At 35.3% G+C, this 70,700-nt stretch overlaps 10 protein-coding genes across 11 annotated transcripts in view; 4 read left to right on the top strand and 6 right to left on the bottom strand.

Moving 5' to 3' along the window:
• The first annotated feature begins 1,558 nt into the window (after window positions 1-1,558).
• Window positions 1,559-3,214, top strand: LOC140985931 (uncharacterized). Its single transcript, XM_073453874.1, has one exon. It carries the CDS (start codon window positions 1,559-1,561, stop codon window positions 3,212-3,214), a length of 1,656 nt encoding a protein of 551 aa, XP_073309975.1.
• A 9,377-nt stretch (window positions 3,215-12,591) lies between these two features.
• LOC140986120 (SUPPRESSOR OF GAMMA RESPONSE 1-like) lies at window positions 12,592-15,910 on the bottom strand. The gene is made up of 6 exons (XM_073454132.1): window positions 15,613-15,910; window positions 14,596-14,728; window positions 14,132-14,318; window positions 13,551-14,047; window positions 13,189-13,479; window positions 12,592-13,096 (listed from the first exon to the last, which is right to left on the bottom strand). Exons 1-6 carry the CDS (start codon window positions 15,618-15,620, stop codon window positions 13,043-13,045), a joined length of 1,170 nt encoding a protein of 389 aa, XP_073310233.1. The 5' UTR covers window positions 15,621-15,910; the 3' UTR covers window positions 12,592-13,042.
• Window positions 15,911-16,219: 309 nt separating this feature from the next.
• LOC140986121 (serine/threonine-protein kinase STY13-like) lies at window positions 16,220-21,841 on the bottom strand. The gene is made up of 6 exons (XM_073454133.1): window positions 21,119-21,841; window positions 20,606-20,738; window positions 20,200-20,395; window positions 17,199-17,323; window positions 16,945-17,103; window positions 16,220-16,847 (listed from the first exon to the last, which is right to left on the bottom strand). The coding sequence occupies exons 1-6, from the start codon at window positions 21,247-21,249 to the stop codon at window positions 16,536-16,538; spliced, it is 1,056 nt and encodes a 351-aa protein (XP_073310234.1). The 5' UTR covers window positions 21,250-21,841; the 3' UTR covers window positions 16,220-16,535.
• A 5,694-nt stretch (window positions 21,842-27,535) lies between these two features.
• On the bottom strand, window positions 27,536-28,509 carry LOC140985930 (ribosomal RNA-processing protein 8-like). The gene is made up of 6 exons (XM_073453873.1): window positions 28,490-28,509; window positions 28,400-28,431; window positions 28,233-28,321; window positions 27,910-28,007; window positions 27,785-27,860; window positions 27,536-27,680 (listed from the first exon to the last, which is right to left on the bottom strand). Exons 1-6 carry the CDS (start codon window positions 28,507-28,509, stop codon window positions 27,612-27,614), a joined length of 384 nt encoding a protein of 127 aa, XP_073309974.1. The 3' UTR covers window positions 27,536-27,611.
• LOC140985598 (putative pentatricopeptide repeat-containing protein At3g01580) lies at window positions 28,424-30,852 on the top strand. Its single transcript, XM_073453461.1, has one exon. It carries the CDS (start codon window positions 28,594-28,596, stop codon window positions 30,706-30,708), a length of 2,115 nt encoding a protein of 704 aa, XP_073309562.1. The 5' UTR covers window positions 28,424-28,593; the 3' UTR covers window positions 30,709-30,852.
• Window positions 30,853-32,603: 1,751 nt separating this feature from the next.
• On the top strand, window positions 32,604-34,285 carry LOC140986133 (U-box domain-containing protein 45-like). Its single transcript, XM_073454149.1, has 3 exons — window positions 32,604-33,131; window positions 33,222-33,633; window positions 33,777-34,285. The coding sequence occupies exons 1-3, from the start codon at window positions 32,914-32,916 to the stop codon at window positions 34,149-34,151; spliced, it is 1,005 nt and encodes a 334-aa protein (XP_073310250.1). The 5' UTR covers window positions 32,604-32,913; the 3' UTR covers window positions 34,152-34,285.
• A 384-nt stretch (window positions 34,286-34,669) lies between these two features.
• Window positions 34,670-37,817, bottom strand: LOC140986132 (serine/threonine-protein kinase D6PKL1-like). 2 transcript variants are annotated; one of them, XM_073454147.1, is made up of 4 exons: window positions 37,596-37,817; window positions 37,354-37,490; window positions 35,762-36,911; window positions 34,670-35,645 (listed from the first exon to the last, which is right to left on the bottom strand). In XM_073454147.1, exons 3-4 carry the CDS (start codon window positions 36,904-36,906, stop codon window positions 34,796-34,798), a joined length of 1,995 nt encoding a protein of 664 aa, XP_073310248.1. In that variant the 5' UTR covers window positions 36,907-36,911; window positions 37,354-37,490; window positions 37,596-37,817; the 3' UTR covers window positions 34,670-34,795. The 2 variants fall into 2 exon arrangements, with proteins under 2 accessions (XP_073310248.1, XP_073310249.1); XM_073454148.1 differs by having other exon boundaries at window positions 35,762-36,855.
• Window positions 37,818-47,695: 9,878 nt separating this feature from the next.
• Window positions 47,696-57,394, bottom strand: LOC140986896 (nuclear pore complex protein GP210). Its single transcript, XM_073455289.1, is given in 9 exon segments — window positions 47,696-50,742; window positions 50,745-50,855; window positions 50,858-50,931; window positions 50,933-51,249; window positions 51,251-52,320; window positions 52,323-52,873; window positions 54,932-56,291; window positions 56,739-57,004; window positions 57,123-57,394. Coding segments are annotated over 9 exon segments (5,838 nt in total). The 5' UTR covers window positions 57,293-57,394; the 3' UTR covers window positions 47,696-48,823.
• An 8,837-nt stretch (window positions 57,395-66,231) lies between these two features.
• Window positions 66,232-67,871, top strand: LOC140986895 (putative F-box/LRR-repeat protein 8). The gene has a single exon (XM_073455288.1). The coding sequence runs from the start codon at window positions 66,283-66,285 to the stop codon at window positions 67,687-67,689; it is 1,407 nt and encodes a 468-aa protein (XP_073311389.1). The 5' UTR covers window positions 66,232-66,282; the 3' UTR covers window positions 67,690-67,871.
• Window positions 67,872-68,503: 632 nt separating this feature from the next.
• Window positions 68,504-70,700, bottom strand: part of LOC140986714 (uncharacterized) — a 2,622-nt gene continuing 425 nt past the window's right edge. The window contains exons 3-13 of the mRNA XM_073455041.1: window positions 70,442-70,546; window positions 70,236-70,319; window positions 70,052-70,167; window positions 69,858-69,959; window positions 69,659-69,772; window positions 69,513-69,566; window positions 69,355-69,421; window positions 69,211-69,264; window positions 69,045-69,119; window positions 68,933-68,968; window positions 68,504-68,845 (exon numbers count right to left, since the gene is read on the bottom strand). Of these exons, the coding sequence (XP_073311142.1) occupies window positions 68,732-68,845; window positions 68,933-68,968; window positions 69,045-69,119; window positions 69,211-69,264; window positions 69,355-69,421; window positions 69,513-69,566; window positions 69,659-69,772; window positions 69,858-69,959; window positions 70,052-70,167; window positions 70,236-70,319; window positions 70,442-70,546 (921 nt within the window). The 3' untranslated portion in view covers window positions 68,504-68,731. The remainder of the gene's footprint in view (window positions 68,846-68,932; window positions 68,969-69,044; window positions 69,120-69,210; window positions 69,265-69,354; window positions 69,422-69,512; window positions 69,567-69,658; window positions 69,773-69,857; window positions 69,960-70,051; window positions 70,168-70,235; window positions 70,320-70,441; window positions 70,547-70,700) is intronic.

Genomic DNA, 70,700 nt, shown 5'->3' with positions numbered 1-70,700 from the left:
TGAATGAAGATGAATATAATAAATAAAGACGAAAACGGATGATATAAAATTTTACCGAAACTCCTCATTGTTATCTTTAATTACATCACAAGAAAAATCGTGTGTGATTCATTATATGTCGTTTGATCAAATACCTAAGATAGGATCGAGGGTTTTTTTTTAAAATAATTTAAATTTAAAAAATTATTTCAAAAGTAATTTAAAAAAAAAGGTTGGACGCAAATACCTCAATCCGTGCTTTGTAAGCGCGGATGCTGCTAACGTGGAACAGCGTCCGTGCTTATAGAGCACAGAGCTGCGCCACGGTGGAGCGTCCGCGCTTGGACCAGCGCCCGCACTTGCAAAGCGCGGACGCTGGTCCATGTATGCAAGCACGGACCCTGTATATTACAAGTTTTTTTTAATCTTTATCGATTTTTATTGGTTGTTGAGATTATCACCTTCCACATGGCGCTGCTCCATTCGACCGCCTTTATCTCTGACCATTTCAGCTTTTTATCTTATCTCCGACATTTCACGTGAAAGCTGAAGATATGAATTTGGACGTGAACTACAATATTGTAAATCTGAATAATTTTCGCGTTTTTTCTCCTATATAATTGATAAGAAATGCAACGAATGAGTTATCAATTTTCTCGTAAATTTTCTTTCAAATTTCGTTAGCAATGTCTAACATCGTCGTACTCTTATATTTTGGTGGTCATATAGTTAGCGATAATGGATCAGCTGAATATAGCATTCCATTTGTTAGACCGATACGAGTGTTACGATCTATTAATTTGATGGAGTTAGCTGAAGTTGTGCATAAAATGTTAACAATCGATCCAGCGAATTTTTCTATAAAGATGTCAACAAAGTATTCATTCATAGAGAGAGCATCTTGGCATGAAATTCAAGTCAATCTCGTTGATGACGATGCTTTACAGTTTGTAATGCATTGTGACAATATGCATATTTTGCATCTGTACGTGGAAGAAAATTCAATTGAGCATGATGTGGATTTGGTGATCCTGAATCATATGTTCCACATGTATCCGATTCAGGTTTCTATAACCAACCCGGTACGTCTACATATGGTGGTTTCCAGGAGCAAGAATCTTATGTTCCACGGGTTACTGAAGGACTCGGTAATATGAGTTTCGATGATGTAAGTGGGTCTTGGGATCAATATATCAATGTCTCGTCGGAACAAATTAATGCTCCATATTGGCCGAATCCAACATTACATACGAGTGCTCGTTGTCCGGATCAGGCCAATAATGATGATATTTGTAGGACTGACTCTGAACCCGATATGTCATACAGCGAGTCTGAAGAAGAAGATGTGAATGTTGATGATGAAGTGAATACTTTTACAAATCCTGATGAGGGGACATCATCTCGACAACCACCGCATGACACATTACAGAGGCAGACCGTACCATTTCTTTCAAACACTTCTGAAATGCCATCTTTTTTCAACAAATTTTTTGGGGAAGAACCTGTTGATTCTGTCGATGTACCTTCTGAAGTGCAATCAAGCTATTACAATCCGGATAAGGGTTAATTATGCGTTAATATGTTATTTAAAGATAAGAATGATCTTATTGCATCTGTGAAAGATTATTCAGTCAGAGTTGTCAGGCGTGAGTACCGTGTCGAGGATAGCACACACAATTTGTGGAAGTTACGTTGTAAAAATAATTCTTCTACTGTCATTTGTCGATGGGGACTTCGCGCTTCTTTCAAGGCCAAGACTGGTTATTGGAAAATAACAAAATACGTCGAACCTCACATATGTATATCTACCTCTGTCGGTATAGACCATAAGAATTTAAACAGTGAGATGGTGGCACATACGCTATTGGGAGTTGTTCGTTGTGATCCTGCTTACGAGATTAAGTATATCATCGAAAATGTGAAAGATAAATATGGATATCAAATATCGTACAAGAAGGTATGGCGAAGTTTGAAACGTGCTATGGAAATTGCTTATGGTACATGGGAGAGCTCCGTTCAATTGCTTCCGAAATATATGTGTGCTTTGTCCCAATATAATCCGGGAACAGTTGTGGAGTGGAAGCATCTGAGAGCCAACACTGATATTTGTAAGACACTGAACTATGTTTTTTGGGCATTCAGGCCGTGTATTGATGGGTTTCGACATTGTCGGAAAATAATTAGTGTCGATGGTACACACTTGTATACCAAATACAAGCACAAAATGTTGATTGGTGTGACTATGGATGCGAACAATCAGGTTCTACCGCTAGCATTTGCTATTGTTGATGAAGAAACAACAGATTCTTTGAAATGGTTCTTGGAGAACCTAGGAAGACATGTTGTTCGTGGTGAACATGGTTTGTGTCTTATTTCTGACAGGCATAAGGGAATCGTGCGAGCAACGGAAGATCTACCATATTTTCAACCTCCTTACGGTGTGCATCGTTTTTGTTTGAGACATGTGTGTTCAAACTTTAACGCTAAGTTCAAAGACGTACATTTGAAAGATTTATGCTGGGCGGCAGGCACACAGAATCAAATCTGTAAGTTTGATTCAATAATGGAGGCAATCAAACAAAAAAACATTCTGGCGCACCGATATTTGGCCGGAATTGCTAAAGAAAAATGGAGTTTGGCTCATGACGGTGGTTGGCGTCGTGGTGTGATGACAACCAATATGTCGGAGTGTTTAAACAGTGTGTTGAAAGGTGCTCGTAGACTTCCTATATCTGCCATAGTACACTTGACACTTTTGAGGTGCATACAATATTTCATTGAACGTGTGACAAGAAGTGGTCGTATGGTTCAGGAAAATCAACTGTGGTCAGATTATGGATGTCGGAAGTATAAGAAATGGGCGAGAAAATCTAGTGAACATCGTGTTTCCAAATACGATGTACGTGATCAAACTGCTTCTGTTGCAACGGTAGGAAGACCAAGTCGTGGTCAACATATGCATGTCGTCAAGTTGTCAACGAGTGATTGTTCATGTGGTAAATGGACGATTTTCGGCATCCCATGTTCCCGTGCTATTTGCACAGCTAAGTGGCACTCCTTGGATCCCACGACACTTGTGCAGCCCTGGTATAACCTATCTGAGTACTTAGCAACGTACGAAGGCAGATTTCAACCTCTTGCAGATGAGCGATACTGGGATCCTCCAACTTTCGAATTGCGCCACAATCCGGTTAGACGTGAAAGAAGAAGAGTTGGTAGAGAAAGAACAACTTGAATTAAAAATGAGATGGATACACCGGGTTTAAGAGACAGACAACAACGCTGAAGTCTTTTTTTAATCTGTATTAACGTATGATTTGTAATCAATTTAAGTGTTAGAAAAATGTAGTTGACAAAACTTTCCTCTCATCTCATTCAATGTTTTTTTTTTTTGTAAATTGTAGCGCCGCGGCGCTAATTTGCGCCCCATTTGCGCAAATATGGCGCCGCGGCGCTCACGCACAAGCACCTCGGCGCCAGACTTGCGCAAATGGGGTGCCGAGGCGCTTGTGTGTTAGCGCCTCGACGCCATATTTGCGCAAATGTGGCGCCGAGGCGTTAATTTGTTAGCGCCGCGGCGCCAGATTTGCGAAAAAAAGGCGCCGCGGCGCTAACACACAAGTGCCTCTGCGCTTGTCCCCAGAAAAAATAGCGCCACGGCGCTACACCACTTACTTTAAAAAAAAAAAAAAAATTCCCTCACCTCCTCCTTCAAACCCCAATATCCTCTCCCAATTTCTCCTCCCACTAAAAATCAAACGATTTCAACAAATCGCTCACGGTCGAGTTGCAATACATTTTCAGTTCATATATCAGGTAACATTATTTGTGTTGTTAATCATTCATCAATTTCATTTTAAAATGTGAATTAACAATGTTATAGAGTTTGTGCATATAACGTGTTCGATGTAATGCTTCAATTAGGAAGTTGTTAATAAAAAGTGGTTTTTTGACAAGTTCTAGGTTATTAGCGCGATTTCAACCATGCCGCCAAGGAAGAAAGGCAAGCAAGTTCAGTCTGGGGCTGGTCAGTCGTCGCATGATGGTTTTGATAGACGGCGTTTTTGGGATGCTGTTGCAGCTGAAAATTATTCTAAATTACAAGAGAAAAACATGCAGCGAGAAAGAGCGATGGATCAGAGCGTCGAGGGTTGTGATACTTTAATTCTGGCTCAGCATTTGCGTTGGGCTGAGTTTGTGAAGCCACCACAAGATGCTGTGATGTCACTTGTCCGAGAATTCTACGCTAACTTGATGGTTAGGCATGAGGACTACCACGTGAGAGTAAGAGGGCAGATGGTTGCCTTTGACAGCAAGACTATTAACTCGTTGTGCTCGATGCCTGACTATGAAAACGACGATTATACAAGATTTATGAGACAGCCCTATCCGTATGAGACGATTATCAACATACTTTGTGACCCGAGCACGGTTTGGAAGCTAAATAATCAGCGAGCTCCGGTCACGTTTCCTGCGACATGCATGATTAGGGAGACATATAACTGGTACCATTTTGTCGCATCGCGGTTGATGCCATCTGGGCATGTCTCTGATGTCACAAAGACGAAATCAGCATTTGTGTATTACATCATCACCAGAAAGAAAGTGGATGCAGGTCGGGTGATTATGAATTCGATTCTGCAGGCTGCACGGGGGACATCCACAGTTAGCATGCCACATTCGTCGACCATCACGGAGCTGTGCCGCCTAGCTGGGGTTATATGGGATGATAGTGAGCCAATATTGCACAAGAAAGGCGATATTTTAATTTATGGCAAGCTCCCGAGAGATAAAAGACGTAGGCAGATTGAGAGTGGTCCGGGCGAAGGTTCAGGGAGTGGTGCACATCCACAGCCCGTCAGACAGGCACGACACGCAGGACAGGGACGTGCAGAGAGAGGACAGACCGCACACCAGCGTCTTGATGACTTAGAGCGCATGATGAGGAGACAATGACAGATGACACGCGAGCAGTTTGATTACGTGCATGATTTTAATCGTGTGCTTGCGCAACGCTTCCCTGCCACTAGCGCCTCCGACGAGCCATTTCCACCTCCCCCACCCTTTTCACATCGACTCGTCGAGGATGACTTTCAGTATGATGAGGATGACGAGGTTGAGCTGTCAGACGAGGACAGCGAGTCCTGATGCCTTCTGATTTGGCATCATTCTCTTTCGTTTATGTGTATGTTTTTATTATTGTATTTCGATATGGTTTAACTATGAGTTGATGTGTATGTTTTTATGAATTGCATTTCGGTGTGGTTTAACTATGTTTCTTTGTTGTACTATATCTCAATCAACGGAAACAACTTGTATAGATAATAGAATGTAGACTATACAACATTGCAATATGTACAAACAATTAAGTAGAAGAATCATCGTCATAATTAAAATGATAAAAATGGCTCCCAGTACCACAATCAGGTGGATTGCGTCGTCTCGTCCCTCTACGCAATTGTACATGTTCTGGATTTTCCTCTTGTGAGTAACCTGGATAAGTGATAGGTGAAACAACATTCCTCTGTGGTCGAGTATCATGCACAATATGCTGTGGACCAACATTAAGCAAATTCGTAAAACTTTGTGTGTTCGACCAATAAGGAGTCTGAAAATCTGGCTAACCAAACGAACGAAAGTCAGCAAAACTTGAATCACTGAAAAAACCAGGTTGAGTGGTAGAGGTTCCAGCAATATTCAATTCAGCTGACGTATTAATAGTAGAGGCTCCTGCAAACCCACTTGGTTGTCTAACCATGTCACTTCTCCAACCGAATGATGACTGATGCGAAAAAGGAGAAGGCGTACTGAAATTTTGTTCAACATTAATTTGTCCAACAAAAGTATTGTACGGATGTGGTTGAAAACCAACGACAGAAACTTCAGGTAATATGGTGCGCACAGTGATTCGATTATACCATTGGAAGTAGTATTCGTCAGTTTGCATCGATCGCCCGTGTCGCACCCCTTTAGAAACATATATCAGCCTATTATTCCACAGCTCAATTGAATTTCTATGATAATATCTCCAATCAGTGTTTCAATGTCCTATTCTCGTGATATTATGCATATCGTCATTGTCGACGGCAGACCCTGGAATTGATTGCCGTCTTCGAAATTGTCACATGACCCGATTAGGACGATGCATCTCCACGATGTCAAAGCATATAAGGGGACAAACACATCGCCATATTTTGTTGTCGTATGAATCAATAATAATCTTCACATCTATGTCATTCTTCTGATAAACGATCCAATTAAACTGTAAAAAAAGTTAAAAATAATTATTCATTTATTCAAATCAAAATAGTATGAATTTAATCACTATAAAATATTGAAATTCTATAATACCTCATTATTATTCATACGATCTAGAGAATCTCTTATAATTCTTACAGAATGTGTTGGCGCATGTGTGTAATTAAATCCAACATTCCACCTACATTTATAAAAAAAATTACATATCAATATAATATACAAGATATATATGATATTATCACAATAATTATTAAAAATTACCGTGCACCATATGGAGAAACTGGAATAATAGCATCCGGATCAACGGGAGGTACAACTAATGTTAACCCATCTCGATCGGGGTTAACACATTTAATCCTGCTCCATGCCCATAGCTGCTTATAATAATAAAAATAGTTCAACAAATTTTAAAAAAAAAATTGTGTTACATAATCGCATCACATTAAAGATACATGCAGGATATATAAAGGTCCGGCAATTGTAGTCTTCTCTATAAGTGACGCGTTACACAATTCACGGTAAAAAAATGCTAAAACTGCAATACCCCAACTATAAGACTTCACGTTATCAAAATCTCGTAGCAGTTGCAAAAATATTAGCCTAACAGACCATCATTGATAGTCAGAGAACATTATTTCTCCAATAATCATTAGCGCAACACAACGAGTAAATTTCACAACATCTACTTCTGAAATATCATCATTAACAAGGTTAGACATACAATAATCGTACAGTGCAGTCATAGAAAGATGACCACCTTTCAAATGTTTTGATGCTGTCAAAAATCCCAACATATCCAAACATATGTGTTGTCATTCCTCAACTTTATGTGACACATCTACTCCAGTTACTGCTTCTCCATCAATTGTTAGCCCCCAAATTATTGAAACATCTTGTAACGTGACTGTTGTTTCACCACATGTAAAATGAAACGTGTGTGTTTCGCATTGCCAACGTTCAACAAGAGCAGTAATCAAATGATTATCATACACTTGAGAGCCACATACTAAAACTCCATAAAAACCCATATGATTTAAATATACCAGTACACGATTGTGTAAGTAATTATCAGTAAATAACTTCCAAATCAAATTTTCTGACCTCTTCACTTTCACAATATCATCGAAGGTCAACGAAGAAACTTTTGCTGACATATGTGTCGCTTGTAAATAGAGGACACTGGGATCTTCTGGATTTCGATTATCTGTCATTCTGAAATATGTTGTAGATCTTCTCAACTTCGTCTCAAAAATTTTTCAGAGCGTAAAGGAGAATCTGAAAATGCAAAAATGAGACGGGAAAGAAAAGAAGAAGGAATCCAACATATAAGAGGCATTCGAATGGAGCAGCGCCATGTGGAAGGTGATAATCTCAACAAAAAAAAATTTATAATATACAGGGTCCGTGCTTACGAAGCACGGACAGGAGCGTAGCGCGGACGCTCCACCGTGGCGCAGCTCCGTGCTCTGTAAGCACGGACGCTGTTCCACGTTAGCAGCGTCCACGCTTACAAAGCACAGATTGAGGTATTTGCGTCCAACTTTTTTTTTAAATTATTTTTGAAATAATTTTTTAAATTTAAATTATTTTTAAAAAAAACCCTAGGATCGAACTAACCAAACGATGTATCGGATTTTAAAATTTAAATACATATTTGACTATTTTATCACTTTTTAATCAACCAATCAAATTAATGGATGAATTAATAATTGGTCGGCCATTGACTAAAAAAGATATATCTTTTTATCGATATATCCATAAATATAAATCATCGATTATGTGAGTATCAATCAGATGTCACTCACCTATTTGATGCGCAATTTTTCTATATTTCATCACATTCAATAGGTGAGTGACACCTCGTCGATACTCACATAAATATGTACGGTAGTTGTACAGCATATCAAAACTCTATATATATATTTATATATATTGTCTGATAAGAAATTTACTCCTTTATATATTGTATTACAGACAGACAATACGTCAGTCCACTAGTTTTCGTACCATTGTCATCATCAATATTGAATATAATTTATTTACTATCCCACGTAAATGGGATTCAATTATATGAGGTAAACATTTATTTTTGTTTCTTTTTCATTAAATTCTTGGCAAGAATTAGGTTCCTTTTGTGGATTCAAACGAAATCAAATATATTAAAATATGCGCAGAAACGGAATAAGGTTCCACATTGCTCGGAGAGACTCCACACACACAGTTTTGATATATTGCACACCTATCGTGCTCACATGTATATAGTTTTGATATGCTGCACACCTATGTGAGCACCGATGGGGTGTCACTCCGTCATTGGATGTGATGAAATATAGAAAAATTGTGTACCCAATGAGTGAGCGACACCTCATCGATGCTCACATAGATGTATACGGTAGGTGTGCAGCATAATCATATATATATATATATATATATATATATAACTCTAACTCGATAAATCTTCAATCATGCAATAAAATACGAAAAATTCAATGCTACACCAGATTAATTTCACACGAAGACGGCATTTGTGTGGGTCCCATGAAATGTGTGTGTAGATCTACGAGGTGAAATATATCCGGTGGATCATATATTTTTCTATAAAATATTATTTTGATTTTCTCATAGCCGTTGATTTTCTCCCTTATGTCCTCGTCATCACACCGTTGAATGATTGAATTAGAACCATTTTCTTTAGCATTAAATGGAGCATTCATTTTTAAATTTAAAAAATAAAAAAATTGGAGCATTTACTAAGCCAGGCTGTATTGATCAACTGACAAGATAGTGAAATTACCTCCATCATAATTTTTGAGAAAATTTGGTTTTTATTTAATTTTTCCCATTTTTATTGTATTATTTATGTGTCTTTTGCTTAAACTCATAAAGTCAAAATTACTAATGTAATTCGACTTCTATTTCGATTTACATTTAAATATATTGAGTTACATTATATATTTAATCATTTAAATATTATATCTTATATTTAAATATATCAACATTTTATTTACGTTTTGATTTAGATATGTTATATTACAAACTTTGAAAAGAGTAATTATAAAATTTCAAAAATTAAAACGTCAATGTCATCTGTCAATATAATATTTTTCATTTTCAATTTGTCACGTAGAAATAGTAATTACAAAATTTCAAAAATTAAAATGTCAGTGTCATTTGTCAATATAATATTTTTTCATTTTCAATTTGTCACGTAGTGTGTGTGTGTGTGTGTGTGTATATATATATATATATATATTTAAGTATTTATATTTGTATACTGTCATGTAACCAGGTGAGTGAAATTTGTATAGGCTTGGGAACAATAATAACCAAAAATTTTTTGAGACCGATAGCTTGGTCCAATGATTTCACCGGAATTTCCTTTGTATTGACTTAAATTCGAGTCTCCCACATCACTTAGATTAAGAAATAAAAAAATAACCAAAAAAATTTTGAATTGTAAATGTATCTCATATATTTTAAAAAAATATAGTAACTCAAATTTCATGTTTCAATTGGTCTCGTAACATGGAAATTTTTTGTTTTCAAACATGATTATATTAAAATGTTTAATACTTGTAATTATTTATATATTTAATTTTGATATGATAAACATTTATCATGAGTATATGAGTATGTATATGAATATTGGTGAAGTAACGTCTGTCTTATATATCTAATAAGTGGACGCCTTCACCTTAGCCGATGCTCATAAGAGGTCCTTTTGGTGGATGCTCACCAATCAAAACTAACAAATTTAGTATACAAATATAAATACTTAAAAGGAATTACTCTAACTTCAAAAAAAAAATTGGTTGCATTTTTACCTTAATTATCATTACCAATAAATTTTCAGAGCCTCAAGAGGTATTCAAACTTTGGTTTAAATTGAAAAAATTTAACTCCAATTCGAAGAAACCCAAAATCAAAATTTTTAATTCAAATATAAATATTTAAACCGAATTTTAAATGGTTCGGTTTCGAGTTATGTATCTTGAAACTGACCAATTGAAAAACCCAAAATTTAATTAAATCAATAATTTTATTTATATTTTTATTTAGATTATATATTTTATGAGATGATATATAGTGAATTAAGAATCGTTTTTTTTAAAATTTTTTTGTTGATTGTTATTAATTTAATTAAACTTTATATTAAAAAATTTTATTAAAAAATAACTAAAAGATTATATTTTAAAATATATTTTAATTACTAATTCAAATGATTGTCAAAGTCAATCGAAATAATTGAATCGTTTTGATAGATAATCGAACCAAACCAAACCAAACCAAAGAAAAACGTTTTGAATAACAAATTATATATTTTTAAAACGGAAATAACCAAAACAAGTTACATAAAATTAAAGCTAAAACAAAGTCAATTATATAATTTTTACATTAACATAATCGTTTTGATTCGATTTGTTTTGGACATTTTTTTTTATCTAAATTTTGAACCAAACAATGTTTTTGGTTTAGCTAACTTTGAATCCGTGATCGACTAAAACCGATCCAAACCTATTGTTGGTTTCATCTGACTCAATTTATGTTTATCCCTACGTGGTATAACGTCGATGTATCGATGAAACAATAAATTAAAACACAACGAAAAAAATATTGCACAAAGATCAAATTTCGATCGATTAGAGAACCAAAACCTTATTCAGATCAACTAATACGACGATTTTTAAAATGTTTATAACTCAAACTTTTCTTGTTAAAATATCAAATTTTTTGCACCATACCATATATTTTTATTGCAATTTAGTAGGAATCAATAAAATTATTTGATGGTGAGTTTTATAATTGAACATTGGCATTTACTGTGATGTATAATTAGATCACATGGCTGTCAATTCTTCATGTTGGCCTTTGCCCAAATGTGTTGCTTATTAGGAGGGCAATATATTTATTTTCTCACATGGCCTTAAATTAACTTTTTTAATTATCATTTTAAAATTAATGTTCTTCTTGACTTTTCTATTTAATGGCAATTAGGTCAACACTTATATTCAACATTTATTTTATTACATTTATGATTGCTGGTGTTAAAGCAATTCATTTCGAGGGTTTTTAGGTTTTATGCTTAATTTTGTGATGCCATTGCCAAAAAATTTATATTTTTAAATACCTTAATGTTTAGTTATATTTATAATAGTTAATTTAAAAAATTTGAATTATGTTTAAAAATAATCAAAATATTTCATTTTAAAAAAATTATTTTAAAGTTGATGATCCAAACCAAATCAAATCAAACCGAACCGAAAATCTAGGTTTGTTTTGGTTTAATTTTAAAGTGCTGAAATGCTTCCTCATGCATGTTAGATTGTTCGTTGTGTTCCCTCAAGCTAGACTACAAAAAACAAGCCCACAAGTTAGAGTTCATTTACTAGAGTTCATCTGTGAGCATATTTTCGAGCCAAGTGCGAACTGCATGTCATCTAGAGATGTTCAAAAACTCAACCAAACCAGTCCAAACTGCATGGTTAGGTTCGGTTTTCTGACAATCACGACGAGGATTGGTTTTAAAATCAACCGAATCGTAAGAATTGGTTTTGTCCAAAGTTTAGATAAAAATATATATATATATATGTATATATATACCAAAACTAAGTTGTTGTTTATAACCTGCACAAGTATTTTAATTAACGTGTTTTATTTATAATCATTATAGTCTGTAGGACCAAGCGCTTGCCGCTTTACCAAAAATTATAGCTGGTGGTAATGGAGCAACTCAAATCTTTTGAACTTCACAGCAGCTCAATCACCACAGTTCGATCGGTCTACCAAGCAAGGACAATTATTGTACCCAACAATCTCTCTCCCAATAATTGCACTCCTTGCAATCAACGAGAATCGAACCCGTGACCTTGGCTCTGATACCAATTGTAGGACCGGACGCTTGGTGGTAATGGTGCAATTCAAATCTTTTAAACTGCACAGCAGCTCAAGCACCACGGTTCGATCGCTCTACCAAACAAGGACAATTATTGCACCCAACATAGTCCCCAATCCAATAAATATTCACTCAATTTCTATTGAATATTAATTGTTACATTTTTCAAATTATAATATTTCATACACTAATTCACTATGACACTCATAAATTAAAATTAATCATCTAAACCAGACCAAACCGAACAAAACCATAATCCATGGTTCGGTTTGGTTTGGCTGAAAACAAATTCATTGTTTGGTTTGGTTTTAAATTTCATAAAATTAATAAAATACAATTTGGTTTGAATTTTTACCAAAAAACGAACGAAACCACAGTTGAACAACCCTAACGTCATCAACCAGAGTATGAATTTCAAATCCATGTTCGAAATCAAATCATGAATTTCAAACTGACTCAATTCAAATGTACGCTAATGTTTTAAAATTCACAGTTGCACCACCATACACGTGAATTATGAATTCTTACATTGGTTTTGTTTCTTAAACCATAATGTTTTACACAAACGTAATATTTAAGGGATCTGAAGGGAGCATATATAGCTCGATAGCATTTCATATCAAACGTACTCGAGCCACTAAAAACCAAAACTGGACTCGTATTTCTTCGTAACGGATCAGTGGGATGCAGAGAACTCCAAAACATTCCAGCAGATTCTGACGTGCTAAAATGAAAATACAGGCAAATACAGCGTAGGCGTTTGCCTGGAAAGCCAGCCAGATTCCGTTGGCGAATGAACTTTTTTCTTTATTTTTTCTCTTTTCTGTTATTTTTCTTCCTCAGTTCTTGAAGAATAGGGAAGGTAGATGATTCGTTTTTCGATTGCCATCATGTGTGAAAGTTCTTGACAATCTATAACTGATTCAACCAATCAAACACACTGTCTTGAGAGGCAAACTGTAAATCCTACAGCATGGCATAGTAAATCAAGATTATAAATTTTATGTAAACTAACTTAAGAGATGGTGTAATGTACATTTGAAGGATAAAGGGTTTACCGAAAGATTGAAATCCGGGGGGGTATCGAGTTCAATGTTGTCAAGATCTGATATTCCACCGGAAGCAGTGACATCTCTTGTATCGCGACCCTCTTGAGCTAAAGAGGAGTTATGTGGCCTCGGATCACCAAACATCGTGTTAGAATCAATTATTTCATTGCAAAATAGTGAGTTTACATCCACAAAGTCAGCGGCTTGCGATTCTCCAGCCAGACAAGTGGCATATTCCACTTCATCCTCGAGCCAAAAACCAGATGGAGGATCCGATGGGTCTTTGAGATTCTTTGCGTTCTACACCAGAATACAACAGGTTACTACTATGTTGAAATATGCATTACTTCAAGGGGTGAAATCTCACCAACCTGGACAAATGACTTTATCAAATGATCGTCTGAGCCACCATGGAAGGAGGGGGTACTCTGTGGCCGGGGAGGATCAGGAGTAGACATCTTGGGAGTTTTTGGAATAGCCTGAGCCAACCCCAAGTCAGATTCTTCTTTTACAATGGAAGTTCCATTATACTCATTCTCCTTCGGTGGTTGATAGAAAATTCTGGAAACTACGTATTCTCCTTCTTGTTCGTCTTCATTAGCACCAAGATGATACTGGTGCATTACCCAGTTACATTTATCAGGCTTGGACCCCTTTTTTGAAGGTGCATAAAGTACCATAATTTTCTTAAAACCTTTCAGTCCTACATTTTCCATCACAGGCTTGGTCTTCCCAGTTTTATGCCAGCGAACATTCGCTTTTATCGTGCCTTCTTGACCATGGATTCTCCTGCGCTTCCGGTGACCACTAGCATATGCATTAATAATTCTGTAAAAGAAATGAAAACTACTTCCATCTTTTTTAGCACCTGCAACATTTGTAATTGATGAATTACTAAGAGGAGAAAAAAAATAACTCACTCATCCAAAAGTCGGGAACGGAGCTAACTCACCAGGAAGATTTTCGGGGTGAGTGTAACATATGCCCTCATCGCCTTCTAGAGTTGGGATAAATTCATCAATGAACAAGTGTGGTTCTGAATCCCCCACCCCACATTTTGCAGCCAAATGGCCCAACAGCTCAACATCAGATGGATCAAACTTCACACCAACAGGGAGGCCAGGCCATTCATAAGAAACCTGAATTTGGGGTTTGGGGGGGGGGGGGGGGGGATTAGTTTCATAATAACCAATTTTAGCCACAAACGCGCCAGCTCCATGGAGATCTCCAACATTCACGCCACAAGAAAATTTCAGTTGTTAAATATCGAATAAGATGTTGTCTTCTAACTTTTCATATTACAGAACTCTATTCCGAACAGGATGAAAAATTGCGAGCCATGGATAAAAGCTGAGATGTTATTTTATGCTTAATAGTTGAAAAACTACTCGGATTTTTAAAGATGTTGGAGCTCACATCAGTATTATCTATGTGGTAATGACAATTTGGACACTTCTTATTTGCTCCACAATCTTTGATTTGATATGCAGCCGGAAGACCTGCATTTTTCACTTTCTTAGCTAGTCCTCTGCTATCAATAAGCCAAGTCCTGCATTGTTTATACATTAGGCCAAGCTAAACAAAAGAAACACATTTGGACCAAAAAAATAAATGCATTAGTAAGAAACAGCCGTGGAACTTCAACTCATAAGTTAAAGGTGTGCCTCTTCAAATTCGAGGCCGCACCTGCAGATGTGAAAGAAAAAAGACACCAAACTTTATGCTAAAAGGGCGTATGCAGCATAGACGAACACACATTTAAGACTCTATAAATGATCAAGAAATTAAGTCGAGATACATCCTCTATATTTATGGCGGTCCCTCAATTTTGAAGTGTAAACTAAGTAATCAACTTTAAGTTGGGAAGGAAGATGTCAACTATCGCTCACAAATTGCCAAGATTCAACAAAAACTACATTTTAGTCAGCTACAAAAACACATTCATCTAAATGAAGAACCCTTTTGCACTGATTTCAATGCTATATTTCCAGCTATTGTGATGATATTGTTAACTTTTTTATTTACAATATAGAACACCCATTTCTACACCCCCGAGCCCCTCTCGACACTCCTTCCCAAAGAGAAAGAAGACAAAGTTTCAGAAAAAACTTAAAACGAAAACAAATAGAAGGCATATTCCATAAAATATGATGGGCTCATCAGCACAGCTCCTAACACTTTCTTTGGTAGTATTGCGGCTAATAATCGAAACCCAGAAACTATAAATCAAGAGCGAAGAAATTTGTAGCCGATACATTCTTTACCCATTAAAATCACTCTGAATCATTCACAGCAAAAAAAGAAAAAGAAAAAGAACAAGAACCATTCACATTCAAAATCGATTGGTCTTCCGAGATTAGATTATCCCCTTTCCACTCCAATAATTCAAAAGAAAAACTGCAAATTCACATAGAAATCCACGTTTCAATTTACCTAGCCATGATTTAGTACAAGATAAGCACAATGGTGATCAGAATGCATTCGAAGCTGCGAAGAAAGTGCCTGTGAACATTTCTCTTCTCTCTACTTAGCTTTGTGAATCAGTGGTAAATGAGCGGGAAACTCCCCCTTTGGTTCGGATTTGAACCTCAGCCATGTGTGGACATGAAATCGACATAAACGCGCAAAGCCACGGGGCCACGTTTGCCGAAGCTAACTCCAAGCCTCTTCCCGAACGTTGCGGTGAAGAAGAAAATTCTCTGGTAACGTAAGACTTGCCCTCCAAGCTATTAATAGAAAATTGGAGACAACATTTTGGAAAGTGTTTTAGCCTTTTAGGATAATTTATTTATTAGGTTTTTTTCCTTAAAATAAGGTTGTAAGATTTTTGATAAGTTTATAGATATTGGTATATTTGTTATTACAATATAAAATATTTTTATTATAAAAAAATATATGATATTATGAAATACAATATTTAGTTAATTATGAGAGTATTTTTTTTAATATTAAATAATATCTTAACCTACTTGAAGAGTATGCATTAATATACTTGATATTATATATAATAAACTATTAAAATCCTGGATCTTCTAGTGTCTTGGATTCCCTTACCATATCCAGACAGGAAATTACGTGATGGGATAACTGATATGACTGTAAAATGTGCGTTGCATTGTACAATGAAGCTTGGATTAGCTTGCATTAATGAAGATTACAACTGAACTCTTTAGTTATACTTGAAGAGAAAAGATCTCATACAACCAACATTGGATATCCAATCTTTTCTTCCCCTCCCCTTTATATTATCGATTTACGATATCAAGACGCCTTATTTGTATGCCTGATTTTCTGCAGATGTTCCAGCTTCACTCAAGAAAATTGCCCTGAAGAAAATTGACCGTGTTTGGTGAAGATCAGCAGCACATGTTAAAACAGATGAACCATCTTGGCTTGTTCTCCATCGGTGTCTTGGGCGTGTCGCTCGTGTCATCCCGTTTAGCCATCAAGGAGCTTGTGCCTGGGGATTCTGGCGGGAAGGTGATGTTCTGAGTAGAGAAAATCCGGAGTGGTAAAACCGGTTCTGGTGGTGAAATCGTCGATAGATAATGCAAGAGCATGTGTATTATCTGAGTGAAGTTGGGCCGAGCATTTGGATCGTCCTTCCAACATGAAGTCACTATTAAAGCTAAATCCTCTGGTAGATCATTTGAACTCGGCCTTACATTCTGATCAGAAAAAAGAGACAAATAACAAATTAGGAACATAGTTTGGTTTACCAGTCTAAGAAAATCCGTATATCAGAGCGAAGAAGGGGATTTTTACTTTAAAAGCCGCGGCATAGGCTGCTTGTAAATTTGACATGCCTTCAAAGGGTAACTTATTATGTATCAGTTCCCACAGCACAATTGCGAAACTGTAAGCATCCACCTTATGGTTGTAATGCTTCTTTTCTCCACGTCTCAAGGTGACTGTGCTATAGAGCTGGAAACAATAATTTTGGAAAAAATGAAGAAATTTCAGTACTATCGGCGACCACAAAAATCGTGGGACATAATGGGAAAAAATTGGTAAAGTACCTCTGGAGCCATCCAGCGATAGGTTCCAGTCTCGGCCGTCATCATTTCTGTCAATGTTTCTTCTCTTGCTAAACCAAAATCCGCAAGTTTTACAGTTTTATGGTCTGCTGTCAAGAGTAAGTTTTCTGCAGGAAATAAACAAGTACTTAATAGACAAGCTTAGACCAAGGAACCGTAGAACCGAAACCGAACCTGAACCTTGAACTTACTGTTCAATTCCGGCTCCTTAAATTAAAGAATCGTAAATTAATTTTCAATTTTTAGATCTTCTAGTATACATGGACATATTAAATAATGTAATTAAACAATCTGATCTATATATATTTAATTTTACCCCAGATTAATGTTATTTTATAGTATAATTGTTGAACAATTAGTCTTTCAGTCCCACATTATATCGTTATTTTTCTTTTTTCCTTTGACTTTTAAGAATAAATTTTAGTTCAAATTGATTCTAACCGGAACCACCAGAGGCCGAAACCGTATCCAAGAGGTTCCATTCCGGTTTCATCTTTCATTGGAACAAGAACGGTTGTTTTTGGAACCACGGTCAGGCATAGACGAGCGTGAATAAGTGTGAAGGGAAATATATTTTCCTAATAATTTCTTAATTTAATTTATTGTATTTCCTTGTTGATTTGATTGCATATAATATTTTGTCTTTCTAGATAATGAGATAATTATGCAAATAATATCATGATATGATTTTGAATAATTAAATATGTTTTTACTTTCTAGATAATATGATATTTAATGAGATCTTGTCTTTCTAATTAATGAGATAAATATGCTAGGATTTTATTCTTGATAATGAGATATTATATTTATGATAAAGATCTTGAAGATATGATATTATTGATTTAACTCTTGATTTCTTTATTTTCTAGATTTCCTTGTGAGATGAGGTGAATTATAAATAAGAAAATTCTCCTCATGCAAAGTGTGGAAGTACGTGGGAGCTTAAAAGAAGAGAGGAGAGAGCAGAGTTTAGTTGGAAGAATTTTTCGTGGAGATTTTTGTGTGAGTTTTAGTGAGAAGTTTTTCATAGAGATAATTTTTCGTGGAGGTGATTTTCGTGGGACTTTTTAGTGAGAAGATTTTCGTGGAGATAGTTTTTCGTGGTGGAGAGATTTTCGTGGGAACGTATTCGATCGATTGATATTTTGTGTTCACTCTGCGTTTGAAAGTAGTTTTTCGTGGTGCAGAGACTTTCGTGGGAACTTCTTCGATCTTTTGATATTTTGTTTTCACTCTTTTTTTGAAAGTTTTCGTGACTGCATATTGTGTGCACTTTTGCACGTCGTAGGTTTCAGAGAAAAACATCTTACAAAGACATTGCTGTTGTGAAGAGTGCAGATACCGCGTGTTGCCTTGAATGTTGCCAACATTTTCAGACAACATCCGTAACGAAGTTGACTGAAGATCGTGTTTCGTTGATTTTGCTTTTGGGCTTACGTTTTTGCTTTCTTGTTTAAGTTTTATTATTGTTGGTTATTTTAGAAAGCATTTGTTTTATCAAATTATTGAGAAATTGATTTTCGTGGAGATCACTAGTGATAGGTTTTTGTGTAAACGTTGTAGTTTTCTAGTGATTAATTTCACAAGTATTTATACTTGTGCATATTCAATCTTGTCCATCGATTTATTTAAAGTGAGTTTGTGTTATAAAAGTTAATTTTCCGCTGCATGAAGATGTTGTCCGAGATGTTGTAACATCTGACTCAACATTTAATTCTGATAAAACACAAATTTACTACTTTTACTCCTAATCTGATATTTTCATTATTTATTGATATATGTCGGACAAAATAATCCTAACAAAGTGTATAATGAACTATGTATTGGTTATCAGAGCGTGAACATGTTAATGAACTATGTATTGAAAAAATGAAAAAGAGACATAAAAGATCATCTCGATCATATTTTCAATACCAACACTCAAATTATCAGCTTTTGAAGTGAAAGTTCAGAGATTCACGCATCAAACGATAGGGGGATCATGCATCCTTGTATTGGTAATTGATTTCAGAATATGAAAACCTAAGAGGCTTTCACAGACAGACTTAAAGTAGCCTGAGAGATCTGAGATGCTCTTCCAGAGCATTTTGCAGAAAAGAAACTATAACTTCTCTTGCCCAGACGGGCTGGAAATCAGGTTGATAACAATATCTACTTATTTCTATTAAATCAGTCTCATATAAAAGAACAAGTAGGGATGGCAATTTCCTCCGAACCCGTTGGAAGATCCGATAACCGACCCAAATAGAAGGGGGTATGGAGGGATTTTTAGACCCGATTAAATAATTGGGTAATCGGGTATGGGGATTTTCGGGTTCGGGTATGGAGGCGGGTTTGATATAATCCGACTCACACCCGACCCGAATATCCGTTTAAATTAATATATAAATATATATATGTATATATATAGTAATTATATTTATTTATATTAAAGATTCATCAGTCAATCCACCGATTTTCGGAGTTTCCAATACATATAATCATAAATTTGAAAATTAAAGAAAACGATGCTTTGTATATTAAAAGAGAAGAAAATATATAAAACTTCATTTTATATATACACACACACACACACACACACACTTATTATAAAGCGTGAATAATTTTTCTTATTGTTCATTTAAATAATTTTTAAAATATTCATAACTTCATTGAAACAATTTAAATTTGAAAAAATTCTATTGTATATGATAATTGAGTATTTGGGTAGGGTATGGGTATCCGATAATCCGATGGGTATGGGGATGAGGATGAAATTCAATACCCGATGGGTATGGGGATGAGTATGGGGATGAATTTAATAAATGGGTATGGAGATGGAGGTATGAAATCCGACCCATATCCTACCCATTGACATCCCTAAGAACAAGCAAGTATTTGGTATAAATGTAATAGATACAAAGTAGACTAGTTTTCACGCTGATGGATACAATTAAATATACGTGTCTGATCATCCAAAGAAAGAAGAGAAAATGACACGTACCAGGTTTCAGGTCACGATGTATAATTCCATGAGAGTGCAAACACTCCATGGCACGAGCTATGTCGAGTGCAAATCCTACGGAAACACGCATATCCAGACACCTTGGCCTCATATTTACCAAGTACTTCCGCAAAGTCCCACCAAGGAGAAGCTCAGTCACTATCACCATCACAGGTTCCTTGCAAGCTCCAATAAACTGTATATAACAACAATATAGTCTCAGACATGGACAATTTTCATGATCACCAAAATGGAAGCAGGGGTAGACCAAAAGGAGGCTGGCAATATCTTCCAACCGAAAACATTATATTTCAATTCCCGTTTTATTTAAGTTTCTCATGCAGAAGTTTTACGCCTTATATAAAGGACACTGCATGCGTCCAGGATTCTAAATGTAAAACGCAACCTTGACCAAGTTCTTGTGTTGGACTCGAGACAGCATCTCAACTTCTCTTCCAAACCTGGCGTCCCTCTTAGCGATCTCTTCAGGCGTTTCTCCTCTGTGAACAATTTTGATGGCCACATTCTGGTTTTTATATCTGAAAGATTGTGATGAACAGAAGGCGAGTTAACTATTTCATGATCAGCCAATATAGCAAAATATATGTTCCAGAGGAACAACCTAGTTAACTAAGTGGAACTTTCATTATATAGCATACAGTTTCTAATCAATACAATCCCTTCGAGAACACGGACCAACAAATTCAGAAATGCGCGATTTAGATTCTGAGGCAAAAATATGCTGCATATTTAAATCTTGGCAAACAGGAATGATAATTTCAACCTCTTGTGAAGATCAAAGATAAAATTACAAGTAACATAAACAATCTTGAAGCAAGGTAATCAATTCCTTGTCTAGTTCCAATTTCTTCAGCTCGAATTAGAGATCAAGATTCAGACAGAACATAAGTCAACTTACTTTCCCTCGTACACTTTGGCGTGAGCTCCTTCTCCAATCTTGGGTCCAACAAGAAGAAGCTTGGGATCAATCAACCACTTGGAGTCTAAACAAAGTTCAGCCCCTGAGTAGAATCCGTTTCCAGATCCCATCCTTCACTCTCTGTTCCGCTCAACTTATCTACACAACAGAAGCTAACATCTACTCTAAAGCCTCACCAAGTAAACAAATTCCACCCCTTAATCCAACATTTCACGCAAATCCCACATCAGAAATACTCCCATAAGCAGTCCTGTCACTAACCAGCAGCATTTACTATCCAAAGGTCAAAAACCCATACCCCAAATCTTGTACAGATATTACTGAATCTGAAACACAACTGTCAAAGTTCTTGCAACCACAGAATGATGCGACCCTAATGATCTCACCAATTCACACCCACCAAAGATCCTTCCTAAACAGAACAGATCAATGAATATCGCCAGAAACCAGATGAAAGGGGGCACCCACAATCCAAAACCAATCAAGAAAAAAGTAATCTTGGATGGGTATCAAGTACAAAAAGGTCGTATTGTTTCCTAAATTTGCAAGATGAAGTGGGGTTAGTATGTTTATTTACGCCTTCTCTCACCGCGTTGTACTGTTTCCCGTACTCTTTGATCTGCGAAGATAGGATAAAACCGCGGAGGAATTGAGTTGATCCCGTGTCAGGATCAAGAAGGGGTCTGTATTTTGTCTTCTTGAATCACTACTATTTTATCGTATGATATATATACGTGAGGCGGAGTCCGGGGATTGGAGGGGACAGTAGAAAGGCAAAGTTGGAAATACAGTAGATGCCCATTTGAAGAGAGTGGGGATTGTGGAGGACATGAGGGCAAAATGGGAAATAGACTAGATACCCATTTGGGGAAAAATATGATATTTTAAGAATGTAATAATACATTTTTTTTTAAATTTTTCTTCTATGTTAAAAGAAAAATAAAGAGAGAAATTATTAAAAAGTGCACATGGAAATTGACAGTTGCATAGGGGACAAGGAAACTCGAAAAATTATGATGATTCCACCTGTCTCCAATCAGATTCGTGCTTCCTTTTTTTTATGCTTAATTAATGCGGATTTTGATTGGTTTTTAGTATCGTGATCCGATCGAATGTAACGTTATCCATTATATCTCATCTTAATTAACCAAATAGAATTGATAAAAGAAATAATCATTAAAATTAAGATATGATAAGTTTACTCAGGACTCAAACATTTTATCAAAAAACTATAGTTGATGATATTTGTGTAACTCCAAAATTTTAAATCCATGTAAAACAACTCAAACATTACGTTTTGATTGCTTTATTCACGAAATGTTGGTATCATGTGCAATATGTGGAGATATAAATATGAAAATAAAGCATAAAATTGGATATCAAGATTTACGTGAAAAACCCATAAAAAATTGTTAGAGTAAAAACCACGGACAAGATAAATAGAATTCCACTATAATATTTTATGGTGTACAACCACTCACAATGTTTTCAAAGAGAACACACGCTCTCTTAATAAAAAAAACAAAAAACATCACAAATATTATAGAACTAAGCACTTAAATCAAAATTAATTGAGTTGAAAGAAGAACTCATGAAGAAAAATATTATATTATATTTTATATTAGAAATATTACTTTTATTTTAAATATAGATAAGATTAAATGGTCTAAATTTACTCTTTCTTCTATTAATAAAAGATTTAGTTAGATTAAATTTGATTCCTTTTTTTGAAAGTGGATTGGAAGTGGAAATTGTTTCACTTGAGCCGAGTTAAAAACGTGTTCCACTCTCAATGGTAAATTTGGGTTGGCGTCCGCCTTAGATTCAACGCCTTTTCAATTGTTTATTTAATCTTAATTTATTTTGATGATGGATCCAAGGTAAATATATATTATCTTCGGTTCACATAATTGAATTTTACAAAATCTAATAAATCGATTTCTTTAGCAAATGAAATGAAAAGCGAACCGAATGGAAATTGAATATTTCCGCCCATAATTGAGATTTTTTTTAATTTAGAAAAATCAAAATAATTGAAACTGTAATTTTTTTTAAAAAAAAAGAAAAAATAATTTAATATCGATCGACGATATCAAATTCTTTTCGGTGTATGAATTTCTGCTTACAACTCGGCCTCACTAACCTTTTCATTTATTCAGATTTTCTTCAGACGGTTCAAGTATTGACACATTTTGTTGAAGAACTTAGACTTGATGACACTATTGTGGATTAATAGTAGATGTGTTCATTGGTCGGTTCGGTTCGATTTTATAAATATATAATCTGATATCTGAACCACTTTTCTTCGATTCCGTTCGGTTTTCTACCGAAATGGTTTGGTTATTTCGGTCGGTTATTTCGATTTTGATACAATTATTTAAATTAATAATATAAATATATTGTAAAATATAATATGTTATATTTTTACATGATTTATTAGTAAAACATTTAAATATAAAGTCTAAATGAATTATATAAACAACAATCAACTAAATATTATTCAAAATAATTCATCATTTACTGATATCATCTCAAAAAATATATAATACAAATAAAATTATTAATTTAATGAAATTTCGGTTTTTCGATCGGTTCGGTTTTGACATATATAATCCGAAACCGAAACAAATAAATTTCGGTTTTAACATTTATATCTGAATTATAGAATTCGGTTTTCGGTTCGATTCAATGTTCGGTTTTTTCGGTTTGGATTTTCGCTTTTTTCGGTTTTATCCGAAATTTCAACACCCTTAATTAATAGAAGTTCTCTACATTGCTTTACTGCTTGTAACTAAGAACTTATTATTTTTGTATTAATGAATTTAATTTATCCTTAAAATATATACATAAGAAAGAGTTATTTTTCAAAATAAAACGCGCATAGGCTGGTTGACTATAATTTCCTTGAATTTATTAAATATTAAATAAAACCAAGTGTGAAAAGTCTTTTCGTCGGCAGTATAGACTAATACTAATTGAAAATGATGGCCATGTTTGAAAAAAACTTGAAGACTATATATTCAATATTTCATAAAATAAAACCACATTTTCGAATCAACTTAAACGAAATTTATAATTAAATCAATTCGATCGATTGTGAGATAATTAAAATTTTAACCAAGATTGAAAAAAAAAACATGACGACATGTTATGGACTTTTGGTCGACTTTATATTTAAAAAATATCCTATTTTTAGATTGTGAATATACGACAGATTATCAACTAAACTCCTAGTCGGTGCTTTTTTTAATAAATTTATTAGGACGTCTTTTGTTTTTTTAACATGAAAAATAAAAAGGAGAGAAATAGAAAATAAAGAAAAGCAATACTAAATGCAATTTAGGAGGGCAAAAACTTGTGTAAGACGGTCACAGGTCGTATTTTGTGAGACAGATATCTTATTTTGGTCATTCATAAAAAAATATTACTTTATATGCTAAGAGTATTATTTTTTATTGTGAATATCGGTATGGTTGACGCGTCTCACAGATAAAAATTCGTGCGACTGTGACTTATTCAAAATATTAAGCCTAAAATATTACATTAAAGACAAAAAGCAATATATGACCACATTTGCTATAAATAGGGGAGTGGGATAGAGAGGATTATGGATTTAAAGATGGTTGTTGAACAAAACTAAATATGGGGGAGTAGTTAATTTGAGTATTTGGCTAAGTCAAAAAAGAATGGGCAAAAGAAGGTTCCTGCGAGGAATGTGAATCTTGTGAAATCGGTCGGTGATTTGTTTTGGCTTTGACTTTGTGTAAGAACCTTCCAAGTTCTCAACCAATTCCATACGATAATTGAATTGGTCATTTTTGTGTATGTATTATTGTCACGATCGTTAAATGTCCAAAAACAAGAATTTTTAATAAATTGAAGTTAATGAACTATGACACGAGAAAGATTAAATTTGTTAACTATACTAACGATCTAGAAAATAATGGTCGAACACATCTAAATCGACAATACATGTGATATTAGAGTGAACTGTTTATAATATATTTTTTTTCTAGTTATTTGATTATATTACAAATATTTTATTAATCATGTAATATTTTTTTTAATATTTGCTCAATCTACAAAAATTCAAGTTTTGAACACATCTTCATCTTATTATTTTAAGAGTAGGTCTCTTGTGAGATAGTCTCACGAATCTTTATTTGTGAGATGCGTCAACCATACCGATATTCACAATAAAAAGTAATACTCTTAACATATAAAGTAATATTTTTTTTTATAGATGACCAAAATAAAATATCAGTCTGACAAAATACGATTTAAATATCACCTTTTGAATTTGACCAGTCAAAAAAGATTAAAAGCCTAAGGTGAATAATTGAAAGTCGAGGTCAAATTCAGCTACAAATGTTCTTTGCATTTGATTTCATCGAGGAAAGTTAAGAAGTTTTGTCCCACTAATCAACCAACCACCTTTTGTTGATATCGGTCTTAGATAATTAATTGATTGGCGAAGGTAATTGTATTTTAAATATATTTGAAGATATTATTTTTTTATAAAAATAATTGACCAAAATTAATTTACAAATGAGTACGACGCTAATCGTATTAAATATATAATCAATTTGGATGTAAAATTATTTGACTTTCACATTCCAATTTTATTATTTATTGCTTTGACTTACCCATTTAATTTTTCCTTAATTTTATTAAACTAAATTGTCCTTTCATAATCATAATAGTTATTAAATTTCATATTCTATTTAGAGTAGGTCTCTTGTGAGACGATCTCACGAATCTTTATCTGTGAGACGGGTCAACCCTACCGATATTCACAATAAAAAATAATATTCTTAGCATAAAAAATAATACATTTTCATGGATGACTCAAATAAAAGATCCGTCTCACAAAATACGACCCGTGAGACCGTCTCACACAAATTTTTGCTTATAAGTATTTATATGATTTCAATCACACCTTTCCATTTGTTTCTCTCTCTATCTCTTTTAAGTTTCTTTACAATGAAAAAAAATCACGCCATCAAAGATTTAAATTTTCTTTTTTATATTTTTATAGTAATACATTAAAAAAATCTATGATAAAAATTACTATAATTTAGTCATATAACTATCGAAATATAAAGTTTAATTCAAACTTTTTTCAAATAAGAAAAAGTTTTTCCCACGCATTTTAAATAAAACAAATTTTAAAATAAGAGCTCAAAATTTTAATAATGATCATTTAATTGAACTTCATAATTTTTTTAAACGTCTTCGATTAATATTTGAACTTTATATCATTGATGATCCTATAAGATATATTATATCAGTACATAATACTTTAAATACTTTTTAAAACAATATTTTTTTTAAAATCATGTTTTTTAATTAAACAAAAGATATATACAAATAAAAAGAAAAACAAGAAAAATAATAAAAAATAAATACAAGTAATTAAAACGTGTTTACCAATTCAAAATCGTTTCTTTGTCTCATTAAAGATCTCGTGGCTCCAATACTTTTGATAAAGATATTTTCATTGTCGTGTTGTGTTGCTTAACGAAATTTTTTTAAGGAAAATCAGAACCATAAGTTTTGGTATTGAGTTATTCAAGGAAAATAAGAATGCATCTTAGGACAAAATAACAGTATATCGAACTGAGAATACAATAAAGTAGACCGAACTAAAAATACAATAATACAGAACCAGAAACAATAGTCAGAAAGTTAGTCTTTTACAATAATATGTCAGACTACAGTAGTGACATTCGTTTTGTTTGTACTATCTATCAGAGGATGTTCTTATTTATTGTAGTCGTTTTGTACAATAGTACACTTTATTAATTGTTCACTAGCATTTTGGGTGCAAAAACAAATATAAAGTATATTCTTGGATTCAAGTACTCTTAACAGGAAAAAAGAATCGTTCTCATTCGAACGTTAAAGATGGTTTATAAAAAAATCTTTACGATGTGTTCACATTTACTTATTTTTTTGTGAAATTGTGAAATCACTCATACCTTCTAGATTATCATACTGAAATTCTACAAAAAACCAGCACATGCTATAAAGTTCTATCAGATTCAGAATATTATCCGTGTGATCGTGTCATCTTTGTTTACACATTTTTTCATTGTATTTTCCTACTGAAAAGTGTGAAGTGTTTGTAATATGTGAAAATTGTCTTTCCATCAATATTCATTAAGCGTTGAGTTGTAATGCTAAAAGTTTCGGTAGGCAAGGATAAGTCCTATCGAAGTGTGTCTGTACAAGTGTGTATTGATAAAAGTCTTCTCCAAAAGTCGAGATCAATTTCTGACTCCTAAAAAAGTTTGAAACACATATTTTAGAAACAGAATAAAAAAGCTAGAAGTCGTTATTCAACATTTTCTAAACACTACACTGATCCTTACAACAATATGATCATACAATTTTCTGAAAGCAAGAAATAAGCAGCAGCTTGAATTCTGCTGCTGCATCAGATTCTGAGCAACGACAAATGAAGCATAGCTCACCGACGTTTGCATAAACAAGGCTTCAACTTAGGCCACTTGATCCGCTGCTCGTTAGGTCTTTGTTTCTCGTACAAACCAAAGCAAGAATAAAGGGTTAGGTTACCGCGGAGAACTAATCGACCAGATTTTAAAAACTGCGACAAGCATATTCAGAATATTGGCATAAAACCTTCTTCTGAAAGTAGAAAAGCAAGAACATTTTATTGGAGAAGGAACACAGACATTTTAATAAAGAATATGAAATTCTTTTGGAATTAGTTATTACCTGAGACATGGATGTGAACCCCAGTTCGCATGTAGATTTTACGAATTCTTTTGGGAAAGTTGGTACCCATGAGGGAGAGACAAAAGACGGCAACATCTACATGCAGAAGAAGTGTTGAGGGGAGCGACTAAGTTCAAGATGTGACTTCCTACTTGCCCAACAAAATAAAGAAAAAAGAAGATGAAAAAGAAATGGAGTAACTCCATTTTCAAGAAATTAGAAGACTTCAAGCACATATATACTTTCCATCTTTTAGGGAATCATCATCAACCAAAATCATGGGGCAACAATCCCATATTTATCAACCCAAAAGAGAAATAGATAAGGAAAAGGATAGAAACCTACATTGGACATAATCACATGCAATCACCGAAGGATCACTTGAGATATAATCAAATGAGAAAACTTTATTCTTCACGCTTCTTGCAAGCCGTGCATAACCTGAATATTATTGTAAAACTGACTATAACAAGCAACATGCCAAAAATTAGATCATTTATCCAGGTTCAAGATTCTTACCACAGCCGAAATCTACCACAACTAAAGAAGGGCTACGATCAGTATAAATACAGTCTCAATCAACAAACGAAACACTGATGGTCAGCCTACCCATAGTTCATATATTCCATTCCACGTGATTTTCAATTTGAATAAAACGAGTATTTTCCCTCCTTTCAATAAATCTGGTGTGGACTCCTCTCGCGAAGCTGTGTATGATAACTGGTGTTCCTCTCTTCAAGATTTTCGGGGCATGTAAGAATGTGAAATGCTTAACCCAGTTGCATTCGCTTGCCGTCAAAACTGGTTTCATCAACGACTCTGTCTTCGCGGGCAAACTGATCGATCTGTATTCGAAACTCACTCCCTTTGAAACAACCCGGAAACTGTTTGAGGAAACGCCTCACAGGGATGTGTATATCTGGAACTGTGTTATTAAATGTTGTTGCAGCGCAAAACGGTATGGTGAAACGTTGTTTCTCTTTCGCCGTTTGTTTTCATTTCGAAGACCCGATCATCACACTGTATCTGTTACCCTCAAAGCTTGTGCCAGGCTTAGAGCACTTCATTTTGGTAAAATTATTCATGGATTTGGCAAGAAGGATAATCAGGTGGATTCAAACTTGTTTGTTGGGTCTGAATTAATCGAACTGTACTCTAAATGTGGCGAAATGGATGATGCATTACGAGTTTTTGAAGAGTATTCCGAGCCGGATGTTGTTTTGTGGACTACGATGATCACTGGGTATGAGCAGAACGGAGACTATGAAGAGGCGCTTGCCTTTTTCGCTGAAATGGTTGTCATTGATCAGGTTGTGCCTGATTCCGTTACACTTGTCAGCGTTGTCTCTGCTTGTGCAAAGTTATTGAACTTAAATGTGGGAAGAAGTGTTCATGGTTATATGATCAGATGGGGATTTGAGAATATTTTACCCTTGTCGAATGCTTTCCTAAATTTGTATGCAAAAACAGGATTTGTGAAGGCTGCAGCTCGATTGTTTATGAAAATGAGGGAAAAAGATGCGATTTCATGGGGTTCTATGATTTCTTGTTATGCTCATCATGGAAACGCAGCACAAGCTCTTGATCTTTTTAATGATATGATAACTTTATCTGGAGAGTGTGATGCTGCTACTCTAATTAGCGCTCTGCAAGCATGCGAAGTAACTTGTGATTTGGAGATGGGGAAAGGAATTCATGAGCTTGCATCAAAGAATGGGTTAGAGTTGAATATCTTGGTTTCTACTGCTCTAATTGATATGTACTTGAACTGCGCTTCCCCTGATGAAGCGATTAGAATTTTCGAAAGGATGCCTGAGAAAGATGCCATGTGTTATTCATCCTTGTTGAGTGGATGCGTTGAAAATGGATTGTTTTACAAGTCAATCCAAGTTTTTCGCGATATGATTGTGGCTGGTCACCAACCTGATGCTGTTTCTATGGTAAAAGTTTTGACAGCTTGTTCAGAATCAGGTGTCCTTCAACAAACTAGCTTCTTCCATGGTCTTGGGATTAAAAATGGCCTGGAGAACAAGCGTTTTGTTGGTGCCTCTCTCATAGAATCTTATGCAAAATGTGGTAGCTTGGATGGATCTATAGAAGTTTTTAATGGAATTGAAGATAGAGATCTTGTAATTTGGAGTTCTATGTTTGCAGGATACGCATTTCATGGTAAAGGGCATGAAGCGATCGAGTTATTTAACCAGATGGTAAAGTCTTCGTCCATCAAGCCGAATCATGTATCATTCCTCTCAATTTTATCAGCATGCAGTCATGCTGGTCTAGTAAAAGAAGGCATTGAAGTATTCAACATGATGGTGAATGAGTATTTTCTAAAACCAACAGAAAAACATTATGGAATTATAGTCGACCTACTTGGTCGGAATGGAGATTTGGAAAATGCTGTGGAATTTATGAAGCGAATGCCAGATCCTGCAGAAGCCAGTACATGGGGAGCCTTGCTTGGTGCATGCAGGATTCATCAGAACATGTTAATTGGAGAAGCTGCAGCTAAGAAACTAGTTCGATTAGATCCGGGCCATGCTGGTTATTACCTTGTGTTTTCAAATATATATGCTGTTGATGCAAGGTGGGAAAGGGCAGCTGAAGTTAGGAAAATGGTTAAACATAAAGGATTGGGTAAAGTACCGCCAGGTCGAAGTGTGATCGAGTTGAGGGATGAAGCCTTCGGTTTCACAGCTAATGATAGATCTCACCAAGACTCTGCACAAATTTATGGATTACTGACCAAATTAGACTGGACGATGAAAGAACATAGCAAGTTTTCTCGCATGGATTTTCGGTTACATGATTCGGGGGAAATTTTATAGTTATGGTAACGGATAAATATACAAGACCAAACCTCTACAAAATATGACTGGTTTTAGTATTGTATTGTAACTCAAATGTTCCAATTCTTAGACCAAACACCAACGATGGAGACGTGTTCAATAAAGCATCATTGAAGGAAGGATACAAGGGAATAGAAGTATGAAAGGGTGCAGAAAACATGATTACTGATAATTTTTTAGAATTTCAAACACAAAATTTAGAATATAAACTAAAATATCAAATAATATTATTACAAGATTGTACAACTAGAACAAGTCAATAACCACAAAATGACTGAAACAAAAATAAAGGGGTCGTATACCTTATACACGAGATGGAGAGGGGAAAATTTACAAATTGAATCAGGAGAAGAACTAACCAAGTCCGTGAATTAGACGTGAGGTGTTCCAAGATTTAGAAATGAATTTAAACACTGAAAGTCATAAAATTATAGATCTAAATTTAGACACATTTTTGGGAAATTGCATCATTAACTATTAGCCTGAATAATTTTTTGAGACCCCCGAAAACGATAGGCCTGAGGCAGAGGCAACAAGCCTCAGGTCCAACCCGGGCTATGTTCTTGGGTCGTTTGATTTTTCGGCTGAGTAGCGATCTAAAAATACTAAAAGAATTTGTTTGATCATATTACAATCTTGTCATGTGTCGAGCAAAATCTTGTCATGTGTCAATTTTTTGACATATGATAAATCTTGACCCGTGTAGGTAGTGTCAGCACGGATAAGATCGAATTTTCTAAAAAAAGTTAAGTTAGAGTCTGTTTTATATTGGATAGGTAGACTAGAGAAAGTATATGATAAACTCATAATGATTTAGTTTTTTTTAACCTTATGTGCACCTAGGTATTTACAAACGCAGACAAATCATTATTTTTAGCACATAATCAATTATATACTAACTTAGTTTTTTTCTTATAAAAAATTTATTAGGTATTTTCTTTTTTAACCTCGTTCAACTCTTTTTTTAAGAAAATGATCTCCTCAAATAAGAGTTGACCGATGTTATTTAACAAATTTCTCCTGTTTCATCGAGATTCGCAGGACTTGTTGGCATGTTATATCCTAGGATTTTCGATATACCCTCTGCCTAAGGGATCATCAGGCTCCATACAATGTCAATTTCTAGGACAAGACATGGCAGTTGGTTTCAAGTCGACACTCAACATAGATATCACGAGAATTTGAGGTTTCGGGCATTCATGGCCTCGGGGACGCCAACCTTATCCGCCTGACTGAGCTGGAATAGTGACATCAAGCTTGAGCTAACGGCCGCTCACTCTGCGATGTATCAGGTGATACTTTGTTGTGAGTCAATATTCAAAGAACTTGCATTAAAACCAACTTTTAGGGTTTCCACAGTCAAAATATCCGGGAAAAAGACGGAAGCACAGAAGCCAACTTCCAATGAGAGTTTCTGTAAAGATCATTCCAAGCACGATTTTGCGAGCCGCCGTATAAATTCAAGAGACGTGACATCTCTCTTTGTTATTATATATATATTATTATATAATTTCTGCCTGCGTATCTCCCATATACAATTTACGAGGGTGGTTACATTTTCGACAACGGGACAAGTGCCCAACATAAGACATGTTATTCCGGATAAAGCAGCAGACAGATATTGTTATTATATTTTTCGATTTTAATAATTATTTATTGGTACTGACATGACATCAAAGATTGATGACGTATCTTGGATGAAAATGGATTAAAATAATGCATATGGCGATTAAAACCGTGAATTAACCAATTGCAGAACCCGTGTGTTTCTAAACCACTACTCAAATCATTAGTATTGATTGAGGTATTTTTAACTTTGAAGACAACATACACTAAATTAGCATGAGTAACTTAGAGGGGAGGATCTCAGCTATGATGTTAAAACAATTAAAAAAGGCTGACAGACGGTTTCTTCTATAAACGGAAAGAGAAAGATTCACTGAAGGGTATTTCCTCTTCGGTTGTTATCAAAAGCTGAAGAGGGAATAGTCCGTTGCTTCTAACTCAAACAATACAAAGGAAAAAAGGTCCTACTCTCATTCAGCCAAAAAGTAGAGCTAACCTTGCATCCTATCCAAGTAATCAGCCTAGTATATACCAATTGTATATATATTCTTGCATTCTTCTCGTATGACTATACACTTGGAACCTAAGGAAGAGTGAGAGAGCCTAAGACGTAATTCCATGGAAGCAGCCATGGTGGAAGCCCTTCTATTCGGTGACGCAGAGACTCGGGTTTTGGCTGCCAGAGATATTGGCAAGCTTAACAAGAAGCAAAAGCAGAGTTTAGCCGAAAAAGGAGTGGTTTCTTCCTTGGTTTTGATGCTTCATACTACACAAGATTATGAATCCATGCAAGCTGCACTCTTTGCTCTGCTTAATCTTGCCTATGGAAGTGAAAGGTTGGTGTTAAATGTACGCATATTATTCTTAAATAAACACAGAATCTTACTTGGATGTATAGATTGAGATTTTATACTAATCCTTTTCAGGAGCAAAGTTCTAATTGCTAAATCTGGTGCTATACCAGCTATTCTGAAAATCATGCAATGGGAGAACGAGTCGCTGCTAGAGCTCGCATTGGCAGCTTTGCTGATCCTCTCTTCTTGCACGGCAAACAAGCTTGAAATCGCATCATCTGGGGCGATTCAACTTCTCTTCCAACTCCTAGACTTGCAATTTCCAAACTGCAATACCATTAGCCATCAGGCCAAGCTCGATATCTTGTCCACGTTGAACAATCTCTCCACGTCCCTGCAGATCATCCCAACTATTGTGCTGTCAGGTGGCCTGATTTATTTGCTCCAGCTAATTTATGAGTCTGAAAGATCATCAGACTTGGCTGAGAAATCTATGGCATTGGTCGAAGCAATTGTCTCCTCATCAGATATTGCCCTTAATCAGGTACCAATCACCAAAACAACCAAGCATTTTAAAGGGAATCGAGTTTTTAATTTTTTGGGTCAGCCACAAATTTTTAAATTAATTTGTAAAGGGTTCCAGCATTACAAGTAAAGACATTTAACATTGATTGTATTTGATATCAGGTTTCTGAAACTGGAGGAATGATCCAGGTTTTGGTGGAGGCAGTGGAGGAGGGATCAGCTGCCACCAAGGAACACGCAGTGGGGATTCTAGTGTTGATATGCAAAAGCTGCAAGGAGAGATACAGAGGAATGATTTTGAGAGAAGGTGCGGTACCGGGGCTGCTACAGTTGAGCGTCGATGGTACATGGCTGGCCAAAGAAAAGGCGAAAGCTTTGCTTTTGCTGCTTAGAGATCGCTCCGGTGGAGGTTCTTCGAAGATTCAGCAATCCAAGAATGTGATGTTCGAAGAGGTAATGAGGGAGATCGATAGAAGAGAGAGGGCGGGGACATCAACTCAGTTGGTAGAGGAGATGATTGCGAAACTTAGGACATGATGATTTTTAGCTTTTGTTTATTGATGTTTTCCTATTGTTATCGACTTTTTGGTTACTGAGGCGTATGGATTGTATTTTACTTTCTTTGTACAGAAGTAATCCGAGGAGATTTTACGAAATTTGATGTTTGGCTCGCAGTTTTACTACCTTAGAATAAGTATAACCAAATTCTGATTCAAATGAAATCTTTGTGACATATCAATGCAGTTTAGGCTAATCTATGAAAGGGCGTCAATTTAAATCTGATTCATTTAAGCAATCAATGAAAACAAATCAATTTCAGTTGTTCATTGGTATTTTTCCCACAAAAAACTTTTTATACAACTCTTTTAAGCCAAGAATTTAGAACATCCTACTCCTAAGCAAATAGATTAATAAGGTGATTATCATGTCAAACAATCAATAAAAACTCCATCCAAATACAGATCTTTCCTTAAAAGAAAAGGGTACTTCATAAGGTCAATTATTAGCACTTTGAAAATCACTTGCAGTATAAGAAAGGAAAAATAATTATTCGACAACAGTAATTTACAGTTACCATGGATCAAATAAGGAACAAAAGTTCGAACCTCATTTCAGTGAAAAAATAACCCTCTGAATACAAATATTTAAGAAGATAGAGCTCTCAAAATATGAAAAAGATATCAAAAGAAATCAATCTCATAGTAATTACCCGAAGGCTTCACATCAACACCATGCCCCTTCGAGGGTGCCGGTGCTGCTGCTGGTGCCCTCCCATCTTGCATCAAGAATGGTGGTGGAATGTCTGGAGGACTTGCACAACGTATAAGAGCCCAATTCACATTCTGAAAAAATGGATGTTGTTTGATTTCGGTTGCACCACGCCTGTATGCAAGCCGATGCTGAGGCTCTTTTACAAGTAAGCCTCTGATCAAATCTCTGGCAGCAAAGCTAACAGTAGGTGACTCCGGAAATCTCAATGGCTGTCCAACAACGTTAAACAATGTGGCCCTGTTCCCTGCCCCCTTAAAAGGTGTTCTTCCAAACAAAAGCTCATATAAAAAGATCCCAAATGTCCACCAATCCACTGCACTACCATGGCCTTCGCCTTTGATAATTTCAGGTGCAAGATATTCGTGCGTGCCCACAAATGACATGGATCGAGCGCTGGTGGGTTCAGCCATCAGTTCTGGAAGAGCAGAGGCTTGATTGGATATTTCACTCCTTTGTTTGGTTTTCTTTTCTTTTTTGGGCTTGCTTAAGAAACGTGGTCCAAAACATGAAGGTTGGATACAAGATGGCTGGATGACACATGATGGCTCGATGCAGAATCCAGAGCTCTTCGACTCCAAGTTAATATTCGAGGACTTCACTAGAGTAGGGCTCACAGCACATCGCAAGGAGAGATCAAAATCTGAAAGCATTATATGTCCATCTTCCCTAACCAAAACATTTTCAGGTTTAAGATCTCTGTAAACGATCCCAAGCATGTGTAGATATTCTAAAGCAAGGAGGACTTCAGCAACATAAAACCTGAAGAGAGGCATGACACAATTTAGTTGTTACATACTGATGATAGACAATTTCATGAAATTCTATCTACACCATAAAAGTTTGATTATAAAAGCAAGCACCTAAGAAATTTTTACCTGGCAGCATGCTCAGGAAAAAACTTCCCAGGCTGTCTTTGTCGAAGCGCGTGCAAATCTCCGCCAGGACAGAATTCCATCACCAAGAATGATAATTTCTCTGTCTCGAAGTGCGCATACAAGGTGGGGAGAAAAGGGTGATCCAAAGATTGCAGAATTTCTTTCTCTGTCTGAGCCCTAAGAAGCTTCTTTCTACTCGCCAAAACTTCCTTATCCATCACTTTGATAGCGAAACAGCATCTTGTGCCTATCAATTCCGCCAGATGAACAGTGCCTATATCTCCACCTCCCAATCTCTTGAAAACCCTAAAATTTTTCAACTCTAACACCCCATTATTGTGAGATCTGACAACTTGAATAGCTTCCCACATTGTATCATTTGCTTTGTGCGGTTTGTATGCTGCACTGTGAAAACTACTAGAGCTGCTCTCATCACTAACATCACTACCAGTGCTGCATCTGATGCTAGTCTTCCTACTCCCAACATAATCACACGAGTTGCTGACTTCCCCACTTTCACCAGACTTCTCCTCACTGCTGGCACGTTCACTCACTTCAGTGTTGGTGAAGCTTTGTTTGGCTTCCGTGTACTGTGTGGCCGAGTAAAAACTATTTTGAGGACTAGGGCAATTGTTGATTCCAGATTTAGAAGGCAAGTACTCGTTTAAAAGATCAATATCTCCTATTGCCCGAGACGAAGTAAAATCTACCGATTCCAAAAGGCCATTGGAGTTGTGATTCTTGCCATCATTTCTTTTTGAAGCCAAAATTAAATCCTGCTTCTGAGCATTATCTTGTCCTGATTCATTATCTATATCACAAGGGCCTCGAATTTTCTCTTTTAGTTTGTCGAATCTACCTCGGTCTCCATTTTCCAGCATATCGGAATGGAGCGATTTATAAGAGCCATTTAAAACGATCCCTGAGATAGTCGGAATAGAGGTTCTACTAGTCTCTTGTTTTGCAGTTATCGCAGGAGATCCGGATGATTTCCCTTCGTATGGATACGGTTTTCTAGATGGGGGATGAGGAGGACGACTAGTCCCAGTTACAGAAGAATTATACTCGATGTTAGTGATGGAATTGGAATTCATCTGTAAGGAATTAATGTCCTCAACAAGTGATTCCATAGTGTCATACGGCATGAGTGCTGAAACATACCGCCAAAACGGAAATTTTTTAATCAAACCGAGTCTAGCATGGTTCCGAAGTAGTAGAGATTAAATGAGAAAACGATGGCTACATTTGTGGTCCATTGAACTCAATGAATGTGAAGATCTATCTATATTTTTATGTACTAAAAAACACATTACAAAACTTATTTGAGAATCTAAGCATAAAAAATCAATCCTTTTTCCACAACAAAATAAAAATAAAAAATCACAGAAGATCAGAAACATTGTAAATCATCAACCCCCTTAACCAGATCAAGAAAAGAACCCCAAGAACTGCTCAGACAAACGTAAAAGTTAATGCTTCATCATAAACTGGATCAATTCACGCTGCCTCAAGAACCAAAACCAAGTAAAAAAAACAAAAAAAAAACCCAGAAAGAATAAACAGCGAAAACTCAAAGAAGATTCTTGATTTACCTCATAAGGCAATGCATATGACTGAACAATCTTCCATCACTCTTGGCAAATAGCCCTTCACAAAATAGTGAAGAAGCAACCGATATTTGAAACAAGAAACTGCTATTTCACATATCGTGTTACGAATCCTTTCAGATCTGATCGAAACAATAAAGGGATTATTACAGATGGACTACAGCAGCCCCAGAGGAAAAAGAAAAGAACAGCTGAAGATTATAAATCCACTTAATGATTTCACTTACTTGGCCGAAAATTTTCGTTTACTGGGTGAAATTGCATAAATCTTTGCCAAGAAGTAATCACCGAAATACCAGTCAAGAAAACAAAGATTAATACAGGGTAAATGGTGAAGAACCCAAAGATTGAAAAGCCACCTTTACTCCATTGAAGAGTAAATTTTTTTGCTGTATTATTAGGCAAAACGAGTACAAATCTCTTCGCTAAATATTCTGAAACGTTCATTCTTATTCTGTGTAAAATATGATAATTACACATAATTATCATCAAGTCAAGAATATATTGACTTTAGTTGAAAATCTAAATATTTAAAAATTAAAAAAAATACTTTTAATTTCTATGTTTTTTAATAATAATAATTTTTTATATATATTTATTTTTTTAATTTCTAATAATTTAGCCTGAAAATGACAAATACAAAAAATGAGAGTAAGTCTCATATAGTCATATCTCATATATTGATATTTCTGACACGAGTCGACTCGATATACACTTGAAATGAAAATTAGTTTTTTTGACATAAATTAATTTGTAAGACAGTCTTGAAATTGTTCTCAAAAAATGCTTTTAGTATTTTTTTGGGAGGTTTATAATTTTAAAAAAAAATTTANGGGTTAAATAGATAAAAAAACTTGTTATTAATAAAATATATTAATTATGAATTAATAATGACGTGTGATTGTCAACTGTGTAACCGTCAACTATTTACTTGACCACATGCACGCACGTGAAGCGGGCCGTTCCATGTGGACCAGCCGTGAATCTCTCGGCCCAAATTATATAATTATGAAACTAAAATTATTAAATTCTTGTAAATAAATGAGTTAGTTAATTAACTTTTCGAAATTTCTTGATAAATATTTTATTCATATTCGAATTTATAAAACTCAAGCTGAACTCGAAGATATTCGAACTTTTTTCGAGCTGAACTCGAACTCAAAATATTTTGTTTAATAGTTCGCGAGTAACATTAATATTTTATTAAATTAGACTTGGGTAAATTGTGTGATTAATGTAGTCTACAAATAGGGGGTTGAATCATTAACTACTTGATGGCGTGTCCCCTACAAGTCTACAATAAATAGATTTGTTCTAATTGATTTATTGCCTTTTAATAATTCTACCACCTCAAATACGTACAAGCACCCTCTACTCCCAATCGATGCTTCTTCTTGTGCTACATTTTGCAACTCACTACCAATTTACACAAATAATTGAGGAAAAACACAATTTTCTTTTTTCATTTTTTCCTTAGAAATGAGGAAATATACCTACGCCTAAGCGTTTTGCGTTCTAAAATCTTCTAATATTTTAAATTGGTCCACCAGAATAATATCACATTAATCCAAAATTTACATATAAATTTTTTTTTAAAAAAATTTAACCCAGGTACCAATGAACGTGGCTCCGCCACTGTGTACAATTATGGTGGATACATGCACCAACCTCATTATTAGCGTCTTTATACATCATTTGATATTGCTTAGTTTGTTTCTTAGTTGGTTATTAGTTGCTTAACCTTGCTATATATTTTTTTGTACAGAATCTCTTGGATTTATTTCATTCCAGTCAATTGACAATGAGAAATTCCCAACTTGCTCTTCTCTTCCCACTTTCAATATGGTATCAGAGAGCTTGCTGCTCGCATTCTTCATTGATTGAAGATCGATAATCTGAATTGGAGCGCTTGCTAGATCAAAATATGATTTGATTTATTCGATCGAAGTTCGTTGTCTGGAAATATTTTTATTGATTGTTCCCATGCACATTTCACCTCATGGCAATGGAATCAACTAGTAATTTCAATGATCCTATGACTTCCTACTATATGCATCAGTCAAATAGCCTTGGACTTGTCGTCGTTTCTCAATTGCTGACCGGAGATAACTTTGCCTCATGGCATCGGGCTATGATTATAGCTCTTTATGTGAAGAATAAATTGATGGATTGATTCCCAAGCCGGATAATTCTGATCCGAATTTGTTGATTTCATGGATGCGAAACAATAACATTGTGATCTCATGGATTCTCGTTTCCATTTCAAAGGAAATTTCTGCAAGTATCATCTTTCCTGAATCATCACTAGAAATTTGGCAGGACCTCAAAGCTTGATGCCAACAGAGCACTGAACACATGATATTCCAATTAAGGCATGAATCATCGTCATGCCCAAACTTTTGTGAGTGTACTTCACAAAACTTAAAAACTATTTGGGGAGAGTTAGAGAATTTCAGACCTCAACGTGTTCGTTTACAATGCTGTGAGGGAATTAAGAAACTCCAGTCGCATCATCAGATGAATTACGTTCTAGCATTTTTGAATGAGCTCAATGAGTCATTTTCAGCAGTAAGGAGTCAAATCCTCTTACTTGATCATCTTCCATTGATCAATGAGGTTTTATCTATGATAATGCAAGAGGTGAGACAACGACAAATTGGTTCGAAAATTACACATACATAGTCACCTGATGGAATGGCATTTGCAGTCAAAGGTGAACATAACAAATTCTCTGGAAACAAAATTCGCTTCAACTCTAAGAATCACACAAAAGAACGACCTGTTTGTCCTGTTTGCAATGTTAATGGACATATTAAGGATACTTGTTACAAGTTGCATGGGTGTGTACCTGGATATAAACCAAAGTCTAAGATTCAATCTCATAATCAATCTGCCACAGTCAATCAAGTTTGCAATCAGTTGAATTTATCTGAGAATAACATTAAGGTTGTTGACAATAACATTGGAATTTTTTCCAAAGTTTGGACAAGAACCAATATAATTAGCCGATGACTATGTTTGCCAACTATTTATCTATCATGGACAAATCTCAAGATGAATATGGTCCTTCACATTCTACAGATACATGTTTCTCAATTTATGTACCTCATTCATTAATCTCTTTGTGACGTTGGATAGTGGATTCAGGAGCTTCAAGACACACCTGCTCAAATGTTAAGGAATTTATTTCCATGAGGCATGTACAGAATTCGGCGGGCACATTGCCAAATCGTACACATATTGATGTCAAATTCTTTGGAGATGCCAAGTTGAATGACAATCTGATTTTTTGAGATATTCTATTTGTTCGGAATTTAAATTCAACTTAATTTCTGTAAATTCATTCATTGCACACACGAAGATGGTTATAAGTTTTTTCCATGATCAGTTTATGATCCAAGATCTCAATCTCATGAAGAGGATTGACAAGGGTAGAAGAGTGGAAAATCTATATGTACTTGAAGCAGCCCCATCTTGTGAAGAGTTTGCAGTAAACACTGTTTCTGTTCAAGTGTGGCATCATCGCCTAGGACATCCTTCCAATAAGATTCTAGACTGCTTAAAGGTCAGCTAAACAGTAAAAAAATTATTTTGGATGAAACTGATCCATTCTATATTGTCTCCTAGCAAAACAAAAAGACTGTTTTTTTTCGAACTATCATATATCTCAATTTTCCTTCGATTTGATATGTTGTGATGTATGAGAAACTTTTTGTGCTTCTACTATACATGATCAACAATATTTTCTCACTCTTGTGGATGATTTGTACTCATTTTACTTGGGTGTTTCTTCTTCAAAATAAATTTGACGCACAACATTTTCATATCCAGAATCGAATTAGAAAAAATAAAAACATTCTCACAGAAGGAAGGCAACGGATGCCCAGATTCTTGGGCGGAGGACTGATTTCAGTAACTTTGTAAGGATAATAGCTTTGGCCTCCTCTATACTTGTACTTCTTTCTATAGAAACTTGCGGCATCCGTACATTCTGCAAAATTATTTGAATCAAAACTAACAATTAGTCACAATCGTAAAAAACAAACAAACAATTACAAAAACTTGAACGAGTAAATCCCAACATTTATATGAAATTTATAGGAAAAAAACATGTAAAATTTAAAACACATTATGCAAAACAATGAGCGGTCGAAGTGCTAAAAAGCTTGAAAGAGTCGCCATTCTTCTTCAGCTAATTCTCTGTTGCTTTTTTTTTTTCTCTTATTTTCATACACAAAATTGTGGGAAAAGGAGAGAGACGCTGATATTTTCCCACTTTGTATCGAGAATCCAAGACACTGGTTAAAACACTAAAAAGAGCTAGTCTTTAACGAAAACGTTTTTAGTTTGTGATATTTTCATGCGACTTCAAGCAACTCACGCAAAACTCCAGGTCAAAAATTTTTTTTAAAAAAATTCCTCGTAAATAATTGTAAAAATAACATGAAAACGATATTTTTTTAATAAATAAAACTCTATATTAGGAAATCATTTTTTTAGATATCTCGCATCGGTTGGATTAATTTATTTAGAGCTATATATATGAACTTGAACAATCATCTCAATAAAGATAGATTTTAAAATTGAATTAGGTGAAAGTCTCAATCTTAACATGATATCAGGCTCAGCGTTATGTGTTGGATTGCTCTATGGTCACTCGAAAATATCTAGTAAATTTCATACTCTAATTGTTCATTCCTAAGCGTTAGGAGGTGTGTTGAAATATCTCACATCGTCTAGTGTGCTAGATATCTCATATCGATTGGATTAAATCATTGAGAGTTTTATATGAATTTGAACAATCTTCTCCTTTGAGGTAGTTTTGAGATTGAGTTAGGTACAAGTTTTAATCTTAACATGATATCATAATTCAGAGTTCAGACTCACCGTTATGTATTGGATATCACACATCGATTGAATATGTTTTTGAGATTGAGTTAGGTCCAAGTTTTAATATTAACATGATATCATAATTCAGAGTTCAGACTCACCGTTATGTGTTAGATATCACACATCGATTGAATTAAGTTTTTGAAATTTATATATAATTTGGAGAATCTTTTTCTTAGAGCTAAATTTTGAGATTGAGTTATATCAAATCTCAATCTTTTAACGGTCATGTTTTTTCCTTGGAATTTGAAATGATGGAAATGGATCCAAGTCACACGGATACTCAACCAGGTTCAGATGTATTTGAGATGGATGACAGGTTTTATTGGATGAAGCTTTGACATTCATTGAAATTATTCGACGCGAGAAAATTTTTGAAGGGAAAAGATTGGATTTTAAATTTTTTTCTTGTTGTAAATCTACTGATTAAAAATTAAATTTGTTAAAAACTATAATTATTATAATTTTTTTTAACATTTAAGGGGTCTGACAAGTCATATATGTTCAGGGTAAATTTTAGGTATAAAATTTAAATAGGTCGAAGACTAATATTGCTCCTTCATAATCTCAAAATAATTTTTTTTATATCTCAACGTTTTCATTTCTACAAGTTAAATTGAACTCCAAAATTGTTGGGAATTTGAGTTGCCATTGATGCAAATATAAATGACAAATACTTGTGTGAGACGGTCTCACGGGTCGTATTTGTGAGACGGATCTCTTATTTGGGTCATCCATGAAAAAATATTACTTTTTATGTTAATAGTATTACTTTTTATTGTGAATATGGGTAGGGTTGACCCGTCTCACATATTAAGATCCATGAGACGGTCTCATATGAGACCCACTCAATATAAATATACATTTTTCAAATAATTTATCATTGGTTTCTAAAATATCCAAGCATACATAGCAAATTTGTTAGGTAAGAATTTAATGGTGTGGAGCCCACACATTAAATAAAATAATATAAACCTTCATCCCACATCGTAGAATTTTATAAAGCTGGACGAGAGAATTAGTTATAAATAGAGCTCAATTCCTTCAGTTATTGGATCCCAAAATCAAAATCTTTTTAGCTTTGATAAATAGAGAGTGCATAGAAAAAAAAAGAGTGTATTTTTTTCTTGAGTGCGGGAATTCTCTTTGTGTGAGTTAGAGAAATTATTTTCTCGGTATACTCGGTTGGGAGTGTGAGAAATATTGAGTGTATTGGTGTATACACTTGTTGTAATATTTCTTCAAGTTTACAAAAGTTGCAGTGCTCCGTGGACGTAGCTTATATTGGGTGAACCACGTAAATATTTGTGTTCTTGTTGGTTATTTTATTCCGTATTTTTGGGTACTATTATCATCGTGATTGGCATCGCTTCGGGGGTGTAATTCCCCAACAACTAGTATCAGAGCCTTGTTGTAAAAATTCTTAAGAATTCTGAGTATGCTCTGTGGTTGCAGCTTTGTCTGATCTTCCACATCAGAAAAGATTTTTTAGATTTTTTGGTAAGGCTAGAGAAACGATGGCTGGAGATGATGGATCGGGACCTGGTATCAACAAGTTCGACGGTACAGATTTTACGTTCTGGCGGTCACAGATAATAGATTATTTGTATAACAAGAAATTGCATCAACCTCTATCTTGAAAGAAACCAGAAAAGATGAAAAATGATGACTGGAAGCTTCTTGACCGACAAGTGTTAGGTGTAATACGATTGACCCTAACGAAGAACGTGGCACATAACGTGGCGGAGGCAAAAACAACGGAGGAGATGATGTCTATTTTGTCGGACATGTACGAAAAGCCATCAGCAAATAATAAAGTACATCTCATGAAGAAGTTATTTAACTTGAAGATGAAAGAAGATGCATCGGTGGCTAAACACATCAATGAATTCAACACGATTGTTTCACAGCTGACATCGGTTGAAATTAAATTTGATGATGAGATTCGAGCACTTATTCTTTTGGCGTCTTTACCAAACAATTGGGAACCGATGCGGGCAATTGCAACTCTGTTGGAAAAAGAAAGCTACAATTCAATGATGTCAGAGATCAAATTCTTGCTGAAGAAGTTCGCAGGATGGATTCTGGTGAAGGAACATCATCAAGTTCTGCTCTAAATCTCGAGAATAGAGGAAGAGGCAGGAGTGGCGAAAAGAGTTTTAACCAATGACATGGTAGATCCAAGTCAAGAAATGGAAAAGACAAAAGCAACTTTGAAAAGAATGTGAAGTGCTGGAGCTGTGGTGAGACTGGTCACCTGAAAAGGAACTGCAGATCAACGAAGAATAATGCCAATGCTGTCACTGATGAAGTAAATGATGCTCTGCTATTATCCATGGAAAGCCCTGTTGATTCTTGGGTTATGGACTCGGGAGCTTGGTTTCATACCACTGGTGATCGCGATGTATTTGATAATTACATCGCTGGCGATTACGGAAAAGTTTTCTTGGGTGATGGAAAACCCTTGGAAATTGTTGGTATGGGTGATGTACGGATGAAGATGTCAAATGGATCTGTCTGGAAAATCAACAAAGTCAGACATGTACCAAAATTGACACGCAATCTGATCTCGGTGGGACAGCTCGATGATGAAGGCCGCAATGTGACCTTCGGTGATGGTTCCTGGAAAGTGAACAAAAGAGCCATGATTGTTGCTCGCGGAAAGAAAACTGGAACATTGTATATGACTTCCAGTTGCAGAGACACATTAGCAGCTGTAGATGCTGGAGCCAATTCAAGTCTATGGCATTATAGACTTGGACACATGGGTGAGAAGGGAATGAAGATGTTGGTGTCAAAAGGAAAGCTACCAGAATTAAAGATTGTTGAACACCAAATATGTGAAAGCTGTATCTTTGGAAAGCAGAAGAAGGTGAGCTTTTCAAAAGGCGGTAGAGAACCGAAAGCAGCAAAGTTGGAGCTGGTTCATACTGATGTATGGGGACCATGTCTTGTGACATCCCTTGGAGGCTCGAGATACTATGTCACATTCATTGACGATTTGAGTAGAAAAGTTTGGGTTTATTTTCTGAAAAATAAATCTAATGTTTACGAGACCTTTAAAAGGTGGAAAGTCATGGTGGAAAATGAGACCAATTTGAAGGTGAAGTGCTTACGGTCTGACAATGGTGGAGAATATGAAGATGATGAGTTCATGAAATATTGTGCACAGAACGGGATCAAGATGGAGAAAACCATTCCTGGTACACCTCAACAGTATGGTGTAGCTGAAAGGATGAACAGGACCTTGAATGAACGCGCAAGGAGCATGAGATTGCATTCTGGATTGCCAAAATCATTCTGGGCTGATGCTGTTAACACTGCAACATATCTGATCAACAGAGGACTTTCGGTACCATTGGACTACAAAATACCCGAAGAGGTTTGGAGCGGCAAAGAAGTAAACCTTTCTTTCTTGAAAGTGTTTGGATGTCTATCCTATGTTCATATTGATTCAGCAAGCAGAATAAAACTTGATCCGAAATCAAATAAGTGCTTCTTTATTGGTTATGGAGATAATGAGTTTGGTTATCGTTTCTGGGATGACCAAAATGGAAGATCATTCGGAGCAGGGATGTAATCTTTAATGAGAAACTTCTGTATAAGGACAAGTCAAACATTGGAGCTAGAGATGAATGTCCTGAAGTCAAGAAGACTGATGAAGTGCCATTGACAAATATTCCTGTGAATGAATCGAAAACCAGTAACCAGAAAGATGAAGTAGAAACTACACAAGATGATGACCCACAAACTCCGGTGATTGAACTCAGGAGATCTTTGAGAACCATTAGACCACCTGATAGATACTCCCCTGCACTTCACTATATTTTGTTGACAGAGAAAGGTGAACCGGAGACCTATGAAGAGGCAATGAAAAATGATGATTCAACCAAGTGGGAGTTGGCCATGGAAGATGAGATGGATTCACTGTCATCCAATCAGACGTGGGAGTTGACAGAACTTCCGCAAGGCAAAACGGTTTTACATAGCAAGTGGGAGTACCGGTTAGAACATGACGGTATCAAGCGGTATAAAGAAATACTTGTTGTAAAAAAGTGAAAAGGAAGTAATTGGTTACACTGATATTTTCTCTCTGGTGGTAAAGTTAACTACTATCAGGAGTGCACTTGGATTGATGGTAAAAGAAGATTTACATCTGGAACAGTTGGATGTAAAGACGGGTTTCTTCATGGAAAGCTAGATGAAGAAATGAATCAATCACAGCGATTTGAAGTACGAGAGAAAGAGAAAATGGTGTGCAAACTTTAGAAGAGCTTGTATGGTCTCAAACAAGCTCCAAGAAAGTGGTACAAGAAGTTTGATGGTGTAATGAATAATGATGGTTTTCTGAGGTATCAGGCTTATCACTGTTGTTATGTGAAGCTTGATGGTTATTATATCATACTACTGATATATGTAGATGATATGTTGATAGCAGGAGCTTGTCTGGAGGAAATTGATAAACTCGAGAAAGAGTTATCAAAGGAATTTGCTTTGAAAGATTTGGGTGCTGCAAAACAAATCCTTGAAATGGGGATCATTAAAGATCGGGTAAATAGAGTCTTGAAGCTTGAGAAGATTCCTGGAAGCAAGAATCCAGCTGAAATGCTCACGAAGGCTGTTATCATTGGAAAACTGAAGTTGTGTTTCACTTCAGTTGGTGTCCTAGACTAACAAAGGAGGTATGAGCTGCTGCACTGTTGGTGTGAAGACATGATTGAAATCAAGTTTTCAAGTGGGAGAATTGTTAGGTAAGAATTTAATGGTGTGGGGCCCACACATTAAATAAAATAATATAAATCTTCATCCCACATCGGAGAATTTTATAAAGCTGGACGAGGGAATTAGTTATAAATAGAGCTCAATTCCTTCAGCTATTGGATCCCAAAATCAAAAGCTTTTTAGCTTTGATAAATAGAGAGTGCATAGAAAAAAAAAGAGTGTATTTTTTTCTTGAGTGCTGGAATTCTCTTTGTGTGAGTTAGAGAAATTATTTTCTCGATATACTCGGGTTGGGAGTGTGAGAAATATTGAGTGTATTGGTGTATACACTTGTTGTAATATTTCTTCAAGTTTACAAGAGTTGCAGTGCTCCGTGGACGTAGCCTATATTGGGTGAACAACGAAAATCTTTGTGTTCTTGTTGGTTATTTTATTCCGCATTTTTGGGTACTATTATCATCGTGATTGGCATCGCTTCGGGGGTGTAATTTCCCAACAAAATTCTCCTATTCCTTTTTCGATACTTATTATCGTTGATAACTTGCTGCACTAAATTCGTAGAAGACTCGATAATAACCACCAAAAACCAAAAAATGCCATTAACAAATTCGATATTATAAATTATAATAGATGAATTATTTGGATAATATATTATAAAATTAATTTAAAACCTTTTTTAAAAAAATAAAATTAATTTAAAACCTAAAACAAATACTAATGTGTGAATAAATTATTTATTAATTCAAGTTGATTATGAATCACACAACAAAAGTATGTGACAATACACTAGATTCAGATTATGCCTCTCCTCAAAACCCCTACTCTCTTCCAATAATTTTCACGAACTAAGAAACATGAACCAGTAAATAAAGTAATAGACAATTCAATTTTGCAAAGAACCTGTGATACTATTGCCGCTACCATAGTCACATCATGTCCACAATCGCCGTCACCATATCCCGCATAACTCTCACCAGGCTCACCATATTTGTTACCAAACAGAGGTGATAAAGTTTCCGGATTATGTTTCAAGATAACCTCAGTATCGTAAACGTGCTTGGGGATTCGCCTCACCTGTGTTCCCCCTGCAAAGCCTTGGCTTGGGCTTGTTTCCATATTTTTGTGAAACTTAAGGGTTCAACGGCATCGCCACTGCTTAATGCTTCACAAAACGAAAAAAAGAGATAGCGAGAAATCATCACAATGATTAGCACCAAAACCACCATATCCCTTCACTACACATTTTCTAATTCCTATATCCTCCACCAAACCAGCTGTATAGTTTCTCTGACACTTGCAAAGTGGCGGCAGAGGTTTTGGGTTCTTAGCTTTTACATTCTTGACGCCAACATAATAAAGAGGCAATAGGTGATCACACCAAGGTGAATAGATGGAAATAAAGCACTATCTTTAACTTTTAACATTTCTCAACTGAAAACCAGCCAAAACTTTGTACCAGTACAAGACGATCTCATCTTTCCTCACTGTCGAGCAGTAAATATGTATTACAAGACACTTGATCATCAGGTCTATCATGGTAAATTAGCTCAATATACTAGTAAATTTCCACATCTTATCTGCATAAAGATAAGCAAAAAATAGTGGGAAATGTTCAACAATTAAATCGAAAAAACTACTAGATGAAGGTAACTCACCTAATCCACAAAGGCCATTAACATGTGTAAATGTGTAATCCTTATGTCCTACAAAATTGTACAAGGAACATATAATATGACATTAAGTTCACACACACAGACTGTTATGAAATGATGGCCCTTACATGTTAGTTTACAAGATGAGGCAAGGCGGCTTAAAATACACTGCAAATTTTACTCGATGCGAGCTAATATGTATTTTGAGGATTGATTCTCCCCCTGAAGTCTTGCCTGTAATATGGAGTTTCATCCAATATCCCCCGAACATAGTCTATGAACGGCTGTGGTGTCCGAGGAGATTGATCATTTACAACGGCAGGGCTAGATCGGTCAGGAGTGACAGGTGCTTCCACGCTTGGGGTGCCAGAACGAATAATGGGTTCTGATCTATCAGGTTTGTCAAGGCAATATATCAGGAATGTCACATTTAATATCAATAAGAAGAAAATAGTCACTACACCAATCCATGAAGTGACAACTGCTGTTTTGACCACTGCTTTTCTCTCCTCAACTTCAAAACTAACATAAATTTCAACACTTTGGCCCGTTGCTGGGAGTGAGAGGATGAGTTGATCTTCAAAACTCTCGCCTCCAAGAACTTTGACCTCATATCGCACATGCTTCCGTTCCCCGGAATCTACCCCCTCCCTGATGGGTCTAATGGAAAGGCGATCCCTGTCACACCAATTGATCTTGATATCGGTATTCCCGATAATGGTTACAATCCTCTTGTTTGATTCTGGTGTCATGTTAAGATGCAATGAATGTTGGCCCATTTCAAGTACGGTAAAGCCACCAATAAAAACAGCGGATGCAGAACAAGAAATATGATGGTTTCCTTTGAGTGAAGCTCTGACAGAAACTGATGTATGATGTCCGGTATCTCCCAAGTTGGGAGTTGATCGTGCCAAATGTTCTGGAGAATAAGGGAAAAACAAGCAATACAGATTATCAGTGTCAAGATCCTTCCATGGCTTAGAAAATCCAATGTGAGGAGGGTCGACTGCACACTCAAACAAGGATAGAATGTTGTTTCCGACAGCTTCATGAAGGTCCGAGTAAGCATCACTAAATTTTAATGTGAAGGCGTATCCCTTCAGTTGAAATGGCACATTTGTAAGTACCTATTTTGGAGGCTCAACCAACACAGTATTTGTCTCCAACACAGTAAACTGAGTGCTAAGATGCAAACTTGAACTCTTGAAGTTAACATGGGTTTGACCTGCTCGTATAGCTTCAGCTTTTCCAGATAGTCTCTCCACAGATACAATACTCGCATTGCCACTAAACCACTGGCCTGAATTTGAATCCCCGAAGCCCTTAATGCCAAAATTAAGGCTGGTTCCTTGGTGCATGATTGGATTATGAGGATATAAGAGTGGCCCGACAGAAATCAGAACATATTCTGATTTCTGAGGATTATTGATGAAGGATATCTGTAAAAGGGCTACCCCTTGGCTTTTTGCTAGAATATGGATGCCCCCATTTTGATAGCTGCTGTCAATTGAGATAACATAAGGATTGTTGGTTTCAGCTTCCAACAGCGTAACATTATGAGCCTCGTGAAATGTATTTCCAAGAGCATCGTGATATTTGATTGGAATATCAAGCTGTGCACCCATGGGTAGCGCGTGGACAGGAAACTCATCTGTCACAATTCTTATTTGAGCAACCTCGGTAATCTTCACACAAGAAGCAACCTCAGTTCTCTCAGTAGACCTTTCTTTCGCTTGGATGCACACAAGATTGTCAAATCCCTTTGTTATGATTTTAGCACCTTTGATATGTATTGCAGCATCCTGCACCTCCTCAGTCTTCCTATTGTAATGCCCTAACAGAGAATACGCAATTGCCAGTTTATCACTTTGTGGATCCCTTTTGTTGTACCCATGAGAAAATAAAGGTAATAAATCTGATGATGTATAATGAGGAGGAAGGATCCAGATCATTGGTGATCCAAGAGCAAGTGGAAGATCAGAGACCACCCACAGTAATCTAGATGCACTATAAAACACAGACTTTGAAAATGAATTCGATAATCTGGTATCACAGGAGAAAGAAACAGTAACATTTGTCTTGCCAGCAGATAATCCATACATAATTTGATAAAGCTACTCTTTTTCTTGTTCAAGGAACCAGAAAGAATATTTCTTAAACCGTCATGCTCTACTTCTGGTGCTTGATTTGCCACATGAAAATTCAGAATCTTCTTTCTTCCACAGTCCAATTGAAATATTTACAAAGCCCGTAAAAGGAAAATAAATTTCCTTCCGACAGAGAAGAATGTATTTGCATCAACAGCAAGTTGTTCACTCTGAACATTCAGAATCGCTGAAGGAGAAATCCCAACTTTAACAGAGCCGTATTCTTGACAACGCAAGAAATCACCAGTATTGTATATTGTGACAACTACTGTACTGTTCCCAGGAGAAATGGCTGAGAGTCGGCCTGAAGACTTGTGAACCCCTGCAGTCAGACCGTCTATACTCGCATATTGAGCATGTGTACCGAGTTTAGGAACACCTCATACAGAGAGCACAAAAGATGCACCGGGTACTAGGAATATATCACTGGGATGTATTCTTGGTGGGGCATAGATTTTCACTTTGACTGGGTTCGCTCACAATTTCAAGTCCAGAATGTTGGACAGTACTAAGATGAATAGTTGTCACCCCAAGATGAGTACTGCGGATGGTGAAATTCGGCGCATGCACATACCCATCTCCCACAAATGCAAAATCATAATCCTCCACAAGCTCAACCATATCGTCTTCAATATGAACACGGATATTCATGTAAATGAACTCAGAAGAGTCAAAGCTCCACCCCTCCCCAACCCCGGCCAAAAAATGTAGAGACTGCATATTTCCTTCCATGATGCTTATATATTCTCCAGTTGTAATATTTAGCCACTCAATATCTGCAACTTGGACTTCAGAAGATGCAACAAGTGGAGGAACAAGACCAATATCATGAACAGTCACAAGTGCAGACCCCAAGCTTTTAGGAGCCAACATTAAATGTTGACAATGATGAGCTGGAGTTTTTTGTATAATGCCCACAATTTGAGTATCATTTACCATAGTATCCAAGAAGCAGCTCCCTCCACTGATTGAGAAATTCAACCTGGCATCATAACTGAAAAACAACAAGCTAAACTCTAGACTAACTCTAAGAGTAGAAACGAGTTGCAGTTGGATTGAATATGTCAGATTATTCATTGAACTTTCAGGCATCCTGGTAAAATCATGATGGCCAATAGAACCGATGAAGGAAACAACCGTAGCGCAAATGGTGCACAGTCCAGATGAATTTTTCAAGATTAAAAATCTCTCCCAACTGGATTTTGCTGTTGATGAACTGTAGGCATCATTTATAAATACCATCCCTTGACATCCAATAAGTTCCCACCTTAAATCGAGAGAAGATGAATTTGCAAATGGTTTTCCAGAATCACTAATACCAACTGAGGACACTCGTATTCTCCGTCCATTGGCAACTGTAATTGGAGATACACGAATTCCTACTGGTGTACGGTTAGCCTGAACAGCAGATTGTAAAATTTGAGGTGCATTCAAAGCTTCATCAGCTTTTATTACAATGGTAGATGGAAAACTACATGCAAATGATAACTGTACTTCCGCTATAGCAGGCAAAGGATGACCTTTTCCAACTAAGTTACCACACTAAAAATGAGTTTAAAAGTCCCCAAACTTTCACATACTATTCTGTATGCATTACCATTGCTGGTTGGTATTTGATAAATGAACACTCTATCTTTCACATGCAATTGATGTTCATCTGAACCTTCCACCGTTCCAATATATTCAATATCTTGATCCCACCTTTCTGGTCCCCCTTTTAACATTATATCCATGTGTGTCCCAGGGACAAGATATAGATGATCCAAATTACTTAACTGATTCTGTGACTTGGCGTGAACTAAGTCAAACCAATAACCACCAAACTGGTTCCCATTGCTCGCCTGATGCACTATGAGAGGTAAATATGCTGCAATACTAGAAGACGCTTTCAAAACAACGGGGAATATACTAGTCTGGTCAAAATGTTGATTTTCTTTAGTCAATGTTGCATGCACCGCAGAGCGACCATGATTAGATGCATAAACAAGGGTCCAAGCACATGGAGGACCATGTGATAAGGATTTGAGTTCAACATCTTCCTGCTTGTTTGGAAAAACTAAACCAACAGTTCCAATGACATTTATAAAAGACTCACTGTGGGGACCCGGACGCTAATTCCAATTTTAATCGTTCTTAGGAATTATTCAATCAATTGTATAACAGGGTCTAAATTTTTTTTTTTAAATGCAAAGCGGAAACGTAATGTAAATCAATCCGAAATACATAATAAATATAAACATACAAATCATGTATTGTCTACGATAATTCAACTAGGTTCAACTACATATCAGTGTTGAGTCCTAATTTAATTTTGGGCCCGGATCTCCACGCTATCTAGTCCAGCCTCGTTCTCTTCTTGACCCTGATCCTGTCCCACATGTTGTCATGCACACATACAAACAAGACAACAACCGGATAACTCCGGTGAAAATTACATTCTCAGTATAAATCATGTATACATGCAATCATATAAACAATATAAAAGCATATCACAGGCATTCATAACATGTATCAAAATCAGAAATATGAATCAAATATTCATCGCATGTATCAATATCCGAAACATGAATCAATATCAATAATAAATTATATTCTAAAGATGTACCATAATCAGGAACATAAATTCACTATCAAGCAATGAATCACTCTCCGTGATTCTCAGACTCAGACTCGACTCAGTCCTAATCTAGGGATCCCGATCTGAATAAGAACATACACCCACCTACACTCGCGATCGGGGTGGTGGTACGTTCTTATTCACGAACTTTGGCCCTTTCCATATCGAACATCAGTAATAGAAGCAACTCCAATTCTATCCACTTCGATATGACCAAACGTCTGATGTCCTGACCTATCCGTCAAAGACTATGGCACTTCCGCCATACACTATCATGTGACAAAGTGCAATGGGCCAATGACGATTCCTCACTATCCGGCCCTTCTGTCACAAGACCAATCATTTAATACCTGCTATCTATAAATCAATAGAACAAGCATATCAATTCATTCATTCATTGCAAATATCAATGCAATAGAATAAAGTATGTGATTTAGGGAAACTCGAGTAAAACCTCACTCGAGTTGTGCAATCCCAACTCAACATTAATTTATACCTTTATCTTCTCCGTTTGACGAAGTCGAAGTCTCGAATTCAACTCTCTCCATACCCAATCTGGCAATGACAATATCGAACAGGCACAATATCAATATATAACTCTATTCAATATCTGTTCAAATCAATACTCAAATCAAAACACAATCTTATCAATGTCACGATACAACAATACAATTTCAATCAATACTGAATCTGATCAATATCATTCTACTGACGTTTCGACGGCATAATAATACAGTCTCGATAACCCCGTCACTCTCAACATCACAGATATACTAACCAAACTCATAATCAATAACAATACAACTCTGATATCGAATCTCAATCAAATCAACTCCGAAAATCATAACAATTACATAATCAATCTGTTCTTCGGTCTGACTTCAAATATACGATGTCTACTATATCAGAAACACCATATATGAATCATATCCGTTTCTGACAATACCATAAGTTCCGATCATAGCAAAACGTAAGAAAACTTACGTCCAGTTGTAGCCTACGTCGATAGGAACACAGTACTGAAGTCGGATTTCAAATCGGACGGACGGATCTTTCGTAAATCACAAATCTACACGATAAAAGGCGTAAGGATATTTCTCGGAGCTTCTCGATTCCTCTTTCTTCGAATTCCTCCAGGATGAATTTCGATTTGTACATATATATATATATACATACATCCGGTTGCATGCAATTGAAACGTGGCACAATTTCATCAAACTTAGGTGGCGCTCGGGCGGTTAAACATCACCGCTCGGGTGCGGAATGTTCTGCCCGGATGCTTAGCTATTGTCCATTGGCGCTCGGGCGGTTATAAATTACCGCTCGGGCGCCGCATCTTCTGCCCAAAACATATACTTGTCGAACCATGGCGCTCGGGCGGTCAAAATCTACCGCTCGGGCGCCGATAGTTCTGTTCAAAACTTGTGTAAGTCATATACTTGGCCCAATCCGGTCTTGGACTGATCCGTCTATAATCACATCTATTCACAATCAAGAATCTCAGCTTAACAGAATCAAAATCTCGGGCATTACACTCACCTTCAGTTCTCCATTTCACCAAATACCTGAAAGCATCACATGCATAGAAGTAGGATCCACCTGGTGCCTTTAGTGTCATAGAAACATGAAGATATGTTCCAACAGAAGTCTCCACAGGAAATCCAGGAAGCATAGCCATTGAAGAGGGCAACGTAACTTCAACAACCACTTCATCATAATTCAATGAATCAAAGATAGACATTGCTCGGATAGTTGCTTTTCCTGGCTTTTTTGCCTGAACAATTCCAAAAGCCGAAACAGACACAGCAACCACATCTGACGAAAACCATTTATAGTCACTGGAAGACATTGCGCAACCTCCACTTGCTTCCAACTCCAAATCCTGATACACACCAGGGACCCACGGGAGGATAATACTGTCGGAAGCACCAATCTCTCGTTTAATCGTGAATTTAACTTCATCACAGACCATGACTTCTTGAACAACCTTAAGAACTTCTATTCTCATTTCATCTCCACTGTTGTAAGCCAAAGTTGCAGTCAGCCTTCCCAATCCACATAAATTTGCATTAAGGATTCTATAATTCGGTTTGTTTATTATAGCATATGATACTGGAAAAATATTCCAGAACTCATTGCTATCATGAATTTCAATATCATCGCTTTCTGTTATGTAAATTTCTTGTGCCCCAGGTCCCGGCGAGAAAACGTTCACCTCAACGAGATATTGTCTGCCATAAACAACATACCAGCGTGATACAGAGAGAATGGGCCTAGTGCCCTCAGAAAGATCTCCGTGTAGAGATAGAAGGGATATAAAAAACAACAAAGAATCAGGCAAGACGGCATGAAGAGATGATGTCTGCATGTGCCCAACAACCCTAGCATCATCAACAACGACTGTGGTCATCCCTATGTCCAATGCATGAACTTTAAAAATTTCGCTCTCCACCTGAGCAACTGAAGAATTCAAAACTGACCATTGATGGAAAAGAGAGGGCAAACTTACGAAATGTGGACTATTATTACGAATAACCTTCAGATTGTAATTGACAACATCATCGATATGAACAAAAACACGTGATGGAGGATCCAATGACATTGCTTCTGCAACAGTCAAAACAAATTTATCTTCCAAATGCATGAATGATGGTTCTAGCAAATGAACAGAAACTATCTTATGACCAATTCCAGTGCCTTTCACTACAAACAGATCCGAATATACACCACTGTCTTCAAGCTTAACCTCGATGTCCAAGTCGCCACACAAGCCACCACAATCGCTCAATGGAGATTCCTTCAAAGGAACATGGATAAGGTTATGAGGAAATCCATCAATTTCAGGCATCAGTCGCCAACTGAATCGCAGGCCCGTCAATGAGGAAAATACATTTTCTGTGTATCAGAGATAGAATGAGAAAATAAATTATGACAGTACACAAAACAGAGAAACGAGCACTTTCGCACGCGGAAAACACATGTGGACTCGTTGTGCAAGAAATGTTAACAAAATGCAGCAGTATGCAACAAAAAGATAAAAAGCCACACGAGCCAATGACCTCCTCATGGCTTTCGATCTCCTCTCATATCATTATTTTCATAAAAAATGAAGCTTATGATTCTGACCAAGGAGTACTCTAACAACTTGAAAATTTTGAAATTTACTGTACTTCAAAATAAACCAACCCCCACCCCACCAAAAAAAGAAAAAAAAAAGCGTTGCTTACACATGAAACTCGAAATATGTGTAAAAGAATGTGCCGAAAGAGAATAAAATGGAAGAGAGAGGGGAAAAAAGCCACGCATTCCAAAAGTGACGAGCCAGTATATTTTCAGCATTACCTTCACTATCAAAGGCCCGAACACGAAGAGTAGCCAACCCGTCGAGGTCAAGCTTGATGGAGTTATGAAATATCTGGATCCTCGAGATAGCGTCAATGTAAACCTTGCAGCGAATCACCATTCCAGAGTTCAAATCAGTTGCGTAAACAGCAGTCTCCTTTCTCCCGCCATATGGAGCAATGGAATTCAATCGGGCACTCTTCGAGCAACGACTACTCGAATTGTACTCCGGAAACACAGATAAAATGTCTTGGTGATCCCATGACCTAATCAAGCACCAAACAAACACACAACTCATAACCAAAACCAGCTACTTCTCACCACACAAGAAGACATAAACATGAACCCAGGAGTTGGATTCAACATAGTGGATGTACAACGTACCATTTGAAGCAACCGTCGCTGCCTTGAAGTCTGTATTCAACTGGGTAAGTCATTTTGGGAGGCAAGAGTATGTTAACATCGGCAACGTGAGGGCCGGAGCTCGACAACGATTTCGCATGATGCAGCAGCAGGAGGAGAGCATAAAGCAGAACTGGAGCAAATGGTAGCATTTTTCTCAGGTGAAAATCGAGGAAGAGAGGTGATCATCAGGTGAAGAAGAAATTTTGGAAACTAGGGTTTTAGTGCGCGGGGTTTTGGGGCGGAAATATGGAAATTTCTCTGGAAAAACGATATATGTATAATTATTATAGCTATAATAATAATTATCTTGAATTAGTATTCTTTTATTATCTAAATTTGTCTGATTTTCTATTTTTGTTAGTTCTCTTCAGAAAATGAAATTAGTGAAAATTTAATAATTAATATAATATTTAAATTTTATTTATTATTTTTTAAATAAATTAGTTCTAAAAAAATTATTTATTTATTCAATCATTTTAATACTATATTATTAATTAATATATAATGAGGACATTTTAGTAATCATAATATAATTAACAAAAATAAACAATTAATTTAAAATCATATCAAACATCATATAAATTATCACACTGTGTTATTTATCTTTTTATTTTATTTTATAATCACTCTTATTATATACGATTTACTTATCAAATCATACAAATCAAACAATGACGTAGGGTTTTAATCGTGGAGAGGGTGTTTTGTTGAAAAAATCATTCTCATCGTTGATATTGTCCAAAATTGGATACATATCTTTGTATATGGCATCAACATGCATAATGAGTATTTATCAGCAGTGCATCTTTTTCATAATTAATACTAGTGCACCAATGCACGCGTTTGCGTGCTTGTATAATATTTTTTATAATTTGTTTTATTTATATTTAAATGAGGATCAAAATATAATTATAAGAAATAGTGAAGGACTACACTGTAATTTTGATATATAAATTAAAAAATAAATTGAAAATTAAAAGAATAAAAAAATGACCTTAGTAAGAATTGAACCTCTAACCTAAACCTCAAGAAACAATGACTCTATCTGCTGAACTACATATAACTTGCATTAAAATTTTAACATTTTATTAATATATAGAATTATTAAAACAGACCATGACACCAAAGTTAGTTACTCTAAGTGTTTTGAACTTAATAAAATTATATAGATAGTATAGATTATTAGATTTTGTCTCGAGAGGGTGTTTGAGTTTGTCTAATAAATGAGTTTTGAACAGAGGTCAGAAGTTTTATTTCTCTTATCAACATTTTATCGGACGAGTTTGTCACACAGTTCGTACCCAACATGATTTAAAATGTCATAATTAGTTATTTTCACACAGCTCGTACCCAACGTGATTCATAAATTATTACATTAGTTATGAGGTTTATCAATGCGTACCAAAGTATAGCGGCAGCGAGTTTTCATGTCATTAGATCAAATTGAATTAAAAATATAAATCATGTATATTAATATTTTTGATGGGATGAGATTAGCATACTTTTTCAATTAAAAGTTAATGTTTAAGTTTTTGTTTTTTATTTTTATTTTATTTTAAATATAATTATTTATGAAAAAATAAGCATTTTTGATAGCATGCTAATCAAATTCAAGGTTAAATTTTCCCAAACACTTTTGCAAATTTAATGACTCGCAAAGCTCCGAAAACATGAATTTACCTGTCTATCTTTTTCTATCGTGCAATTTTTTTTAATCACTCTTCTCTTATTTATTATTTGATTGTATTTTTTGTGTGACCCAATATGTTACATGCATCGAGAAGTAACCAAATATATTATATATATAAAAAAATAATCATTTTAACATAGAGATTAATATTTTTTCCATGGATTGGACCGGTTCAGAGATTCATCTCAAAAATTGACTCACGACATAGTATTTTTGTATATTTTATATATATATTTTTTATAAAGAGACATATCCATTATGTCGTCTCTGTCATTTCCGATTATACCTTTACAATTCCTCTTGGATGATGATTCTTCTCATCTTGCAATTTGTCAGTCGTCCNAAAAACCTTATAGGCTTTTATACTTGTCGTATCCCTTACCGGGAGTGTGGGATGTCGTCTTAACATCCTTCCAGGATTTATAACAAGTTTTTGAAAAATTTATTTTTATTATTTCTGATCTTTATTATATAATAAGATTATATTATATATTAAATATATACACAATAAATAAATAAACAGTAAAATAAATATTATTACTTTTGTTATCTTTTTCTTCTGTTTTGTAGCTTGAAAAAATATGGAGGACTTTTAGAGCTTCGTGCTGATAACGTGTTGTGAAAAAGTAAAAATTTACGGTAAAAAGTAAAAATCTCAAACTTTTAAAATTATCACACTACACACTTTATAATATTTTTCTCTCAACTCAATTGTGTTTTTCTACACAAATGAGAGATCTATTTATAGAAAATCTTTACAAATAATTCAAAAATAAATTACATCATTACCTACATCATCACACACTCCTTTTTCAATATTTACAACTCTTATTTTCAACATTCAAATATTCAACACACATGTTTTAAATATTAATTTTCAACCGTTATTAAGATATTGCAAAAAATATAATATTAAAAAAATATCTAGCAACACTAAAAATAAGTTATTAAGATATTGCAAAAAATATAATATTTAAAAAATATCTAGCAACACTATAATATCTAGCACCACTAAAAATAAGTTATTGTTGTGAAAAAGTAAAAATTTACGGTAAAAAGTAAAAATCTCAAACTCTCAAAATTATCACACTACACACTTTATAATATTTTTCTCTCAACTCAATTGTGTTTTTCTACACAAATGAGATATCTATTTATAGAAAATCTTTACAAATAATCCAAAAATAAATTCATCATTACCTACATCATCACATACTAATTTTCAATATTTACAACTCTTATTTTCAACATTCAAATATTCAACACACATGTTTTAAATATTAATTTTCAACACTCCTCCTTGTAATGATGATCATAATACAATGATTGTCTTCATTACGTGTTTTTATACTGCCTTGTTAAAAACCTTACTAGGAAAAACTCATTGGGATAAAAACCATAGTAAGGGAAAAAGAGTGCAGTCACGTAAACTCCCCCTTATGTTGACACGAACAATTCTTCACAAATTTTGTAGATTGCGCATCCCAATATTATATATATACTTTCTGAATATTGTCGTAGGAAGTGCCTTTGTGAAGAGATCTGATGAGTTTTCACTTGATTGAATGTGACGAACATCAATACATTTATTCTTCTCAAGCTCCTTGGTGAATGCGAAGAACTTAGGAGGAATATGTTTAGTTCTATCGCTTTTTATGTATCCTTCTTTCATTTGAGCAACACATGCAGCATTATCTTCATATAGTATTACAGGCTTCTCGTCGAATGATAATCCATATGAGATTTTGATATGTTGGGTCATTGATTTTAACCACACACATTCACAGCTTGCTTCATGTAGTGCAATAATCTCGGCATGATTTGATGAAGTTGTTACGAGTGTTTGTTTCTGTGAACGCCAAGAAATTGCAGTGCCTCCACGAATAAATACATATCCAGTTTGAGAACGTGCCTTGTGTGGATCAGATAAGTATCCAGCATCGGCATAACCAATTATACTTGGATTAGCATATTTTGAATACAAAAGTCCCAAATCTGTCGTTCCTCGTAGATAACGGAATATATGTTTAATTCCATTCTAGTGTCTCTTGGTTGGATATGTGCTAAATCTTGTCAATAAATTTACGGCGAAAGATATATCAGGCCTTGTAAAATTTGTAAGATACATAAGGGCACCGATAGCATTTAGATATGGTACTTCTGGACCAAGAATATCTTCATCATCTTCACATGGACGGAATGGATCTTTTTCTATGTTTAATGATCCAATATCTTTCATTTCAAATTCTTCCTTAAAGTATGACACAACTTCATGAATTTCATTATTTGTTCCAATGATGTTTAAATCATCAACATATACAGCAATAATTACGCATCCGGATGTTGTTTTCTTAATTAAAACACAAGGACATATTGAATTATTTACATATCTATTTTTCATCAAGTGATCACTTAGCCGATTATACCACATTCGGCCAGATTGCTTTAACCAATATAATGATCTTTGTAATTTCACATAATAACATTATCTGGGTTTTGAACTTTGTGCTTCAGGCATCTTAAATCCCTCAGGGATTTTCATATATATATTACTATCAAGTGATCCATATAAGTAAGCTGTAACAACATCTATAAGACGCATTTCTAAATTTTCAGATACCGCCAAACTAATCAAATACCGAAACGTAATTGCATCCATCACAGGAGAATACGTTTCTTCATAATCAATTCCAAGCCTTTGAGAAAAACCTTGTGCAACAAGTCGAGCTTTATATCTTACTATTTCATTTTTCTCATTTCGCTTTCGAATAAAAACCCATTTGTATCCAAAAGGTTTTACACCTTCAAGTGTAAGGACTATAAGTCCAAAAACATTACGTTTATTTAGCGAATCTAATTCAACCTAGATGGCATCTTTCCATTTTATCCAATCCTGCCGATTTTTACATTCACCAAAAGATTTTGGTTCATGATCTTCATTATCATTTATGATGTCGATTGTCACATTATAAGAAAATAAATCATCAATTTCTTCTATATATTTTCTGTTCCATATTTTTCCAGTATTAGTATAATTGATAGAGATTTCACGATTCTTGTCAGTTTGTGGTTCTGACAGAACATTTTCATGATCATGTGTTTCTTCAGGAACATCATTCTCTATTTTGTGATCATTATGTGTTTCTTCAGGAACATCATTCTTTATTTTGTGATCATTGTGTTTCTCTATTAATTTTCTTTTTCGTGGATTTTTATCCTTGGACCCAACTGGCCTTCCACGTTTCAGGCGTTTAATGACATCATGAGTATCTTCAATTTGTTTCTTCGGAATTGCAATTCGAGCATGGGCATTTGCAGCAGGTATATATGATTTAGTTACCTCTTTTGTGTCTGCAAATGCATCTGGTATTTGATTTGTTATTCTTTGCAAGTGCATAATTTGTTGTACATCTTTTTCACATTGTTTTGTTCTTGGATCCAGATGTAACAATGATGATACATAGCATGTAATTTCTTTTTCGGTATGTTTCTGTTCTCCCCTTAATATTGGGAAGATTTCCTCATTAAAATGACAATCACCAAAACGTGCTGTGAACACGTCGCCTGTCTGAGGTTCAAGATATCGAATGATTGATGGACTATCATAACCGATATAAATTCCAATCTTTCTTTGAGGTCCCATTTTCTTTCGTTGAGGTGGTGCAATAGGCACATACACCATACATCCAAAAATACTCAGATGAGAAATGTCTGGTTCTTTACCAAATGCAAGCTGCAATGGGGAGGATTTATGATATGCACTTGGTCTGATGCGAATTAATGCAGAAGAATGTAAAATTGCATGTCCTCATATAGAAATAAGGAGCTTTGTTTTCATAATCATTGGTCTAGCAATCATTTGCAGACGTTTAATCAATGATTCAGCCAATCCATTCTGTGTATGGACATGAGCAACATGATGCTCAACAATGATTCCCATAGACATACAATAATCATTGAAAGTCTGGGAATCAAATTCACCAGCATTATCAAGTCTAATTTTCTTGATTGTATAATCGGAAAATTGATTTCTCAATTTTATTATTTGAGCAAGTAATCTTGCAAATGCAACATTTCGAGTTGACAATAAACATGCATGTGACCATCTGCTGGAGGCATCAATCAATACCATAAAGTATCTGAATGGTCCACATGGTAGATGGATTGGTCCACAAATATCACCCTGAATACGTTCAAGAAACATTGGTGATTCAGTTTGGATTTTGGCTGGTGATGGTCTTATAATAAGTTTTCCAAGAGAACATGCTTTACATTGAAACTTATTATTCTGAAAGATCTTCTGGTCTTTCAATAGATAACCATGTGTATTTTCTATAATTCTTCGCATCATTGTTGAACCAGGATGTCCTAATCGATCATGTCAATTGGTTAATATTGAAGAATTATCAACTACCATGTTTGATTCAATGGGACTTATATGTGTATAATGCAATCCAGTAGGGAGCATTGATAGTTTTTCAATCACATATTTCTTTCCTGATTTTTATGTGATAAGACACATATATTTCTCATTTCTTTCATTTATTGTTTGAGTATCATACCCATGAGAATATATATCATTAAAACTCAACAAATCTCTTTTCGATTGTGGTGAATACAAAGCATCATTGATAAAAAATTTTGTACCATTAGGTAACAAAATTTTTGTACCATTAGGTAATAAAAATTGTGCTTTACTACATCCTTTAATCAAGTCTACAGGACCTGATATTGTATTCACCATTGTTTTTGTTGGTTTTAGTTCCAAGAAATATCTTTTATCTCGGAGGATAGTGTGCGTTGTACCACTATCAGGTATGCAAACTTCAGCTTGGTTCATAGCATTTTCCATATTTGAACTTCAAAAAAATATGCAATGAAATAAAATTACTGACAATACATTTATAAAAATAAAATACAATACAATACATATTTAAAAATATAACACACTATAAAACATTATCATACGAGTACATGAAAAAATAAAATATTTTACATATTTATTCCACCAGCAAATTGATCATTGTCTGAGAAATCAATCAGAAAATATCCAGCATCAAAATGAGTTGAATCACTCAAAGGTTCACTGTGTTCAGCGAAGTTGGTCTCTTTTTCTTTCTCCTTTATTGATTCTTTATAAAGTTTGCAAAGGTGCTCAGTTGGTCTCCTTTTCACATTTCAAACCTTCATCAAGATGTCGGCGCAAAAATATTATTGCTTTTGCTTTTGCTTTTTCTTGTGATGAAGATATATCATTTTCTTTAATAGTCTCGCTTAGACCCAATGACTCAAGATGCATTTCTACATCGAGAGTCCATGACATATAATTTTTCCCCGTAATGTCGAGTGCAACAAATTCGAGCTTTGTCAAGTTTGACATGGTGGTAGTAAAAAAAATTATGATGCATTTTATTAGTTAATGAATATTGCAATACAAAGTAATGTATAAACAACAAATACAAGTATTTGTAAAAATAAAGAAAACACACGAGGAGGATATTCTCCGATAAATACAAGATTCGTGAGTAATATAACCAAAATAATTAAAAATAACCTTGAGAAAGCCATCTTCTTTTTTCTTCGAAAATTTAATGAAGAATAATTTTTAGATAAGAAGAGAAAGTTGGAGTGATTGAATGTGTTTGAGAGATCATATTTATAGGGCAAAAACTAGCCGTTTTGTTACCGTTTATGACCGTTGGTGTACAAAAAAAAATAAATGTATGTATTTGTATAATTTTATGGTAATAATATGGTGTATATAATATTAGTCATGTTTAAATAATTATGTATATCATATCACATTATTATAATGAGTTGTCATAAGATATTTTGTTTAAAAACCGTATAGGCTTTTATACTTGTCGTATCCCTTACCGGGAGTGTGGGATGTCGTCTTAACATCCTTCCAGGATTTATAACAAGTTTTTGAAAAATTTATTTTTATTATTTCTGATCTTTATTATATAATAAGATTATATTATATATTAAATATATACACAATAAATAAATAAACAGTAAAATAAATATTATTACTTTTGTTATCTTTTTCTTCTGTTTTGTAGCTTGAAAAAATATGGAGGACTTTTAGAGCTTCGTGCTGATAACGTGTTGTGAAAAAGTAAAAATTTACGGTAAAAAGTAAAAATCTCAAACTTTTAAAATTATCACACTACACACTTTATAATATTTTTCTCTCAACTCAATTGTGTTTTTCTACACAAATGAGAGATCTATTTATAGAAAATCTTTACAAATAATTCAAAAATAAATTACATCATTACCTACATCATCACACACTCCTTTTTCAATATTTACAACTCTTATTTTCAACATTCAAATATTCAACACACATGTTTTAAATATTAATTTTCAACCGTTATTAAGATATTGCAAAAAATATAATATTAAAAAAATATCTAGCAACACTAAAAATAAGTTATTAAGATATTGCAAAAACTTTTTAACAAATAGCATCGAGCCAACTTGTATTTATAAAATGCAAAAACTTGTGTGAGAAGGTCTCACGCATCGTATTTTGTGAGACAAATATCTTATTTAGGTCATCAATGAAAATATATTACTTTTTATTGTGAATATCGGTAAAGTTGATCCGTCTCACAGATAAAGATTCGTGAGATCGTCTCACAAGATTCCTACTCTTTATAAAATTATACAAAAAAAATTTCTCACTATTTTTCCCATGTCGAATTTTTATTTATCTAACAATTTATTTTAAGAATCTAATTTAACGATGAGATATTGCATATTACAAACTACCAAAATAATTTTATACTTTATTTTCGAAGAAAAAAATAATTTACAAAATTCGAAATCTAAAAGAAGAAATTAAAGTGGACGTTTCATTTCCTTTTCCATCACCAAACATTTTAATTTGTTTTGAGATGGAAAAGTTGGTCCTTCCCACGGCATCTTTATTCTCCACCAGAACACTCCTATCTCACAACTAATTAATTATTTAATAATTTTATATGTTATAAATAGACAGCGTTTTGGGCCCATAAAATTCTATTTACTTTTATTTTTAATTTATCACAAAAATATCTCAACCAATCAATTTCATAATATCAATTTCTGACATAATCTAATTTATGAAATCATATCATTTTTATCAAAAAAATATTAATTTTAATAATTTTTATAAATCAGATCAACTCATATCACATATAAAAATATTTTATCTTTTTTTAATAACATTATTTTAAGTTTGATTACAATTTTTGTTTAATTTTTTTTAAAAAAAAATCGAGTTAAATAAAAAAGAAAAAGACAATGTATTTAAAATTCGTGGTTTAGAAATTTATAATTTATTTAAAAAAAATAAAAATATATAATACCAACGAGGGGTAGCAACTATATTATATACTAGCAACTTTGTTGTATCGTAGACCAAATAATAAATAACAAGAGAGAGACTTTTATCGAACAATGGACACTCTTCTCTGCGATGAGCTTCTACAGGAAATCTTCCACCGCTTACGGCCGCCGTCGTTGGCCGCCGTATCCCTTGTCTCTAAGAGGTGGCGCCGCCTCCTACGTTCTTCTACCACCTCTCTTTCTCTCTATCTTCCCCCTCCATATGACCCCACCACCATCGCTTCTTTCTCGTCCTTTCTTTCCCAGCACCATTTTCTCACTAATCTTTCTATCGCCACCTCGCCACTCGCCGGAGTTGGTGACAATCTCTTGCTCTCTATCTCTGTTGCTTGCCCCAAGCTGCGCAAGCTCCGCTACTTGACCAATCCACTCTCACCCTTCTCTCTGGTTGTTATCTCGACTTCTTGTGCTCATCTTTCTTCTATTTCCGTCGCTCTCTCCAGACCCCTATGTTTTCATTGGCTTCGTTGTTTCAGTGGTCTGAAATGTCTTTCCCTATTTTTCACGAGCCCTGTGTCGGTGCTGGATTCTTATGGGGTTGAAGAAAAAATAGATGCTTTTGATGCGGAGTTAGGTTTGGATAATCTATCTTTATCTGGAATTGTGTCCGAGGATCTTGGCCTTGGGTTGCTCTGGAGAAATTGTAGGAACATTAAAAAACTGCAGCTCCAGAGCTGTGCGAGTTTGGGAGACTACGCTTGCGTTTCGGGTTTTGTGAAAATCTTGAAGGGTCTCCAGGAACTGGAGTTGAGGGCTTGTAGGAGTATAGTTGATGGGGTATTGCTGAAAGTGGCAGAGAATTGTGATTCTTTGGAATCTCTGCTGATTTATGATGGTGGCAGCCAAGAGGGTATTATGCAATTTATTAATCAAAGCAAATGCAACTTGAAAAGACTTGAATTAAGATTGCCTCTTGATCTTGATAACACTCATTTGATTGCTTTGGCTGAGAATTTGAATTTCAGGGGTTTGACAAGTTTAAGGTTGGAAAATTGCTGTCTTGTTACTGGGGATGGGTTGAAAGTTTTTGCGAGGACGATAGGTGTTAAGCTTGAGGAGCTCGCTTTGATAAATTGCGATGTGGTGGAGAGAGAATCTGGTTTATTGACCGCTTTAGGACAGGATTTAAAGAGACTGAGGAAGTTGGATTTATCTTTTAACGAAATGATGGTCGATAAGGAGCTAACTCTGATGCTCGCTTCATGTAATTTCTTGATTGAATTGAAACTTAGAGGCTGCCGTGGATTGACCGAGAAATCTGTGGCCTCAATGGTTAGGAGCTGTGAGAACTTGCAGAGTGTTGATATAACTTGCTGTGGAATTGAAATGGAGGGAGTTGAGTTACTTGTGCTAAAATCTAAGCGCTTGAGACAACTGGAAGTGGAGCAGAACAAACTTTCCGATACCGCCAGGATAGTAGCATCTAGTAAATTTATTGAGGTTGTGTGTCTCGATTGATGATTTGCTATAATAAATCTCGGGGAATTCGAAATTAAGTGCTCTGTTTATTGCTATGTATAGAAGAGGTACAAACGTACGTGGCCTAATTGACGTAGTTATATTTTCTTGCTTAATTGTGTATCATAAAGTGGTAAGCAAATTCTCCATCCTTCAAATAATAAAGGTTGCCTCTTGATTAATGCAACGTCTTCTACTTGAAAGGAATTCCACATAGCATATTTTTTTGTTCCGGCTAGATTTTAGCTCAAGATTAGTAATACTATCGATCTGAAGGAGAGTCCTGTCGGCTTTCTTGTCGGAATAATCAATTTGGATCCTTCACCGTGTATTTTGAACTGCAAGTTGTGTCTACCGAATTTTCTGTATACTGATTGAAAGAAGCCATCGTAAAAATGACATGATAGCTAAATCAGCACGCTTGAAGTCATTTAATTGTCACTTTTTTCTCTCCTGTTGGAAATGGAACACATTTAATTTAATTTCATTTTCAAGAATATGAAAGTTTTGGCTCGTCATTTAACCAAGCCAGACTTGCTTGTATCCATTCATTTGAATACTCGCAGAGTATTCCATGGTGTCATCTTATTCACCCGTCGCTTTCTCACCAGGTCATTGTTTCGTTTCTGGGACCAATTTTTTTGGTTCTATTTCGCGGGGCATGCTTGATTCAAGAATGTTACATTATTGCAAAGATTCTGTTGTTCTCTTGTATTTGGTTCATTGGAAGAACCCATAACTGTTAATCAATTTTTTGCCTGCATAGACCATTAGTGTTGAATGTTGAGATTTGTAGTTCTTTTTCTGAAAGGTGGAAACAAAATCCACTGGAGTTTGATATATTTGGATAAGAGTGAGATTCTAATTTGGACTTGAATAAAACAATAATGCAAGTCAGCCCGGACTAAAAGAAGTTGACCGAACCATAATCCGAAGGAGAGAAATTAATCATCAACTAGGAAGAAACAGAGAGAGCATGGCCGGCTTGTACATCTGCTACTATCAAAATCTGATAAGAGAGTGAATTTCGACAGTTTTTTTGTTATCTAGCCGTAGAGTTGGGTGGATCAATTCCCATTTCCTTGTAGTAGGCTTCTTCTGCAGCCGAAAGACGGTCTTGAAACATTGTCCATTCGTTTTTACACCTCTCATGTACCTAAACCAAAAGGATTCACTCAGTTACATGATGAATGAATGAAGAAAAAAAAGGCATTTTTAGGCTGCAGTTAGTTTCTATACGTACCCCTTCCCATGGTGTCTTGCCATTCTTGGCCTCACCCTGTTGAAATGAGTGTAAAACCAGAAATTTCACGTGCATCGATTCGCCTGACATTTTAGTATAATGTGTAGCATACCTGATTTCCAAGTGAAGGAATGGTATGGTGCACGATCCATTGAGAATCCACGACTCCCATCTTTTCACGAGCCGGCTTGAGGAACGACGCAGAAAGCACATAGTTAATCTCTATGAGTAAAGATGGACTGAACTTAGTTACTTTACGTAGCCTTTTCACTACTGACCTCCACACATTTCCTAAGCGCAAAATCAAGCCCCCATCCATGGACCAAGTCATTCTGTAGCAAATGGCATAAATGTTTCAGATTTCACTGTGTTTTCGGGGCTCGGCTTAGTTATAGAAAATGTTAAACTAAACGTTTATGTACCTGAATCATATGCCAGACACAGCGCCATGCTTCACGAGAAAACACCGGCGCCATGATCTCGACAAATCTGTACATAAAAGAAAAAGAAAAGAGCACGCCCTTCTTGGTGAGTAGAACTATTACATTATCACATTGCTAATATTTATTCGTCAACATACGCTGCACATGGCGGTAAACCCTCTCTGCACCAGTCTTGCTTTTCCTCTGCATCTCTGTGAAGAGGAATTATTAGATCCTAAGTGGTAAAGTTTCAACAATCATCTGGGACAAAATAATTCACGCTACACAATTTTGCTTTTCATACTTGTGAACTTCAGTGTCATTTCGTCTTCGCGTCATCTCCCATGTCATTCCACTATCTGGGGATAAACCGGGTTGCGAAATATCCAAACCATGCTTCTTCACAAGTTTTATATATCTGCAATGTAAGCATGTAATTTCAGCAAATATTTTCTCTTTAGTATCAGCTAAAAGATGGAAAGATATCAATTGTTTCTACTTACTCCTCAAAGCCAAAATTCTCCACGCCTAAATCTTCATCCCATATAAATATATAATCGTATGGTGCCACTATATCCGGGTGCAAAAAGCGCTTTGCATACCACCTTGCGAGAATGAAAATAATACGATCATACAGTTATCCGTTGCAGCAGGCAGTGTGGGAGAGACCATAAAAAAGACTCATCTTTATAGTTACCATTTAGTCTGCTTCCGCACACTCACGTGGATGGCTCTTTTCGACCACTCGAATTCTTCCCATTCACTTGTCCGATTATCATAGTGAAATAACAAAATTGTGAAGTTTTCTGTCAACTGTACAAATTCATGAATCAATGAAATAGAAATGGTAAAATTAGCACTAAAATGGAATCCCCTGTCACCTTCTTCACTGCAGCATCAATATTCATTTTCTGCTCCAATCCAACAGTAAAGGTCATTAGATACCTCGGTTTTATGATCAAATCCTGTGCCACAGCCATTCGTTATTTCGTATTTAAAAAAATAAGACTGTTATATCTTATCCTCTTATTCTAAACTGTGAAGCAAAAAATTGACCATTCCGATTACATTATGGCAACAAACACACCTCGTCAGGAACACCATATAATCTGCGCATATAAAAATCAGACTCGGCTACAATTACACCAGGTGGTAGTCTCTCAGCGCCTCGGGGATTTGTCGCGGCCCATATCTGCATAAAAATCATCAGAACAAGTTAGAAAATGAAGGGAAGCAAGCAGAAAATGTTCTTCATCTGTCTCTTAGCCAAACTAAAATTCGTATCAAAATAGACTTATGTCTTCAACTCACATAAATTCAAATGACAATTAATTATCATTACATAC

Source organism: Primulina huaijiensis, chromosome 10, assembly GCF_012295235.1.
Source record: "Primulina huaijiensis isolate GDHJ02 chromosome 10, ASM1229523v2, whole genome shotgun sequence".
NCBI classification, from domain to species: Eukaryota; Viridiplantae; Streptophyta; class Magnoliopsida; order Lamiales; family Gesneriaceae; genus Primulina; species Primulina huaijiensis.
This window is presented reverse-complemented; position numbering and strand designations above follow the sequence as displayed.

What these genes read in the sequence shown, in the direction of transcription:
- LOC140985931 (XM_073453874.1), top strand. Translation starts at nt 1,559, where the DNA reads ATGTTATTTAAAGATAAGAATGATCTTATTGCATCTGTGAAAGATTAT.
- LOC140986120 (XM_073454132.1), bottom strand. An exon ending in ACCACATAGATAATACTGAT is followed by an intron (nt 14,319 to 14,595) that starts GTGAGCTCCAAC and finishes CCCCAAATTCAG; the next exon opens with GTTTCTTATGAATGGCCTGG. An exon ending in TGATAAAGTCATTTGTCCAG is followed by an intron (nt 13,480 to 13,550) that starts GTTGGTGAGATT and finishes ATTCTGGTGTAG; the next exon opens with AACGCAAAGAATCTCAAAGA.
- LOC140986121 (XM_073454133.1), bottom strand. Translation starts at nt 21,249, where the DNA reads ATGGGATCTGGAAACGGATTCTACTCAGGGGCTGAACTTTGTTTAGAC. An exon ending in ACATCGTGACCTGAAACCTG is followed by an intron (nt 17,324 to 20,199) that starts GTACGTGTCATT and finishes TATTTCCTGCAG; the next exon opens with AAAACTTACTCTTGACAGCA. An exon ending in CCTATGCCGCGGCTTTTAAA is followed by an intron (nt 16,848 to 16,944) that starts GTAAAAATCCCC and finishes TTTTCTGATCAG; the next exon opens with AATGTAAGGCCGAGTTCAAA.
- LOC140985930 (XM_073453873.1), bottom strand. Translation starts at nt 28,509, where the DNA reads ATGGAATATATGAACTATGG. An exon ending in TGTGGTAGATTTCGGCTGTG is followed by an intron (nt 28,322 to 28,399) that starts GTAAGAATCTTG and finishes AATAATATTCAG; the next exon opens with GTTATGCACGGCTTGCAAGA. An exon ending in TTTTCTACTTTCAGAAGAAG is followed by an intron (nt 27,681 to 27,784) that starts GTTTTATGCCAA and finishes GGTTTGTACGAG; the next exon opens with AAACAAAGACCTAACGAGCA.
- LOC140985598 (XM_073453461.1), top strand. Translation starts at nt 28,594, where the DNA reads ATGATAACTGGTGTTCCTCTCTTCAAGATTTTCGGGGCATGTAAGAAT.
- LOC140986133 (XM_073454149.1), top strand. Translation starts at nt 32,914, where the DNA reads ATGGAAGCAGCCATGGTGGAAGCCCTTCTATTCGGTGACGCAGAGACT. An exon ending in CTTGCCTATGGAAGTGAAAG is followed by an intron (nt 33,132 to 33,221) that starts GTTGGTGTTAAA and finishes AATCCTTTTCAG; the next exon opens with GAGCAAAGTTCTAATTGCTA. An exon ending in CAGATATTGCCCTTAATCAG is followed by an intron (nt 33,634 to 33,776) that starts GTACCAATCACC and finishes ATTTGATATCAG; the next exon opens with GTTTCTGAAACTGGAGGAAT.
- LOC140986132 (XM_073454147.1), bottom strand. Translation starts at nt 36,906, where the DNA reads ATGCCGTATGACACTATGGAATCACTTGTTGAGGACATTAATTCCTTA. An exon ending in TTTCCTGAGCATGCTGCCAG is followed by an intron (nt 35,646 to 35,761) that starts GTAAAAATTTCT and finishes GCCTCTCTTCAG; the next exon opens with GTTTTATGTTGCTGAAGTCC.
- LOC140986895 (XM_073455288.1), top strand. Translation starts at nt 66,283, where the DNA reads ATGGACACTCTTCTCTGCGATGAGCTTCTACAGGAAATCTTCCACCGC.